Source organism: Ixodes scapularis, unplaced genomic scaffold (assembly GCF_016920785.2).
Source record: "Ixodes scapularis isolate PalLabHiFi unplaced genomic scaffold, ASM1692078v2 PGA_scaffold8__174_contigs__length_109621045, whole genome shotgun sequence".
Classification (NCBI taxonomy): Eukaryota; Metazoa; Arthropoda; class Arachnida; order Ixodida; family Ixodidae; genus Ixodes; species Ixodes scapularis.
The window spans coordinates 44,838,970-44,910,682 of NW_024609883.1; the positions used below are offsets into that span (position 1 = coordinate 44,838,970).

Consider the following 71,713-nt stretch of genomic DNA (forward strand, 5'->3'; position numbering starts at 1 on the left):
CAAAAACAGAAGTGTCAATCAATACGATACGCCCCTTGTAAGTACGAGCTGTACTGCCTTGGCCAAAAGGGCGTCTCCAGTTCGCCGCTCGCCCTCTCGTGGCGGTAGCCAGAACGAAATATTTGAGGGTCTCCGGGAGGCTGCTATGGCTGATTCCAGCGATGTTGACGACCGTCTCGCTAAAACAGCCGTCTCCAAGTGCAAACGGCACTGTTCGGTGCCCCAATGCACCGCCGCCGCGTGGAAAGACCATAATTTGTCGTTTCACCGATTCCCGAACGCCTGGGAAACATGTCGGAGGGGCCCAGACGTGGTAAACAGACGCGACGAGTGGGTCCGCGTCCTTCGGAATGGGAAAAGTGTCACCGAGACCATGCCGGTGTGCTCGCTTCATTTTACTTCGAGCGACTACACCCTGCCAGGTAAGAGTGTACCGACATGTGTTGCGTTGCGTTATCCGGGGCGGCATCACCAGGTTCGAAAAATCAGTGCAGCGATAAGCGCATCGATCGAGACAAACGATGAGGCTCATTTATCGGGTATTTTGGGCGCGCGGTAAACGTTTTTAACGGGGTCAGCGACGCAATAAAAACGGTTGAACGTGCTTATGATATATTGCGATCAGCGTATTAACACTGCACTCGATCGTTGCTACAGTAGTGAGGTCCACGTCTCGACAGCGTGAGCCTGAAAACCGAGCGTCGCGCTCGTTAGAAACGACCCGGAGAGCGTGTTCGTCGAATAAACACATAAGAGACGGGACGGTGTGCTCGTGTCGTCTCTTCTTTGTTCTTTTCCGTTCATGCAACCTGAAACGCTCGGAGAGAACATCCTCGGTGTCTTCATGTGACATTCGCACAATATCGTACCTTGAATTTTAATATTTTCCCCAGTTTGGAAAAGTAAGAGGTATGTTAATTTGCGCTGTTTGGTAGACTCGTACTAACAGCGAGTAGGCGGCAGAAAACTACATTTGAATGTGTAAACCTAGGATTGTTTCGCTAGCTCTTTGAAACTGAGCAGCCAATTTGTTAAGCTATCTAACTCGATCACCAACATGTCATATTTACTTCAGAATACCCAGCTCAGAAGCGCCACCTTAAGAAAGGAACTGTGCCCTCCCAAAACCTGCCTGTTCTTTCCACTGAGAATGTGAAAAAGAGGAAGAGGGCAAAAGAACTGGTCGAAGGCTGCCAGAAGCGACGTGAGAAGAGGGCGGTGGTGGAGCCTCTGTTGGCCGAGGTAAATATGTCTGATGCTGCATTATCTTATCCTGAGTAGTTCCTTCTTTTTTTCAGTTCAGTCAATGTGCAATTTCTTATAAAAAGAACAGTGCATTTCTTTCAGTCCTGTACTCACAAACCTTTCATACTACAGAACAATTAACTCATGTGCATTGGTTGCCATCTGCAGGAACTAAAACCACAAAAACAACTGAGGCATCAAATTAACCGTGGCTCCTAGCTGCTTTAGAAGGCTACCCTTTGCATCAGTTCTTACGCTGTGTGCAGAGAACGCTTGTCCCAGTGACTTTGCCGCTGTCGTCGTTCCAGTCGTTTCAAAAGCAACCGTCTAAACGAGGCTTAAATACCTAGACATGCGACTTTATGACCAGTTCGTACACTACGACACAACCCTGAAGCTGCGGGTAAGCATACAACAACAGATACACGAAAAGGCCTTTCCATATATGTGTCGTCCTTTCCTCATCCGTAGTCTGCGGAGTTTTGTCGTAGAGTTTCATCGCTACCAGCTTGTTTGCGCCCTTAAGTTCTGTTCATCGGTTTGTACACTTGCACAGACTGCGTCCACAGCAGCCAAAAAAACAGATATGACTGAGGCATCAGGTTAACCGTGGCTCCTAGATGCTTCACAAGGCTACCCCTTGCGTCAGTTCCCACTCTGTGTGCAGAAAACGCTTGTCCCTGTGACTTTGCCGCTGTCGGCGTTTCAAAACCAACCGTCTAAACGAGGCTTAGATACCTAGACATGCAACTCTGTGGCCAGTTCGTACACTACGACACAACCCTGAAGCTGCGGGTAAGCATGCAACAACAGATACACGAAAAGGTCTTTCCATATATGTGTCGTCCTTTCCTCATCCGTAGTCTGCGGAGTTTTGTCGTAGAGTTTCATCGCTACCAGCTTGTTTGCACCCTTAAGTTCTGTTCATCGGTTTGTACACTTGTACAGACTGCATCCACAGCAGCCAAAAAAAACATATATGACTGAGGCATCAGGTTAACCGTGGCTCCTAGATGCTTCACAAGGCTACCCTTTGCGTTAGTTCTCACGCTGTGTGCGAAGAACGCTTATCCAGATGACTTTGCCGCTGTTGTTTCGGTTGCTGTGAACACAACCAACACAATTGAGTGATAGAGCCTTGTGGTATGTGTAATTAAATATGTTTCAACTTCATTCTAGGTCGCACTTTGCGAGGCCGAGGACCTCTGTGATCGGGACGACAAGGAGGAACATTCAGCGGAAGTTTCAAGTGCTGCTCTGCCACCTGCAGGCTCGTTGGAGAGGCCTACCCCACCTGTAATAGTCCTCGACCAAGGTGTGCAGGTGTCGAGTGGTGACTTTGGGGAAAACTTTTCCCGCATGGTCAATCAGGGTAACGTATGTTTCTTTACGGGCATCCCCAACATAGAGCTTCTCAATGTTCTAGAGAAACTCGTGTCTGGAAAGACACCCAAATCAGCAAGAGCTGCACTGCCAGCAAGAGATAGAGTAATCATGACCATGATGGCACTGAAGCACGCTCTGACATTTGATTTCTTGTCAAATATCTTTGGAGTGTCACCATCAACCGCAAGTGCCACTGTTAGAAACACAGCACAGCTCCTTGCTGTGTTTCTGAGAAATGCAATAACCTGGCCCTCCAAGGATGAAGTGCTGCATAACATGTCGGTGTGCTTCCAGAAATACTCTCATGTTCGCATCGTACTTGACTGCACAAAGATTCCTGTAGGCACACCTAAGTGCCTTAAGTGTCGTATAAGCACATACTCTCATTACAAAAAAGGGCACACAATCAAGTATATGGTAGGCGTTTCACCCGCTGGTTTGATTACCTACATTAGCAGCGGCTATGGAGGTCGTGCCTCGGACAAGGCTATGTTTGACCAGAGTGGTCTGGTAGATAAGCTGTTGCCGGGGATAGACCATATAATGGTGGACAAGGAGTTCCTGATCGACAGCACATGCGAAACAAGGCTGATAGCTGTGGTGAGGCCCCCATTCCTACATGCTAAGAAGCAGCTCTCGAAGGCCGAAGCTCTTGCCACGAAGAGCATAGCTGCGGCACGAGTTCACGTGGAAAGAGTTATCCAGAGGATGAAGCTCTTTAAGATTACACCCCAAAGGATGCCCTGGCACATGGTGCCAATAGCGGATGATGTGCTCACCATTGCATGCGGCTTGGTGAACTTATCTCCACCAGTTCTAGCAGATAACAGGTTCTTCTAAGCCTTCTGTAGAAGCAAAGTTTGGTTGATACCGTGCTAGACAAAGCCGCAGAAGCGTGCGGCATTGGACTACCGTAGAGTACCGCGGATCCGCCCATTACCAAATTTGTAAGATCTGAGAAAATATGCATGGTACATTTATGTGTAAAATTCATGACCGGACAAGCGCCCATCCCCCATTTTTTCGCGATTATCTCCAAAATTTGAGTAAGCGCTCGCCCGGTATTTTACAGTATGTACACGTGTTATGCCAGGGGCGAGAGAAACTGCTGCTGCCGAGTACCGGCCAATGGAGACATTTGCGGCTATCAACATCCATTTATCTGACACGCTCTGTTGCCATACTGGCAGTCATTCACCCCGGGTGGTGCTCTCTACACCGACATTGCTCATTCCTTCAGATGTTCTAAAGAACTCTACGAAAATTTTCATCTCGACAGTTCTGCTTTCAACTTAATGTCATTGTAAGGATTTGTAGCAAATCAGCTGATTGTGCATCCTTGTAATCGTTTCGAAAGCTGCAATTCCAAAGATATATGATCGGTTTACTCGATGCAGATAATTGAAATCACATTAAACCAAATAATCACGACTATCAGCAGCGCTGCTAAGCTGCAAGGTTTCACAGGTGTCAGCATAGATCTATCACTTGAGGCGGATGACAATCAGTACAGTAGCAGAGCAGGTTAGAAACCGGGTGTCAATAACCAACCGCTAATCGTGCAACCATCTGCCAACCTCCAATAATAGCCTCTTCACTGCTGGCGCAACGTACACGAATGGTCCGAGGCCACACGCTCCTGCAGCCTCGGCGACTTTGGCTGCGGCCGGGCTGGATACAGGTCTTTTCTTTACGGCCTCTTGAGCAAACCACGGATGAGGCAAGGTGAAGGTACTACTGTATGGCCGGTAGCCGCAGGCATAGGCGGTAGCACAAGTAGACCAATTGTGCACACTCGGGGACAGCTTTCCTTGGCATGCAGTCAAAGCTACGGGAGGGCACCGATCAGTGCTCCTAGCTCGCACCAGGGTGGAACTGCGGCAAGGTGGGGTCGCGGCGCTTTGCGCATCCACAGGCATGATTTCTCCAGCTCTGGCGAGTATCCACAAGTATCCAAAAATCCAGCCCGGCCATGGTCCAGCACCGTTCCCTTCTTTTGTGTTAGCACGTGCCCCCATGTCGGTTTCTGCAGGTGTTCTTTAATGTTTTATATTTTAACACATCCTTTTTTGTATCTACTGCAGTGTTTGTATGTGTGCTTGCTAATGTTTGTATGTTTGGGAATATTGCAAGTGACATACCTTGTTTTCACTATCTTGTTTCTGTGCTAATGTATGCTATCCTGAGGCTGTCATAAGACACATCTGTTTGAATGTTCCACATTTCAACTCGTTCAGTTCGTCACCTGTGTGTGCATGTTTGTGTGTGTGTCAATCTCGCCACTTTGATGTTATCACCAGAGCACCTGGGGTATCTTGTTTTGTGCTAATGTATGCCATCCTGAGGCTGTCCTTGCATGAAGCTTCGTAAGGGACATCTACTTGAGTGTTCCACATTTCAACTCATTCTGTCTGTTCTGTTGGTCGCCTGTGGGTGCATGCTCGTATGCATTTGTCAGTATCGTCTCTGCGATGTCATCATCACTGATACATTTTCGGGTACCTTGTTTTTGTGCTAGTGCGTGCCAGCCTGAGGCTGTTCTTGCCAAATGAAGCTTAATGCATATTCCTTGATACCTGTCTGCTTCTGTCTCACATTTCTTTGTGTGGGCCAACCATGTGTGCATGTTTGTTTCTCTGTCATATATATTACATGATTTGTGAGGGTGCCTCCTGGATGCCCCAGGAAAGCAGCTGCCAACATGTCGCTTGGAGACAGCTTCTCAGGGCCTGAAATTAAATCCCTAAGCGAAACAGCAGCAGCCCTGAAGCTTCTAGAAGGCTCTTTTTTAAGCTCTTGCAACCACCTTCATTTTTTTATTTCATTCATTCATTTATTATTCCTTCAGGGCCTGTTAGGGCATTATACAAGGGGGTCAATAACACTAATAATCATTGTTTAAAATAAATTAACACTCACGGAGAGGAAGACAGCAATACAGGTGAATCAAAGAACAACAGAATGCAAGTAGTTATGAACATTACACAATATTATTATTTTTTACGGTATGCACTGTGAACAATAAAAAGGAAGAAAAAAATTAGCAGATAGACATATTATTAAGTTCAAGGTAATTGATTAGTTCTTCGGCAAATCTATCAAGGTTGGTCTCGGTTACAACGCTATCAGGTAATTTATTCCAGTCCTTGATTGTCATGGGCAGATAGGAATTGTAAAATGCTACAGTTGAACTAAAAATCGGACGAACTTTTCGGGAGTTATCATGGCGGAGAGATATGCTGTGGGGTGGAAGGAAGAGGGATGCTCTAATAGAAGCATTGTTATAGTATAATTTATGATACAGGGTTAATCGAGAAAGAGTGCGCCTTAGCTTTGCTCCTTGGGCCTGTTATGCTAGTGAAACGAGTATTAATACTTGCATGCCCTTCAGTATGGTAGTGCCCAACGTGATGGGAAAGATATCAGCGAGGGGGGCAGCCACCAGTGTTTTAGAACAGAACTGTAGCATGTGTTCTTTGGAGTCTTAGAGGATGGTGGTGCAGGAGAAAAAAAGGGCCTCTGAGTAAAACTTCGGCTGACTTTAGATCTTTACACAGATTTATTCTGGATGAAAATATTGCACACTTCCCTAGAAGATTCACATTAATTTTATTGCATATATGGAAGTCAATTGGCAGTTTATTAGTAAAAGAAAATTTTTGCATAAGAAATATCACAAGCACAAAACGCCTGCTCCACGAAGATGTCCGTCACAATGGCACTTCTCAGCCTGACATGCCATACTCTTTCCTCTACGAGTGTCGGAAACTAGCACCGTTTGCGGCATGCCAACCAACCGCCCATAGACTGGCATGGCATGCTACATGCAGAGCTACTGACCGACAATCTGGAGAGAAGGGGCAAGTTAGTGAGAGGTGCCAATCTGACAGGCATCTCTTCCTAAAGGAAAGCGCTGGCTGGGGTTCTTGCCACATTCAAGGGTCCCTGTGAAGCCGTGCGTCTAGAGGCACTAGGCAGGTTTTTGAAATTCTTTTTATGGCCATGGCTTTTTATGGCTTCTTATCCCCCAGAGGCCTAAGCGCCATCCTCGTCAATAAATGCTTCATCTATTCATCCATGGCCGTAGCTGAACCCGTGCACTCTAAGCATTCTAATACTATCCAGAAACTATGGCCATGAAGGGCCTATATCCTCACTAAAATGTGATCAAAAGTAGAGAATGCCCCGAGATTCTTTTTATTGATTATAAATAAATAAATGAGTTTTGAAGTCATAATACCTGGACATCACGTTTGATCTGTGGATTTCTAACATGAACACAGAACTGGAAGTATGCGTTCGAAGTACACATTCTTCACTTTGGTGAGCAGAAACCACAGGAAAGCTTCATCAAGACTTACACTTAAAACTTTTATGCTGCTATCAAAGTCCGCATAAACAACAAGGTCGCATGTCCTCACATCTAAAAGCGCCATTCCCAGCTGCACCTGGGCATAGTGGGTATGACGCACCTTCAGCGTGTAAATATCTGCATCATCTTTCTCGAGAAAGTCACAGGTTGCAAGGAGAGCTTCTGCGCTCATGGTCTGCCCCTTGGTAGGGCACTTGATCTCCAGCAACTTTGCTGGCCTTCCACCATCAAAGAGCACACCATCAGGAGAGCAGCCAAGCCAGGGGTTGCTTGGCGATACAATTAGGCCACAAGTGAACACTTGTACTTGTCTTGTAGCTTCATACTTCTGGCGTGCCTTGGGCTCTGACCGTTTACCGTACGCCGTCGCAGCGTTGCCGCGGAACGATGGCTGCATTGTCGACCGCACCTTCTTGTCCCAGTCGCCCTGCTTGTATGTGTACAATGGATAGCACGTTGTTCCTGCAATAAAGTGCAGCCAACAGCAAATGTTTTCATTGTAAAAACCACAGTGCATACAAAAAAAGAAAAATATGCCTTTCTTGCAGTTAGATAACAACCGGCACCAGTCAAGAACACTGGGCAGGCGTATGAGCTCATCATTCATGATTCGTGGCAGACCATACCAAATAAGAAATATGTCCCTTAAATGAAATTACTGGCATGCTGGTAGTCATCAAGGAACGAAGTAGTGGAGAACTCTTAAAACATGGGATGGCACAGCACATCTTTCAAGTAGCAACAAATATTCCCAAAATTCAATGTTTCCTTCTCTTTGGAAAAGGTGCTTGTGCCTCCCTTGTTCTATATGTTAAATCTTCGCTCCCTGGATATACTTCCATTCAGTTTATTTGATAACTCGACAAAATATTTCAACGGAATTGTTTTTGTTGGGAACAAACTAACTGAACACACTTCTATTCTGGCTTGATTTCGCATAAAATAAGAACAGTAATGACACTAGGGGAAAACATGCAATAAAGAAACCTAGAGGGAAGGTTCTGCATCTGTTCCCATTTTATGGTCCAGAGGTCTCGAAATGTTGATATGTTATTCGTCCAAGTTCCCTTTGAATTTGTGTTCCGAGCGAGATAATTATGTTCCCTAATAATAAAACTTGGAGAAAGTCTAGAACGCAAATGTGCAACTCAGGTGTTTATGCTTTTCTATTTCAGTATTCCCGATTGTGAGGTTCCCATTTGTCATGGACAAATTTCAGGAGCCGAAATGACGGTTTGAACCAAAGTACGAGCTCTGGCATATCTCCATAGATTTTTATAACCATGCTCACTGGCCACAGCTATATCACCATTAAAGCTGTGTCACATTCAGCACCTTCATGTGTATGAGGTTGCATCAGGATTGTGACTTGAAGCCATTTTGCGATTCTACCGGAAAGTCAATATTGGAAGTGTTCTTTTTTTATCAAACTGCAGAGTGTTGATAAAAGACACAACCTTAAAGTTGCACCAAAGACGTTTCTGAGATTGTCTGTTCTTGGTGGTAACTCATTCAACAGGCTGTAAGCATCCTAAATATCCAAAAATTATGCTTGTGCAATACTCATTCTACTAGTAAAACTGTGATTTACAATCGGGATGCGCCCTTTTTTGAGCCGGACTTTCCGCACAAAAAGGGCGGAGCATAATCCAGCCGAGCGGGCGGTGGGATGACGACACTGCTTGTCAGCGAACCTTAAGCTGCCATTCCGATAGCAGACGACGCCACGCCGTCTGCTATGGGAGCGACAGCTTAGGTTGACTGACGAGCAGTGTCGCCACGCCGCCATCCGCTCGGCTGGATTATGCCCCGCTCTTTTTGTGCGGAAAGTCCGGTGCAAAAAGGGGCGCATCCCGATTGCAAATCACATTTTTAGTAGGGAAACGCGCGTTCCACGAGCATAATTTTTTGATATTTAGGATGCACAGAGCCCATGGAATGAGTTACCATTAAGGACAGATGATCTCAGAACCGTCTTTGGTGCACCCTTAAGGCACACACTAAGGCGAGCAATATGCGAAACACCGCTTTTGATTAATGTTAAATCAAAACCAATGACACATATTTTCAAAACATTTTCAATGCTCACTAATACAGTTTAGCAAGCCTCTGGACATCTCGGAAACATTTAACATCTGTCTTGTAGTGTGAATAAAGATTTGCTCTGCACACACGCCACTTGCCTGTAATCCGGCAGCGGCGTTGCATCATCCAGGCTGCCTTGTTGTCTTTCGTGTCACGCAGCAAGGTGGCAGCTGTTTCCATAGAAACAACTACTTCCTTGTTGTATAAGTTGGCACAGCCTTCTGGAGGAGAGGCAGGGATTGCAGCAAGCCTCTTCAGGAGAACACTGCCCTCGCAGCTTTCTACAACCTGGCAGAACCTCTCGTCCAACCTTGTGGGCTCCGGGACACTGGAATAGCACACACACACAAACAATACTATGCCTGCGGCCCAAATCAAACTGATGCTCACCAATTATACCTAGGGTGACCACCCGTCCCGTGACTCGCGGGACTGTCCCGCATCGAGGGCTCGTGTCGGACGTCCCGCGAGAAATTCCCGAATCTTCAAAATGTCCCGCATTTCACACTGTTGTAAAATTCACTCTGCAACTCATGGTGCTGCCGAACAACGTGGCACGGAAAAGCGCTGAGGTCGCTGGTAATCGTGCGAATCGCAATGGTACACCATTTTCTACACAAGAATTGCAGGAAGCAACCGTCCTTCTTCCAGCAGATCCGACGCACATGCGCCGTTGTGCCTCTCCCTTTGGTAGTAAAATATTGTAAGAAAAAATTGTTCGTCAAAAAGTTTAGATACAAATTATTGTAATTATTTTCAAATCGCTGCTTCAATTTGAGAGGGTTGCTGTGGCATCTTTTTTTTTCTTCAGTGAAGCCAGTCACACAAAGCAAAAAGCGTGCAACTCACAAAGGTTGAAAAAAAAATAATCTTAAAAATTTATGTAGGGCCATGTTGATAAAAGTAAGCGTTGACAGGGAACAATAACTCGAAAAAGATTTACGGTTTCTTATTTTCATTTGATGCATTGAGTTCTGCAGCAACAGATTTTTATGTTTTCAGCTTCGACACATTTAATAACATATTTAGCATTAAAAAATGTCACTGGGAGTGAAAATTATTTTAACTTAATTGCTGCTATACAATTTGTAGGTGTATAAACAGCACAGGATATTCAATCTGTTAACAGCCTCGGTTCATGGTGTGCGTGTTGATAAACTTCCTCTAACCCCCGCCCTGCCCTGCGTGTCCCGCATTTCGCTAGCAGGAAGGTGGTCACCCTAATTATACCACATACTTCCTTTTTTTTTCATTTACTATGCAAGACAAAGATCATATGGAGATCAAATGCTACTAATAAGTGCATGCTTGCCCTATGTGGCCCTCATACTGTTTTGTTTTGTCTACACAATGCTTGAGAGTAAAACACCAACCATTGCACACGATCCAACGTACTAACTTATTATTGAATCGTGTATTGCCTATTTAATGGTCTTGCCAAGTTCGAATTACGCCTTGGGGCCATATAAGCATGTCCCTGGCTCACCTGCATGACTGTTCTGCCCGCCGCCGCCTCCTAAAAAAGAAAGTAAAAATCCATAAACAAAAATTAACCTATGTCTTTGTACAGATGATACTTTGAAGCCATTCGAGTAGAATTCTCATAAGCAAAGTTGAATTACATTTCTCAAACAAAATGCTCCCATGTATCGAGAAAGAATTTAATGAGCCGAGAGAACTCTGGGCTGGTTGTGTGTCAAAGGCTTTTTGAAAGGATAGGCGGCCAACATACAGCCAAAGCAGACAGCTGTGCACCGACTAATAAAATAAACATTCGATGTGGCTGCAGTCACTAGTTATAATTCCAATCATTGTTGCCCCATTATCCTAATCTTTATTGGTGGCATAGTGCCACAAATAAAGATTAGGACTAATGGGACGACACCACGGCGATGAAAAACTGATTGTGCGGTGCCACTGACACCGCACAATCAGTGTCGCCCCATTTCTTTTGATTAATTGCTTATTAGGCTTTTGTTATGTCGGAACAGCCATAGTTGGCTTACTGATGTTTAATATATACAAGAAAAAGGAGCAAGACCGGCCCTATGGCCGTTACAGTTGGGAGCCAGGGATCGAATGCCTCAGTCCGGGGGGCCACACTCGGAAAGCGCGCGCCCTTCTTCGTCCTGCTGCTGATGATAGCTGTTTGCAGAAGAACTGCGAACATGTTAATTCTTCCCCCCTACGATAAAGTCCTTAAAACGGTCTGGAAGGCGTCTGGCCCGTGGAGACCGCAGTTGACTTCCGGACACTTGGGATGTTTTGGTTGCTGGCAGTTGTTGGGGAGCATTTGGCTCACCCAGGTCATCTGTCACACTCCACTCTGCCGGTTGCGTCGAGGTCTCTTCTGCTTGTGTCGTTTTCCGAATATGGTCCAAGTGGCGACGTACCTTGCCACCGGCGCATTCAATGAGCCAAGAACGTGGACCTGCCCATCGCAAGATCTTGCCTCGAACCCCGTCTGGCTTAGTTGGGAACCGGCGAACCAGTACTCTCTCCCCTCTGGCGAAGCGGCGAGCTGGACCCAGTGGATCTTGACTTTCCTTGGCCTCCGCTGCTGTCTTCGGCTGAAGTAGGTCAAGGGGGCAGGGTAGCTCTTTGCCAAACATCGCTTTCGCTGGTGTCACTCCCGTAGCACTGCGGGCCGTGGAGTGCTGTCGAAAGAGGAAGCGAGCAAGTATGCTTCCGCTTGTATCTTTTAGAAGTGCCCTCTTGAGTTCAGCGACATATCGTTCTGCCTGTCCATTAGTTGCAGGGTGATATGCTGCAGCAGTTACGGCTTGCACACCGTTTGAAGCGTAGAACTTCCTAATCTTGTTGGAGACGAATGCGCTTCCATTGTCGGAGACAACTTTCCGCGGAATACCAAACGTACCAAAAAGGTTCCGTAGCGCATTAATAACAGCAACCGATGTTGCTCGAGGCATGTGACGTACCTCCACTCACTTTGTGCTCGCGTCAACTACAACAAGGTAGGTCTGTCCGTGCACTGGCCCTGCGAAATCTAGATGAAGCGTGTACTAGGGTGTCTCTGAACGTTCATAGACAGGGATCGGAGCCTTTGGTGGGTTCTTCTGTGTCGTTTGGCATACACGGCAGTTCTGTACCGTCCCCTCAATCTCGCTGTCAAGCCCCGGCCACCAGACGTAGCTCCGTGCACACTTCTTCATTGCCACCATGCCCCTGTGACCTGCGTGCTTAAGCGCTAGGACATGAGGACGTGCTGTCGTGGGGATGATGATCCGAGAGCCCCAGGTAAGGCACTCTTGGAGAAGTGCCAGTGCTGCAGCTCTCTGCTTGTATGGCGTGAACCTGTCACCTTTGAGTCTGTCCACTGTGCCGTTCGGTATGGCAGTGTACAGTTCACACAAAGTGCTGTCGTGCTGCATCAGACAAGCTATCTCCGTGGCTGTGAATGGTTGTGTTGATAAGGCTTCAAACATTAGTATGTCACCAGGTGGTTATGGCTCATCCTCACTGTCTGGTAGTGGCAGACGGCTGAATGCATCAGTGTTTTGGTGGTTCTTGCCCTGCCGGTAGACAATGTCGTAGTCATATTGTTACGTTGATAATGAAAATGATTTACTATACAGTGAAGAGAATTAGAAACACAGATATGGTGGTTAGTCCTTCAGAGCGTGCACCGCCGGCATCGTCCTCTTTTTTCCACCGTCGGCGTCGTCTTGCCGCATCTTCTTCTTCGTCACATTATCCCCCTCCGGTCGAAAACGGCGTCTCGCCGTTAGCTGGAACTATGTATGGTTTGAGTCGCACAACGTGGACGGTGTCGGCTTGAGTGCGGCGTGTATCGTGAGAGAGTTGTAATGGTTCCACCACATAGGTGACGTCACTCGCTCGTGCGACGACACGATAGGGGCCGGTGTAGCGCGGAAACATTTTCTGAGCGAGACCAACACGTCGTTGAGGCGTCCATACCAGAACAAGGTCGCCCGGCAAATAGGAAACTGCACTATGTAGGTGGTTGTAGCGGGCGCACTGTCGTTCCTGCGAATCAAGTGTTCGGAGCCGTGCTAGTTGGCGTGCCTCTTCGGCGCGGCATATGGCTTCGGAGGTGTGATCTGTAAGTGAGGCGTTGGTTTGCAGTGGAAGAAGGGTGTCAATCATAAGGTTGGGCTCGCGATAGAACAGTAGGTAAAATGGCGAAAAACCGGTTGTGTCGTGACGGGAGGAGTTGTACGCAAATGTAACATACGGTAGAACTGTGTCCCAGTTGCGATGGTCAGCCGAGATATACATCGACAGCATATCAGAAAGTGTCCGGTTGAGGCGTTCCACCAGCCCGTTGGTCTGTGGGTGGTAGGCCGTCGTTTTTCGGTGGACGATGGCACATAGCTGCAGAATTTCGGCGACGAGTTGTGACACAAAAGGGCGCCAACGGTCGGACAGAAGTTCTCGAGGTGCGCCGTGCTTGAGAATTACGTCTTCTAAAATAAATTGCGCAACGTCCACTGCCGTACTAGTCAAAAGCGGCCTTGTTATGGCGTAGCGTGTTGCGTAATCAACGGCCACGGCGATCCAGCGGTTTCCAGTGGAGGAGGACGGAAACGGACCAAGGAGGTCCACTCCGACGCGGTCAAATGGGCAGACCGTGGGACGCAGGGGCTGCAGGAGACCAGCGGGCCGGGATTGTGGGGTCTTGCGGCGCTGGCAGGAATCGCAGGATGAAACGTAACGCTTAATGCTCCTGTACATATCGGGCCAGTAGAAGCGATGCTTGACCCTTGCGTAGGTGCGAACGACACCCAAATGACCGGCGGTTGGGGCATCGTGCAAGTCGTCTAGGACTGTATGTTGAAGGTGTTTGGGAATTACCAAAAGTAAAGACGGTCCATGTTGCCGAAAATTATGTCGGTAAAGAATGCCATTCTGAACCGTGTAAAGCCTAGAGGAGGGTTGAGTGGAATCTGAAGTGACATTGTCAATGATGGTCTGTAGAGCTGTGTCACGACGCTGCTCTTCTGCGATGTTCATAAAAGTTGAAATATGAAGTACGGGGAGGTCGGTGTCGTCGGCTGTTTGGTCAATGGGGTCGACAGGGTGTCGAGACAAGCAGTCGGCATCTAGGTGGAGTCGTCCAGATTTGTATATGACTTTAAAATCGCACTCCTGAAGACGGAGAGCCCACCGTCCAAGTCGGCCGATCGGGTCTCTTAACGAGGAAAGCCAGCACAGGGCGTGGTGGTCTGTAATAACAGAAAATTGTCTGCCAAATAAGTAAGGACGAAATTTTGTAATGGACCATACAACAGCGAGACACTCCCGTTCGGTTATCGTGTAGTTTTGTTCGGCTGGGGAGAGTGTACGACTGGCGTAAGCTATTACACATTCCTCTCCAGATTGGTGCTGAGCTAGAATAGCGCCAATTCCATGACCGCTGGCGTCCGTGCGCAATTCAGTAGGTGCAGAGTCGTCAAAATGTCCTAAAACAGGATTAGACGTTAAGGCGTCCTTCAAACGAGTGAAAGCAGCTTGTTGTTCCGGTTGCCAGGAGAAGGGTTAGTTTCTTTTGAGGAGGTTTGTCAGGGGACGAGCAATTTGAGCGAATTGGCGAATAAAGCGTCGAAAGTAGGAGCACAGCCCAAGAAAACTCCGGACATCTTTTGGTGACTGAGGTGTCGGAAACTGTTGGACGGCTTTTATCTTGTCAGGGTCTGGTCGAACTCCATGCATGTCAACCAAGTGACCTAAGACCTTTATCTGGGAGCTGCCGAATTGACACTTCGAGGAATTAAGTTGGAGACCCGCTTCTTTGAAGAGGTTCAAGACTTGATCCAAGCGTGCAAGATGGGATGAGAACGAACTGGAAAATATGATAACGTCGTCCAAGTAGCAGAGGCAGGTTGTCCACCGTAAACCTTTTAAAAGGCGGTCCATCATTCGCTCAAAAGTAGCGGGGGCATTACACAGACCGAACGGCATGACTTTAAATTCATAGAGGCCGTCTGGAGTAATGAAGGCGGTCTTTTCCCTGTCGTTGTCATCCACACTAATTTGCCAATACCCTGACCGAAGGTCGATAGAAGAAAAGTACTTGGCACCGTGTAGACAGTCTAGGGTGTCATCGATGCGAGGCAATGGGTACACATCTTTCTTGGTTATTTTGTTCAGCCTACGGTAATCGACGCAAAAACGCCAGGACCCATCTTTCTTTTTAACCAAAACCACAGGAGAGGACCATGGACTAGAAGAGAACTGTATGATGTCTCGCGAAAGCATTTTGTCCACCTCGGTTTGTATTATGCGACGTTCGCTTACCGAAACTCGATAAGGCCTGTGGTGTAAAGGTGGGTGGGTCCCGGTGTCAATGCGGTGTTTGGTGGTGGATAATCGGCCAAGAGGATGAGCTGGCAAGTCGAAGATTTCGTGATATCTCGAGAGAAGACTATGTAGCTGTTGTTTTTGCGTCGCGTTTAACGCAGAATCAGTCATGTTGGTCAGTTGAACGAGGTCAGAGGTCAACGGCGGACTTGAATTTAGAGTTGGTCGGTCATTGTCGGTAATGACCGATAGTGTTTCTTCGGATAACGGTGATGTGACGGCTAGAGAAGTGCCTCTGGGTAGTAGTTGCGGGCTATGCCCGAGATTGACCACCCAGAGAGAAGTGGAATCATCATGGATAGAAACAATTGAATGCGCAATACTAAGTTGCTTGGCGAAAAAAATGTCCATGTTTGGAGACACGACGTAGTCGCCATCGGCTGTAGGGCTTTCAGCTGACACCTTGATGGGGACTGCTTTTAATGGTGGGATGCGGCAAGTTTCCATAGAACATAGTTTGCAAATGACGGGGTCCTGAGTTGCGTTTGAAGCGGAAACATTAAGTTCAATTTCTCTCATTGCACAATCAATAAGGGCGTTGTGGGCGGATAGGAAGTCCCATCCAAGGATCAATGCATGTGGGCAATTCGGAATGACGGTAAAAAGGACGGACGTGGTCTTATTTTTCAGAGCAATACGTGCACTGCACATGCCAAGAGAAGGAATCAGACAACCGTCCGCACCGCGAAGTGACGTGGAATCCGGTGGCGTTAAGACCTTGCGCAGCTGACGTCTCAGATCCTCCCTCATAACGGAAATAGCGGCGCCAGTATCGATGAGGGCTGTTGTTCCAACGTTGTCGATTGTAACAAAAATCTGATTATGAGGGGTCAATGAACGTTTGCGAAGAGGATTTCTTACCAATGATTCATGAGCAGCCTCACCTCTCGAAGCTGCATTGCTTAGTTTTCCGATTGACGGGCGACATGGGCTGGGGAGATGGGGCGGCGGGGGGTGGGGGACAATGATTGGCGGCGACGTGGAGATGGCGAGCGGTTGTATGTAGGACGAGTGGTGAACTGTTCTTCGTCTTGAGGGTTGGGGCGGGGAGGTTCATAAAACTGGTGACCAAACGAAGACCGATAGCTGTTCGATGCGAATGTGCGTGGGCGGTTGTTCCACTGGTTGCGGCAGTATCGTGCAATGTGTCCAACGGCGTTGCATTGGAAACATATAGGTCTGTTGTCAGGTGTCCTCCATGCTGCAGGGTCACGCCGGTTTGGTGAAGTGTTGAGGGGAGGGGAGTCATAATCCGACCGTGTGAAAGAATTCCGACGTCCAGGTGCGTATGTTGGAACATGAAGTCGGTTGATTTCCTGTCTTATGACTGCTTGGACGGCAGATACCGGGAGGACCGGCTCTTGCTGTTCAGTAGGCCGGGTGAAAGTATTAACAGGGAACATGGCTTCAAGTTCTCGGCGGATGAGCTTTGCTATGTGGTCCGATTGAAGGCTGGTGTCTTCACATGTGGATGTTGGTGTCGTGTTGGGGAGGCGCACAAAATTTGCGGTGATTCGTCGTTTTTTTGCTTCTTCAAAGCGTCGGCACTCTTTGACAACGTCCTCCATTGTTGTGCAGTCTTTGAAGACGAGTAGCTGGAATGCGTCGTCCGCGATACCTTTCAGGACGTGGGGGAGCCTTTCCGAGTCGGGCATGTTGGGGTCCGCTTTCTGGCAAAGGGACAGGATGTCCTGTATGTACGTCATGTACGACTCCGTAGGTGACTGCACACGTGAAGCGAGTTTGCGTTTAGCGGACAGCTTGCGACCAGTGGGGTCGCCAAAAAGATGCTGGAGTTTCTCTTTGCACATGTCCCATGATGTGATTGTTTCCTCATGTGTGAGAAACCATGTGCGGGCAGTGTCCTTGAGGTAAAACACAACGTTGGCAAGCATAATGATTGGATTCCATCTGTTATGCTGGCTGATTCGCTCGTAGAGAAGAAGCCATTCTTCAACGTCCTGTTCACCGGATCCAGTGAAGTTTCCTGGGTCACGCGGTTTGGAGAGGACCAAGGGAGGGGTTTGAGCGGTTTGACCGGCGTCTCTGGATGTGGTGTCACGAGACATTTGAGCTTGCGGGGGAGGGTCTTGTGGGGGTTCAGTGTCCGTAGTGATATCCGACGGTCGGGAAGGTGCTCGATAGGGTGGGTGACACTCAGTAGCTGGTGTGTCTATGGAGATCTCAGCTTCCGGAGGCGGAAGCTGGCGGCTCCGGAGGTCCAGCGTGGGCAGCGGAGAGGTAGGGAGATGGTGTCCACCTCCACCAAAATGTTACGTTGATAATGAAAATGATTTACTATACAGTGAAGAGAATTAGAAACACAGATATGGTGGTTAGTCCTTCAGAGCGTGCACCGCCGGCATCGTCCTCTTTTTTCCACCATCGGCGTCGTCTTGCCGCATCTTCTTCTTCGTCACAATATGAAGACAGTTTCATGCACCATCTGGTCATCCGTGGAGACAGGACTTGAGCCGTCGGTTTTTTTGGGCCCAGAATGCCCAGCAAAGGTTGATGGTCAGTGATGAATGTCACTTTCCTTCCCACAATATACTTGTGGAATTTGTGGGCTCCAAACACCACTGTGAGGCCCTCTCTGTCCAGTTGGGCGTAGTTCCGTTCTGCTGGTCCAAGGGTACGTGGAGCGAAAGCAATCAATGCCTCTTGCCCCTGGTCGTCACGTTGAGAAAGGATTGCTCCGACGCCGTAAGGTGAAGCGTCGCAGGACACAAAAAGTTCTTTCCTTTCGTCGTAGTGCGCCAGTACTGTCTGCTTGATGAGCAAGCTCTTCAGTTGTTCAAATGCTTCCTGGTGCCTGTCTTTCCATCTCCACACAGTGTTCTTCTGAAGGAGTTCATAAAGACAGCTGGCGATAGCTGCCCTGTCTTTCAGGAATCTGTCGTAGAATGCAAGCATTTTGAGAAATGTCTGTAAGGCCTGTTTACAAGTCGGCGCTGGAGCATCCACAATGGCTCGAACCTTCTCCTCTGTAGTGTGGACGCCCGATTCGTCAATTCGGTGTCCCAGAAAGAAGACCTCCCGAACCTTGAAGCAGCATTTGTCTTTTGCAAGGCGTAGATTGAACTTCTCCAGTTGTTTCAGAACAGCTTCCAGTCCCGTGGCATCCTCTGTGGCATCCCTTCCACCGACGATCACATCATCCAGGTATGTGCATACACTTGGGAGACCAGTCAACATCGACTCCATGAAGCGATGGGATATGGCTGGCGCCGCCGAAATCCCAAATGGAAGCCGTTAGACCTTGTAAAGTCCTTTCAGCGTGTTGAGGTTCAGGACCTCTGCTGTCTCAGGAGTTATGCAGAGCTGTTGATAAGCCTGGGTCAGATCGAGGGTGCTGAATACCTTGCTTCCTGTCAAGCTTCTGATGGCTTTGTTTGATGTCGGCAGTGGGTAAGCTGCCCTTTTAGCTGCTAAGTTCACTGTGCAGCTGTAATCGCCACAGATGCGTAGCGTGCGGTTCTTCTTACATACCAATACCAGGGGCGTTGCCCAGTTTGAGTGCAGAGGTGGCTCTATTATGCCCTGGTCTTGCAGTCGATCCAGTTCAGCTTCTACAGCTGATCGCAAAGCAAAGGGGACCGACCATGCTTTCAAGAACTTCGGTGCTGTGCCCTCGAGCTGATCAAGTTGTACTGCAGGACCGACATGTCCTGTGATGTCTTCGCCGAACACAGACTGGTACTTGTCTCGCAGCTTGGAGACAAATTTGCCGTCCGACACATCATTGATTCCAGCGATGTCTATCCCGAGGTGTGAAAACCAGTTCCACCCTAGAAGGTTACTCTCGGCTCCTCTGACAACCAAGAGTGGCAATTTGCAGGTCTTGCTTTTGTGTGTTACCTGCACGTCTGTGGTACCCAATACTCGAAGCGACTGGCCGGACCACGTGCGCAGGAGACTTTGCTGGTTTCCAGCCGTGGCGGGTCGTTAGTCCATGTGGAGCCGAATGTTGCTTCACTGATGAGCGTGCAGGCTGCTCCTGAGTCGACTTCGAAGGTGAGGCGCTTGTTGTCAACCGACACTTTCAGTGTGAACTTCGGCGCGCTGTAGCAGTTGGCACCGAGTTGAGCTCGTACAGTGTCGACGTGTTCACTGAGCGTTGGTGACTGACGTCTGGTGCAGTTGTCTGCAGCAAGGTGTGTGGTTGCTCTATGCTGTGGTTCTTGTGCGAGCTGTCTGTGTCTTTTCGTTTTTTGATGCACGCTTTTTCAATGTGCCCAATTTTCTTGCAGTAGTTGCAGGAGGCTGTCGTAAATCTACAAGTATCCGGGCTGTGCTGTGCGTCGCACCGCCAGCAGCGTTGAGCGTTCCGAGCTTTTAGACGGTTTCTGGGCCGATCTTCGTTCCGTGTCTGGCAGCTAGTTGCACTTGCCTTGTGCACGTCTTTGAATTCCGACTTCACCTTTTTCAGGGGCGAAGCTCCTTAGGGGCTAGCCATGTCCGTACGTCCGTCCGCTGTCTGATGCACGTGCTCCTGCTGGTGAGCTCACGGGCTCACGAGCACGTGCTTGTGTAGGGAAAAGAAAAAAGCCGCATCTCCACGTGGTGAATGATGTTGATTGGGGCGAAGCTCTGGTGGTCCTTGTCTGCGTAGACGGTGAGCCGCAGCATGCCGAGCCTTTCGTTCGTTTTCATCCATGTCAGAAAGAGAATGTGTAGTATGGAACGTGGTTACATACGCATTTGAGCATTTGACCGCAGCGTGACATGGATGAAAACGAACGAAAAGCTCGGCATGCTGTGGCTCAGCGTCTACCCACACAAGCACCAGCAGAGCTTTGCCCCAATCAACAGCAGTCGCCACGTCGAGGTGCGTTTTTTTTATCCTCTATGGCATTCTCTGCTCTCAGGGCGAAGTCGAAGGCCTTCTGAAAGGGTAAGTCTTTTTCAGCGAAGAGGTGCTGCTGCACTTGCTCGCTCCGCAGGCCACACACGAAGCGATCCCGCAGCATCACTTCCAGGAGAAGGACAGTCGGGTTTGTCGCTTGATCTGCGCTGGTACCAAAGTTACAGTCCGCAGCGAGCTTCTTCAGGGCTGTCTTGTAAGCACTGACCGTCTCGCCGACCTCCTGGTCGCGACGTTGTAAGCGTGCTCTGCTGAAGACTTCGGAAGGGGTCGGGTCAAAGTGAGCCTTCAGAAATTGGACGATCTCGTCGAAGGTCACCTGGCTTGGCTGCTTGGGTTGTACGAGCACGCAGACCACGTCGTAGGTCTCCACCCCGCACAGTGTCAGCAGGTGCGCACATTTCTGCAAGCGTCCTTTACATCGTTAGCCTCGAGAAAAAAAAAACTGGAGCCGCCTGTACCAGGATTTCCATGAGCTGGAGCTGCCGTCGAACTCTGGAATGCGACCAAACTCAGGCATGTCCATGGCGTTGCGCTGGTGGGCATTCTTTGTCGAGGCAGGGTGTCTGGTGGGTCGTGAGTTTCCCTTGTCGGCAATTGTTATGTCAGAACAGCCATAGGTAATGGCTGTTCCGACACTGAGGAACAAGACTGACCCTATGGCCGTTACAGTCGGGAGCCAGTGGTCGAATGCCTCAGTCCGGGGGGCCACACTCAAAAAGCGCGCGCCCTCCTTCGTCCTGCTGCTGATGGTAGCTGTTCGCAGAACTGCAAACACATAAGTTTTTATACTGTGCCAGCCCTTTATTTCATGGAGTGATTGCATAAAAAAATTAAAATTTAAGTCTGCGAGAAGACAAAATTTATTATGAAAGCTGAACCAAAGACACTTCAGAAGAGCAGTTCGTAAATACCTGTGCAGAATTGAAGCAAGCCCCCATCAGCTGCTTCAGGGTGTCTGCCTCCTCTTCAGGTGCAAGTTCCAGGGGAGCTGGCAGAGTCTTAACGTGGCAGAAGGCCTTCAGCTGTAAAGGCTCTCCATAAAGTGCTTGCCCAGGAGTTTTCTTCCACGTACACTTCTTATCTGTGGAGCTCAGCTCTTCCAGCCGGTGAATTCCCATTCTGCAAGATGAAACCGAAACCAAAAGTTGTTACAGATGAAGCAACCTGCCTGTTCTCAATTTTGATGTATGTACTGTTGCGTATGTTGACTCTTAGTTCCATCGAGCCACAATTAAGTCTGCGGTTGATGAAATGGCGAAACCCGACCACGTTAACGCACGGTGCGGTTGACCACAGCAGAGAAACGTTCAGGGTACCGCCCATTTCCCGAAATCGCGGTAGTCCTGATCGCGCGCGCTTAAAGCCGAATCGACTATCGTGCTTTAATGAGAGACGTCAACGTGCGAAAACACCTGTGCCCGCGAGCACGCCCGCGCCCATAAAAGTATCGGCGAGCAATGATCAGGGATGCCGTAAGGCCATCTCGTACTCGCGCCGCACAACGAGGCCCGTTTGTGGGTACATACCTGTTGCAATGTAGAAGAGCGGCCACTGTGTGCTTGCAGCATTCCGACGGGCCTGCCACGCACGAGCAGATTGCCCTCTCGACTCTGAACTTGCAGCTGTCACCTCCCGCAACAAGCTCCACGTTGATTTCATGGGGGTCTCCCCTCACGCTGCTCGTCGCGAGGCACAAGGCAAAAATACTTAACTTGTCCTCGGACGATGTCGTTTTTCCGCAGAGGAAAAGGTGACCTGCCTGAAGTAGACGGTCTGCCTCCTCATAGCAACGCGAATATTTCGTCGCATTCGCAAAATCCGGAATGCTAGTCAGTAGCAAGGCTCTGCCCGCATCTTCGACCCTCAATACTTCCGCCATTTTGAAACTGCAACAGTACCCCCTATAGTTAGTTGGAGTCGCGAAGCGTCGTAGCTGAGACTAGGTGAAGGAAAACCAGACAAGCCTGGGGCGTGCGAGCGCTTGAGACTCGACTTGAGACGCCACTCCGCGTGTGCGCTAGCTTCGGCAACGCTTTCTTTCACCTAGTCTTAGCCGAGAAGCTGCCTCTAGAAAGCCCACCCTGAGCCCACGGCGCGCCCGGAACGGGCGTGCTCTCATGCGTGTTGAAGATTGTGATAAAAGGAATAAGGGAGCGACAGGCATATAATGGTCGACTTCTTAAGCCTGGTTCAGACAGCTGTGTTTGACTTCGTTGCGGAAGTTTGCGTCCAGACACGACCGCGAGTCAACGAGATATTTGTGCTTCAAATGAAGCGTGGCAGCCAACTGAAGAAGTAAGTAAAAGCGAAGTCGTTGACGGGCAAGACCGCGAGGTTCCCTGTCCCATCGGAGACGCGTGCGAGCCGCAGCCGACCACCGCCATCGAAACACTCCATTACCTAAAATAATGTTCCTCCTTGAGCCCCGTCTTTTGATAGACACCGACAACTTAAGAAACCTTCACACTTCTTTCTTTGTGATTCGTTCTTCGGCGTCGTGGTCGAATAATATTGTCGCGATCTGATGGGCTGCGGAGGCGCGAGCATGTTAGCTTCACAAACACGTTTGCTTCAAACGTGTATGCATAGTGCTTTCTATGGCCAACGTGACACGACCATCATTGAAGCAGAAAACACGCATCAGACTGTCTGCAGGCGGTCTTTTATATAATGTATTAACAGTGTGTCAGCGGCGTTAGGTTGTAGGTGACTATATATGGCGACCAAATAGTAAACCTTTATGGTCACTGACGGGCCAAGAAGCGCAGGGCGTCTATTCTGGATGCCTTCAGAACACATTCGTTGCTTTCCGTCGTGTGTTGACTGCTCGTGCGGTCTCGAAGCTTACAGACGCCCATGTGTAATGCACGGTGGGAACTTCACGCTAGAGGCGATGACAACTGAAAGACCTTTCTGCAGTTATCATATCGGTGGATTCACTCGCAGGTACGCTGGATGTATCTCCTTGCGGAAGCTCTCGTTGCGGTTGAGCGAGACGTCACCGGCCGCCAAATTTAGACTCAAATGGTCGTACTTACGAAGGTGTAGACGACGGAGAGTTTGTCTGCCTTAAAACCGGGCCTGCAGGAGTTACCGCTGTGGACGGGCAATTGGGCTAGTTAAGTTTAACTGCTAACCTCAGTGACGTCTTTGACAGGCGTATCGCGGTAGTGATCCTCTCTCGAGCCGAAAGAGCCAGAGGCAAAAATCGAACCGAAGAGAACATGTTTTCTGAACATGTTATTGAACAAACGCGAATGGGTATTAGTTCTAATATGGGTTTGACGTCCTGATATTACACTTTCTTCGGACGAGGTTTCGAACACGCCCCCCTTGTAGAAAGCCGTATTTATTGCGTTAGGTCCGCATAATTGGTAAAAGCAAGCGAGTTGAACATGAATACTTAGAATAGAAAGAATAAAACGCGGAAGACAAGCACAGGACAACTATTCAGGTTCTTTCATTTATCAGCCTATCTTAGTTTGGATCTCGTTCAGAGTGCAATTTTCCCAAAAAATGAGCGTTGTTTCTAAATCAAAAAAGTGGTTGTCCTGTGCCTGTCCTCCGCGTTTTATTCTTTCGATTTGAAGTGCGCATAATATCTCACATTTTTAGGACTAAAAGATGCCAGTCCCCGGAGGCGACCGACATTGTGTTAAGATTTTAAGAATAATGACAGAAGCAAGGACACTTTAACAGCTTACTTCTCTTCGAAGGATTTATGCTATGGCTATGCTTGCAGCGTGGTACAGTCATGGGCGTGGCCAGCGATGCCGGAGGAACGTGCGGTCTTTGACCTCCGTAAGACACCGCGGAAGCGCCCACTTCGTTCAAGCGCCTCCTCTCAACATTTCCCAAACCTGAGAATTCTATAAATTATACGTGAAGCGCCAAATTTGACTGCAGAAGCGCCCATGTCTATATTAATTCATTTTCAGTGGGGTTGAGATACTCCGGTATTTTTACGGCATACCATCGCGCGTCACGCTGGCGGCAATAGGAAACACGCACTCACAGAGCGTCGGCCGGTTGCGAGATAACAATCTATATCTTCGAACCCGCCACTTCACCTTGCAATTCTCGACAGCACTGTACCCGTCTGTGCTGCTCCTTACAGGACGTCGACAGACGCTAAGCTCGCTTGAGCGACCAACGCTACTCACAATAATGGAGGCCCGCGAACTGTCGGCAACGCAGCGATTGGACCCGAGCCCGACGCCGGGCGTCTTTTGACGCGATGATTAGACACGAGGGCTTAGCCGAACTCTGACGCAGCGCTAGTGTCCCATCTGTGTTTCTGCGCTCGATCTCATTGCAGGATGACTTCGAAATTCTATAGACCACAAGCTTTGATTATTCGAGGTGGTGTTGAAACAGCCCCACCCTCGGCAGGACTAATAATATACGGCGTACAAGTCCGTCTGTTATTCGCGCACCTCATACGATTGTTTGCCCCTCCCCCAAACACACCCACGTGCTTTTGTTTGCCCCCGACCTCAACCAATCACGGTGTGCGCTTGACTGCCACGTCGTCGAGCGTTCGATCTCTGGGCGTTCTCTATGTTGCCCTTTGATTGGCGTGCCCCTCCTTGCATTCCGGAACCCCGAAGACGCATTTCGGAGCACTTGCTCGCCGTATATACCCACTGCTGCCGGCATGAGGCGCGCGCATGGTCCGAGCCCACATTTTCCTGTTACTTCGCTGGCTTCTTCGAAAACTACTTAAGAGCTGCGCACAGATGTACAGCAGCATCAATTACGTTATTTTGTTATAAGACTTTCCGATCTCACTCATTACAAAGAAGTGCGTCCGTTGAAACTCAGGCGTGACATACAGATTCTTGACAGAGCCACTATTTGGTTAACTGCCATTTGGAGCCGCTAAGGGCGAATCCGGGTGGTCAATCGACGGCAACTTATTGTTCCGGAAAACCGGCAATAGCGTTCGCCTGGTCAGTTTCCGGCCGGCACGGATTGTTCGGGTGGTGGTTTTCCGGCAAGCAACGGCAACTTTCTGGCGCTTTTTCCGCCCGAGCTCTGAACGGCCGGGCGAGCGGGCGCCAGACTGTATTCGGTGTCACCACCTCCAATATTGGAGAAGAGATCAGTGAGAAAAGATTCGCGAAAGACCGAAATTGATTTGGAGTCGCTTCAGCAGCCAATACTTGGGTCAATCCAAGCCGTTCGGACATGGTGACGGTGGCGACAGCCTCTCGCTAGCGTTGCCTGCCTTGCGGGCAAGCGGCAAAGTATACGGCCACCGTCTGGCGTTCATGTTTGGGTGCCGAGGGTCACGTGGTGTGCCGCCGGCGTGTTTCTGGTTTTCGGTGCCACCGGCTCGGTCTCGCCGGCGATTGACCACCCAAATTCGCCGTTAGTATGCTACGCCCCAAAGTAACGACACTCGGAGCCATCTGGCTGCTTAAAATCGGGGTTGCAAGTTACCTGAAACTTTGTATGAAATCGTAGAGAACCTTTTTTGTTTTCTAGAAAATGTTAAAAAACAGTTCGCTAGAAAGGAAAACGATATCGGCTTTGCTTTTCAAGACCATATCTAAAGCAGGGGAAATTACATCGCTAAATAGAAACAATTGCCATCTGCACCCGCTCTGCACTGAGCACAAAACATGGCGGCGCCCAGAAGAAAATCGGAGAAAGGAGTGTCGCTACTCTCAGTCTATATATTGTGGCTCTAGTGCCAACAACTCCCGGAAACAACAACGACCCAGTGAATTCCAATTATTGCACCCGATACAGGCCTCACAATATGAGCAGCACTACAACACGAACAGGGCACCGTTCAAACTTTTCCTGAGTGAAGAGTGGTTGAAGGATCCCAAGCGCCAGAAGGGCTACATGGCCTTCGTGAAAAGGCTACTGCAGAAGGAAGACGTCCGCCTGGTTACTGTGTCCCAGGACCTCGAGTTCATGAGGAATCCGGTGCCTTTGAGCAGCTACAACCAGCGTCAATGCGAAAAGCAGGACGATAGGACACCCTGTTCCAACCCGACGAAGTGTTCGTGCCACTGATCTCTATTGTAGTGGGCTGGATCGCGGATCGGAAGCCCGTTGATGTCGCCACCGGCGGTCATTGCTTGACACCAGGCAATACACGGAAGTCTATGGGAGAAACGCGCTAAAGTAAGAATATTGAAGCATGTACGTTGTGCTCGGGGGCGAGTATCTCATTGTGTTGTGCGATGCTTATGTGGGGTCTTCGCAGATCGAATCGGTATTTGCCAAACGTTCGAACGCCGATTAAAAACAGTCAAACGTACCGGAGCACCTACGGCTAAGCTGGCAAGCTTGCTCTCGTAGTGGAGTAAACAAACGAACTTGCCGTGAATGGGACCGTCCTTGTGGAAGCCCAGCAGTTGATGAATGACAAAGAAGTTCCATCTCGAGACCGGCTTTCCGGGAGTGAGCGAATTCCGCGTAGCAAAGCCCTCCGAGCTTGTCGTCTGCTAAACCCAACTCAACGAAACCACCAGCGACCCCGCGGTAGTTCGAGGTAACCCTTGCCTCATTGAGCTGCACTACATTTTTGGCCCAGCGGAGTCACTCTCAACCACCAAATATTTATTTATAAGAGCTGCGAGGGCTGTCAGTTTTAATGTTTGTACGCAAACTATTTGACGGGCTTATCGAAAAGCGGCCAAAAGGTTTCAGTGCCGACAACAGCTTAGAAACGGGGGAAACGGCCCTTTTTCTCGTTCTTCCCATAGAGTCCCATGCATTGGCTGGTGTCAATCAATGGCCGCCGGTGGCGACACTCTGCCCCAGCTGCCGAGGCAGCGGTCCGCGATCAAGCCTACTACAACAGAGATCAGTGGTTGGTACCCTTCCACTCCACTCGGCCACTTCCGGTTCATAAAAACTTGCTCGCGTCCGTGCCCGCCAAACTTTCCGTGGCTGAAGAATCCTCTTGGAAATTTAACGGGCATTTAACGGTCTGTTTGTTCCAGCTTTCGAAAGGCACGTTTACATTCGGCGATAAATGTATTTGTAGATGCAATTTTCTCCGGAGATGCTTCAACCCTCACGCGTCGCAGAGAGGCAGCTGGTACTGTTGGAAAACAATAAAGCTGCAACAGTAAGAAACATCTGTGCTAGTTGGTACACGGAGAGCCAGGTAGACAAGGACAAGAGAGGGCATCACAACGCGCTTCTTGTGTTTACTTCTGTTCTTGTATATCGTGGCACTCTCTGCAGCAGGGATCGGTGATCTTTTTCTGCAGCGTACCCAATCGCCGCAAAGCAGAGAGGGATTGGAGGGAGCTACTGGTAACTGTAAGACTTGCAGGGTGTTTCACAGAACACGGGCCAAAAAACACATTTAGGAAAATTAATGGCGTTCGGTATATTTATTTATAAATTACTTTTGTGAAATTAACTTCTATATTGCTAACTCAAAACGTACGGCATTACTTAGAGACTTTCAGGTCATCATCGAACGCCGCCAAATCAGTGCACTTTGCAGAAAGGTAAGGCGCAAATAATATTTATTACGGCCCTTCAAAAAAAAAAAAGAAAAAGATACACAATTTGGACGTCTTTTTGTATCGGTTTTCTATCAGAGCGGAAGCGCCCGGTCGCCATGGCAACAAGCTATTTTTTTGTTAATATTTTTTTCCCCGACACAGTTGCGCCTTTTAGCCGGAAAAGGCGCTGTCGGCTGTGACCGCTCGGACGCGCGCCAATGATACCTTATCTGGGGCCCTAATCTGGACGCGCGTGTGTGTGTAGACACGGCCGGTCTGCGCTCTAGACCGGCCGTGGTGTAGAAAAGGTCGGCGAGGTATCCGACGGCCGTGATTGGCCGGCGCAATGCTTGACCTTGGCGTCGGTTAATCACGGCGGTAGGATCACTTGTTGACTTTCTCACCAAGCGCATAGATTAGAGGCCCTGGTCGATCGCGGCACAGCGTTCGCCGCGCTGTATCTCATCACGTAAAGAGTATATCCGTATATATATCTTACATCGTGATGTCGAGACACACGTGTTCGGCACTCGTTACGCCACCATTCATTTCCGTTCATCTATTTTCCTACCGTCCGCTATCGCCACTCTGCTATCGAAACTCTCGACAACTGAGGGGTTACGTGCAATAGTGGCACAAGTGCAAATGCAGAGCTCGCCAAAAAGTCCATCAATAAGTTTATCTGTACATGTCAATGTCAATATCACATTTGAATTTCGAGTATATACTGGCACCCCACCAAAAGTGGGGTGCCACATGTATAAGTGTAACATCCGGGACAGTGAATATCACGAATGGTACAAGTACCACGTAGCCCCTCGATTTTCGCATTCGTATCCGATGATTACAACTAGACGGCGCGACGCGAGATTTCCCTCGATGAAGTTTGCGCTGAATTTAGGATGTGTCACGCGCAGCTTTACGATGCTATACCTCATTTCACCTAAAGTCCAATCACAGTCGACGCTACGAGCTGGTAGGAACAATCGTACAGCGTCAAAAGCACACTAAAATGGTGTCCGTCATGTTTCCGCATGTCTTCTATCATCGCTCAACCAATCATCTACAGAGGAGGCCCAGTGACCTTCGCTATTGACAAAGTTTGATTGGTCCTTTCAGCTCAAAGCGTCGACTGAAACGAGTTATACAGGACCTCTACTTGAACAGCTAAAAAACTGCTGGCTCGTGACCGCGGATTTCCTCGTACCTTGCTTTCGCAAAACCGGTTGAGTAAATAATATGAAACGTGAGCTTTTCAAATATATAGCTTATTTTCTAGCGATAGCTTGCGCGCCTATGGGCTATTCTTATAGGGACTCTCACATAGAGCGATAGACATGATGCAAAAGTATCTGCAAACACCCCTTCATTTTGTTCGAAGAGCATGGTTGCTTCACACATATATACAGAGTGTCTTTCGAAACGCGGGTCAAATGGCTCCCGCAATATCTACGCATCGCACAGAAAAAGAAAAAGAAAAAGAAAAAGAAAGGCTGCTGACGTTGTGCTCTGCCAAAGCGCCCAGTAAGAATTTTTTTGCGTTCAGTTTAAATGAGTAATTAATCACTTTTCAGCAATTAAATTTTTAAATAATAATTCTAGAAGTACGGGGTATATAAAAAAACAGGGGTGGAACTCATGAAATGTTCTTGGGAGCAGCCACTGGAGCGGCTGAAACAGCTGTTTTAGAGCAGCTGCTATTTTGGGAGCAGCTAAAACTAAATTCTGCACTCTAGGGAAAAAAGAAGGAGAAAGATAGCAACAGCGACTGTTCCTCCTTGTTGTGGACCGTTGTCCAGAGAAGAGAGGAACGAAAGTTCAGACGAAAGGAGGAGGTCCAGTTTCTCCTTGTTAGTTAGCGCAGGGGTAGAACATCGCACTACTGACCGAGGGGTCAGAGGCTCACTCCCTAGGAGCGGTGTTTTCTTTTTTTTTCTTTTTTAAATACTAGCATAAAGAAACCCAGACCAATGGAAGGAAAATTAAAGTTATATTATGTGCCGACGCCAACGAAAACTATACAAATATTGCTACAAGCTTTATCAGCACGCTGTTTGATAAACAAGATTTGGGCACCTAGGTTGGGCCTAAGCCGTTTACGCAGGGGCCAAGACGACGAAGTCGGTCCTTTAGTCGTTTCTTTTGCCGTGGTAGCGTTTCCGGCATTAACAAAGAAAGAAGTTAAAACACATCCGTCATAAACAGCTAAGCTTCGAAACGATGCCGACATTGCTACGTACACTGGGCGGCTGCGATCAGCTGCGATAGCGGCGGGCTTCGGGCCTTCTACCACTTCGTCCACAATCATAACTCGGCTGCCTCGGCCGCCTCGACTGCCGGGTCCTGACCCTGGCTGCGACCACTGCAACCAATGGCGCAAAGACTACAACACTGTGACGCTACGAGGACTGCAAGCGAGTTGTGTTCCTTTGAGGTCCCTTGTTCTCGTGGCCGCTATGCAGCGACTGCGATGTGTGGTTTATCGGTGCGCCTTCTGCGCAGCAATCGGTGCTGTCACCCCATACCGTTTGCCAACCGACCATCACCTTAATTTGTGTTTCCGAAGCTGCAGATGGCCGTGCTGTTGTTGTGCACGAAGACGCGAACGGTCGCCAACGTTCTCTGTGTGCATAGGCGCCCGTTCGTTCTTGTTACCCCTTATCGTGTCAGCCGACAATCACATTAATTTTGTGTTTCTGGAGCTGCAGACGGCAGTGCTGCTGTTGCGAACCAAGGCGCGAACGGTCGCCGATGTCCCATGTGTGCATGGGCGCCCGGAGGTGTTGGTGCAAGGAGGGGTGTGTGGAAGTTGCAGCGTTCTACTTCTTGAGAAGACGCAAGAAAAGGAGAGGGTCTTCCTTTCTCCTCCGGCCCCTCTCTTCCCTCGGGGATTATTTCTGCGGGCGCTCATGCCTCTGTGTCGTGGTATCCGGCCAACTTGCTGAAAGGCAGTTGGTAGAATGCCAATTTGTCGATAGACAACTTGTAAAATAGGCCACTCCGTCATAGGCCAATTTGCAGATCCCAACTCTTCGAAGACCAGTTTGTTTAGTAGGCTACAGAGGATTTAAGAGGAACCCTCTTATTGTCGTTTCTTGCTCTGCATTTGTCGCCCTTAATTATTTTGTTCCCTTTGCATATCCAAGTACAAGGTACTATCGGGATAATGATTAAATGCGAACGGCGGAATGTGTGGTTTTTGATACACACTGCGGTCACCTGACAGCTCTCTGGGAACTCATGGAAATGTGCGTTAGGAGTGAGGGCACGACTCCTGCCAACCCTATTATCTACCGGGAAATGTTAAACCAAGGGTTCACAACTAAAAAATTAGGCGGGCCAAAATTATGTTTATTAAAAACTGTGCACGCAGGCCGCACTTAGTGCGACATGTTGAACATTTTGGTTGCGGTCAGGCTTCCGATATCAGGTGTTATCGCACTCGTTTCCGTCTTTAGCACATCTCGCAATGTCATATCCGTCATGACAGATCCAAGGTAGTTCTTGTTTAGTGTCGTCAGTCATTAGCAGCGTGTGAGTTGTTTGAACAGTTGTAGGCCCGATGATACGAGTATATCCAAGACTCGAGAGCTGCTGCCAGCCTGTGACAAATGAAACTGCGAAATCCGCATAGCTGTGACTCTCATGCCGATTATTTGTCTATGCGTCTAATGTACTACATTCGTGCCGAGTGCGACAACCGTTGATCGTCCTGTTTTTGTTTTCTGCGCATAACCGACATGCTCAGGCACTCCTGTCTGTTGTGAAAGTGGTCATGAACGACTATGCGATTGGTCGCCAATGTTTCCATGTGTCCGAGTGTCAACCGACGATCACCTGAGGATCATCTTGTTCGTGTCTCTGTGCATCATCAGTATCGCTAAAACATGTACTGTCTATCCTGGAATTGGTTGTGAACGAAGACGCGACTGGTCGCTCAGGTCTCTCTGTGTTTCACAGCAAGATGACATATGCTCCCTGGTTGCTATTCTATTTAAGATTTCAGCCTGCAGATAGTCATGTTGTGACGCTGATCTTGACCGTAACTTCGATCGTACTATGACCAATATCGCTGTCGTCTGCTTGCAATGTCATGCTAGCCGCACTTTGGGTACTCTCGGAAAAGAAGGTTGAACAGCATTGAAATATTGGAGAAAAGAGACGTGTCCTTGCCTTCAAACAATGGCGTTTTTTAGTGGTCGAGACTCCTACGGCATCGTGCACCGGCCTTGTCGGGACTCCCAAGGCGGCGGGAGGCTATCGACTGTGCGTCGGCTTACTTGAGCTGAACCGGGTCATCCTTCGAGAGCAGCATATAATGCCGACCGTCGACCAGGCGTTCGGGTTGCCGTGGAGTGCTACCATCTTCTCGAAACTAGGCGCGATGTCTGGGTTTCGCCAGGTGCGCCTCTTCAAAAGCTGCCAGGAGTGCTTGACGTTCATTACACCCTTCGGGCGGTTATATTATCGCTGCCTACCCTTCGGAATTAAGTCGGCCCAGAGGTGTTCCTGAGCCCGACGTCACTGATTTTCGAGCGAATTAAAGGATGCGTCAACATGGTAGACGACATCCTGGTGTTTGGCAGAGACCGGTCTAAACCCGACAGCAGACTACAAGTTGCCCTCGAGAAACTGCAGCAAGCAGGAGTTGTGCTGAATGCCTCCAACTCCCGCCTCGGGGTGTCGTCCCTCAAGTTCCTCGGTGTGGTGTTGAGCACCAACGGCATAGCACCAGACCCCGACAAGGTACCCCGCCATCGCGGGTATGCGATTTCCGACAGACGTGCAGGGCCTGCGGCGCCTCCTGGAAATGCCTAACCACATCGGATATTTCTTGCTGTGCCTGTCCACCACCACTGCGCCAATCGCGCTCGTCCTAAACAAGGCCATGGTCTGGACCCGGGGTACTGGTAAAGCTTCAGCCTTCTACTCACTAAAGAAGGTTGTGGCATCCACTACCAGCGTGGCTCGAAAGAGCCCGGAATATTCAGCAACCGTTTCTGCAGGCACCAGGTCGTACAGCCTGGGCACCGTCCTTCTGCAGGAGCAAGATCTGGTGAGGGACGAGCGGTTGCCTTTGTGTCGCGTTCACTGACTAGTGCCGAACAGCGGTGCAGCAAAATCGAGAAGGAAGCGCTGGGAGTCCTGTGGGCCATCCAGAGGCTCATAAAGCTGGACCACCTGAACGTTTTTGTCGAAACCGACCACCAGCCGCTGGTCCGGTTGCTAGCCCATACGAAAATGTCAGATCGGAGCGGTTCCAGTTCGGATCCGCGGGATTCTAAACTTGTGGACAGTTCCGATCCGCTCGATTCTGGGAGTAATCAGTCAAATCCAGGGAGACACAGCGCACTGGAAACGCACGGTGTTCGGTGGATCCGATCCGCTCCCCTTGTTCCAGTAGAGTCTACTCCCAGCCAGCGGGCGCGCACATGCGTGACTGGAGGAGGGGAGGGGAGGAGAGGGGTGGGGTTGGGGGGGGGGGGGGGGGGGTCGGCGGGAAATTTCCGCGGTTTCTCCCAGGTAACGTGTTAGGAACAGGCGCATCCGCTACGCGGCCGCTACGAGCGGGCGTTCTCCGCGCGCGCGCCTGGCTTTGTCTGTTGTTCGTTGCATTTGGCGGCAGCGCAGCGCCGAGAGTTTAGTCAGTTTAGTTTCTTCTTCGCTCTCGTCGGTCTGTCAGTCGGCACTCGCCCGGCGGCGACGTTCGCGCTGCGGCGCACGGATAGTGACGCGCCCATCGTTACCCTGGATGGATAACATGCACTCACCTCGGCTTTGAATCTTTATATAGTGTGAAGCTGCCGACCCATTGCACTTTGGCTCGGCATCTGGATGAGTTTTGCGCTGGTGTGCTTAGTGAAAATACTTGGACAACTCGGATACCGCTTGCCCGCCGGAATCCCCGATGCATTCCAACACTGGATACTGTGCTTGTGCCTGCTGTGTGTGTGGGTTCCGTGCACCGTGTTTGGTGACGACGTGTGTCTTGCATTGTCTATTGCAGCCGGCGGCAGCGCTTCGAGAGTTTCCGTTCTTCTCCGCTTCCGTCGGACTGTCAGTCGGCGCTCGCCCGGCGGCTATGTTCGCGCTGCGGGCGCACGGATACTGACGCGCTTATCGTTGCCCTGGATGGATACCCACTGACCTCGGCTTTGAATCTTTATATAGTGTGAAGCTGCCGACCCATTGCAGTTTGGCTCGGCATCTGGATGCGCTGGTGTGCTTGGTCACAATACTTGGACAACTCGGATACCGCTTGCCCGCCGGAACTTCCCGATGCACTCAACACTGGATACTGTGCTTGTGAGTGCTGTGTGTGCGTGTTCCGTGCACCGTGTTTAATTGCGACGACTGGACGACCGTGTGCGCCGCCGGAATTACCGCTGCGCTCACCACTGGACTCTACAAAAGTCTTTCGCGCGATGCCCTTAGCCGTTACAAGCGAGAGATCGTCGCGATTTCAGACCCAGTCCGCCTGGGTCTGAAATCGCGACGATCTCTCGCTTGTAACGGCTAAGGGCATTACACGAAGTTCTTTTGTAGAGTCCAGTGGTGAGCGCAGCGGGAATTCCGGCGGTGCACCGCCTGGGTTTAAAATTGGGGCTGGAAATGCGCGGTTCCCGGCTGGATACAAACTGGTGCCCCAATTTTGGGTCTAGGCGGAACCGGCATTTTTCATTCCGGCCTGAATCTGACATTTTCGTATGGTGGGCTCCACCGACCTTGACCTCAGGCCTCGTCACGTCCAGCGGTTCCGCATCCGGCTGCTGTGCTACCGGTTCATGGTGCAGTATGTTCCTGGCAAGTGGCTCGCCACTGCCAACATGTCGTCTAGAGACCCCGAGGTCTCCGCTCCAGCTGCGTCTGCTGCGTACAGCGTCGAGCTCTTCGTGTCACAGGTTGTGACTTCATACTATAAGACAAAAGGGAGGAGAGAGATAGCGACAGCGTGTTTTGCTCCATTTCATTAACGCGCCCCCAAGCGGGTCCGAGAAGCAGGAAGGAACAAGACGTCTTGCTTCTTTCTGATGCTGACTGGAGGAAACTTATTCCACCTTATTGTCGTGAGCTGTTCTAGCCTTTGGGATTTCTTTATTTTTTTTTAGACACGCGGCATGTGCAGTTTGATAACCAGTATTTCTGCACCCACGCATGCCCACGCACACGATAATTTACCTGAAGTTGTAAACCTTTGTATGTCAAGCACAGGGGCTCCCATAATATATTCTGCCAAGAATGCAGAGCAGTATGCTGGTTTCTGCCCTTCATTTCATCAAATAAGTAAACGAAGCCGTCATGAACTGCCATGTTCTAAAATGGTGCTACGTGCACCGGTCACGATGGATGCGCAAGGGCTGCTCGAGTCTGCTTCAGCCTATTTGAGCGTCGCGACGGTGAGCCCGTGACTATGGTGACCGCGAAATCCACTGTTACATCGACTCTGCCTGTTATTAGTCTCTGGGTCTAACATACTGTAACGGTGCTGCTACTCTGGCAACCTGCTGCATCGTGGGCAGCGCCACCGCTGGCCTATTTAAGGGACGCACCATTAAACTTTAACCTCTTTTCTTCAATCGCTACCCCACGGCTCGTGTCTTTATTCGATACACATACTACTTTCTTAGCGAGTCTGTCAACCGATGATCGCCTTGTGTCCTGTTTCTCCACGCATAACCAACATCGCTATGGCAGTACTGCCGGTTGTGAAAGTGGTTGTGACCCAAGACGCGAACCGTCGCCGATGGGACCGAGTGTCCCATTGTCAACCGACGATAATCTATCGTCTTGGTGGTTTGGCTCCGCGCATCACCAGTATCGCTATGACAGTGCTCTCTACTGTGAAAGTGTTTGTCCACGAAGACGCCAACAGTCGCCGAGCTCACCTTCTGTATCGCTGGAAGTTGACGTACGCTCTTTGCTTGCACTATTCTATTTTAAGTTTCAGCGTTTTAGGGAACCATATCTGCGGTTACTGTGCCCTCGATGTACCCGTGGATAGTCATGTGAAACTGATCGAAACCATAACTTTGATCGGGCATTCTGTGTATTGTCTTGACAGCCTCTTCCAGCTTGCTTCTTGTAGGCATAAATTGATTGAGACGCGTGTCATAATCCGTCTTCCTATTGTTCCCTATCTGGGAATTGCGATGGGAGCTGTACACCAGCTGGCCTGTGTATTCACCCTTCGATGTTGAAGGACCAAACTGTTATCTCTTCTTTTTTTAATTATCTCTTTTAATCCCCATATCCCCCTCCCCCTAGTCAGAGTAGCCAACTGGAACAAATAAACCAGGTTAATCTCTACTTTCCTATTTTATTTTTCTTCTTCAACACCTCGAGCCAATTTTTTTTCTCTCCCCTCGTAAACTGCTGGTAGGCAAACCGTGGTGCATCATTGTGCAGTCTTTGGTTTTCCAGTGCACTGTGGCCACTTGCCCATTGGTTGTAAAAAGATTGCCACCACTTTCTTTTCAACAGCTCTGGGCATTTTGAGCCTCAGCAGTGGAGTTTCTTCAGACAATATCCAAACGGATGACTGGTGCTTGGTTTCGAGAGCACACTTGATGGTCCACGTTTTCTTACTCCTTACAATGTCAGATATTTACTCATAGGGTTGCCACTTTAGAATCGGTATGGCATATCTTGGCACCATTCGACCCTTGCCTGGTTTTGAGCTTCCATCGAGTTGTGTGGCACCCAAGAGATGAAGCTTGTCAGGCAAATGTCCTCGTGAAGAATCGGCGAAACGCTCGGGTAACTAATCTTCAGCGACCTGTCTATATCACCATCAGTCAGCCGAGGATGCTCCTTAACGAGCCTCTCCACAGCAGCAGCGTTCTCTTCGGTCACAGCTGTTGAAAATCTGCCAGTGCACTTGTGACCTTTGAGGGGGGGGGGGGGCGGCCACACCTTAATTCACCGAACCAACACGAAACTATTGCACGTGACGGTGCAGCGCCTCCAGAAGCACATCACAACCGTTCCAGTGATTTGGTATCATTTAAACCACTTTTGAAATTGTAACGCGCCACCGCTCGAAATTCTCGTCTCTTGATGTCCAACACCGAAGTCAAGTGAAGAGACGGGTAGTAACATGCCCAAGTCCACAGCTGACAAAAGTCGGCGCTGTTGCAGACAATTAAGGGCTTCTTTTATCTACCTCAGAATACCGTGCATCTGCCCATTCTGCACTAAGTGCCCACCCCCGAAATTGGAAACATCTGAAGAAATATGCTCAGTACATATATATATGTAAAGTTGAATACCTCAGGTGTGCCCATCCCCCATTTTTTCGCGATTATCTTCAAATTTTGAGAAGTCACTTGTTCGTTATTTTAAGGTAGGAACAAAGGAGGCTTCAATTGCACCACACTTAATTTTTGTTTCTGCCTTGTCTGTTTGCGACAATTCCAAACCTTTGCCTATGCATAATGATAGTAATTTTTATTTGCACGACATGGTGGTCCGGGGCGACGTGCGAGGCTAGACAGAACGGCAAAAACCCATACGCAGTGTGCATGTCAGCCAATCGCCTAAGGTTGAGAAAAAGGATGTTAAGAAAAACAAACAACACAAAATATAACTAGGTACGGAGCTAAGTCAAGTGCCGAGAAAGTTCTCGACACAAAATTCACAATTCTTCACGAATTTCAGGAAAGGGCATTTGAACACCGAGTGGGACCCCGAGGAAGTCCCGAACTGCAGCCGGAAACACCGCGTTTTGATGCACTGTTCTGGAATATAAAACACGGGCTGTCCTGTCCGTACATCAAATTGAAAGAATAAAACACAGAGGACAAGCACAGGACAACCACTTTCTTTCATTTAGCAACAACGTTTATTTTGGGCAATGACATTGCACCCTGAGCGAGACCCCGACAAGATAGGTCGATAACGGGGAAGGCTAACTGGGAGATGGAAAGGGTGACATGGGGCACAAAAGGAAACTTGGGAGATGGAAATGCGATAAAGGGGAAGGGAAACTGGGAGATGGAAGGGGTGATAGGAGAAGGAAAGGGGGAACCACGAGGCACGGGCAGAACTACCGGGATGTTGTGTATTTACGGGGAGTTGCGATATTTTTCAAGTTCAGGCTTGAGGAATTCTACTTCCCGCCTTGATAAGGTTACTGAGGCCGACGAAACGTTGTTTTCTGCGTTCTGGATGAGAAAATATTCGATGATTTCACGTTCGTGGCGATTGCGGACACCGCAATCGCCACGAACGTGAAATCATCGAATATTTTCTCATTTTCCCCCTCTTGTCTTGGTTCCCGCAAAGTCAGGCGCGCATCCAATGCATGCGTTCGCGTGAACCGCGATCGGATGAATGGGGTTGTCGGTTCTTGAAGTGGCCTCGTTTTCGTGCTCTCTCAAGCGGTCATTGATACATCGGCCGGTTTGTCCTATGTACTCGGCACCACATTCGAGAGCGATGGAGTAAACGTTCTCTGTGCTGCAGGTCCGGAAAAGGGTGGCGTGCTTTTTTTCGCAAGCCGGATTGGCTCCTTGTAGGTTGATGATGTTGCACATGCTTGCAAATTTGAATCTACTGGAAAAGACAACTTTCGTGTCATAGCGTGATGCAATGGATCGGATACGATGGGGAGCATTATGAATGTAAGCAGGGATGGGCAAAATACATGCAAATATGTATTGAAATACAAATACAAAATACTTCGTCAAAAATGTATATAATTACAAATCTAATTACATTTCCAAAAAAGCATTTAATTACAAAATACAAATACAACCAAATGTATTTGGTCTCCTCCAAATACTTTTCCAAATACATTGCTCAAAATTTGCGTCAGCGACTTCAGGGCACCTGCAACGGGTTTCTAGGTATCTCATTTTAATTTCGCATCGCACACTCAGGAGTCAGTGTGCGAGGCTTTAGTAACTTAACAGAAATATAATCGCGAAAAAATGTAATCAGCTTGGACGTAATAGGTGAAAAAAGTACAGAGCTTCAAGCAGCTTTTTTTTTGTTGATTACATTTTGGTATAGACCAGGATTCTCCAAACTTTTTGGCTAAGGGGCTGGATGGAGGCTCTGTCTCTGTCTCGAGGGCCGGAAATATAAATTGGCAGATGTAAATGAGGAAGATGAAAATAAATAATCATAGATATCTAACTCTTTGATGCCCTGCATTGCCCAAGAACAACAACTCAAACATGATTTTTTTTTCTCCCCCGAAACCCAAGAATCTGTGCAATTTGCATCATCAGCCGCAAGGCCGAGGCGACCTGAGCTTCTACAAATAAAAATCGGAGGGCGGCACTTGTACGTTTTCACTCTTCCCCTACACGTGCCTGGACCGGCGAGCGACCTCGTCCCGCCACTGCACCAGGTGACCGAACATCGATCAAAACAAATGCAGGATGTGACAATGAAACAAATCCTTGATAAAAAATCTCCTACTGATTGATTAAAATAGATGCATGTGCAGTGAAAATAAACTTACAGTTTGTGAAAGCTCAGAAGCAGCCTGACAACTATGATGTTGCCGAGGAGCAACATCTGGCATATGTGGGTAGCATTGGTATTGGTGACGAAAAATTGGTGGCGTATCTGTTGCGCTTTACCCGCGGAAAATCTTCATATATGAATGACTTTTATGGTTAGATAATCTTTGCACATAAAATAAAAAGTAATATAAATATTTATCTCGTGTATATGCGACACTGCACGCAACTCTGCATCAAAAGAAGCCTTTATCTGCTCGCTCTCCGTTCTCAAATCGCATAAGCCCTGGCACACGGGAAGGCCAAGCCTTTGAGAGAAGGTCAGACACATTGGAAAATGAAAATGCGTCTCCAAGCAAGATCACTCGGCTACTAAAACCAAGACCGACAGATGATGTGAGATATGATGGAACACACCACTGCCCTCAGTACACTGAAAAGAAGAACAGGTGCAAAAACAGCAAAACTGCTTACACGTTCCTGCACTAAGCAAAATGCGAGATGCACCTGTGCCTTCTACGAAGTCGCAACCGTTTTCACTCGTTTCACGTGAAGTAGTGCCGCAGATCCCCAACGTTGCTCAGGAGCAACATATCATTATGCGTTCACAAATAAAGGTAATTTTTTTTCTGAGACCAGGCTTTTGCTTTTTTTCTGGTCTAAATCCGCACTAACGTTTGTAGGCGTGCGGGATTTAAAGTAAAGTTTTGAGTATCAAAGGGCAAAGCATTTAAATATACAATATTTAAATTTAGAGTGAACACGATACAAAACAATTCTAAGGTGGATGATTGAATTCACTTTGTTATGAAATTTAATCATTTAGCTGCTTATGACATCACACAATAATTGGAGCCCAAAAAACATTCTAGCATAAACCAGAGCGCATACAAACTTTGGCATGTTCGCACAGGGCAGAAGACGTGAGAACGATAGAAGTTATGCTGACAATATTTAATGGCCACGACACAGTACGTCAAGCACAATATACGTAGGGACGTAAATTAATTTTAACGTACTTAGTTGCCCAGATATGGAACAGGGGACTAGGAGTGTGGATTCTGCTAATGACAATGTTCAATTACTAATAGGACCAGAGGACACGCCTTACGGTAGTCAGTTTTCTCTCGTTTTTTTCTGGTAACTTCGTTCACGCGGTTGGTGCGCGCCGCGGTGCCGTTTTACACGCGCTAATTTTTTCGCTAGTAGCAGCGCGAGTGCTGGAAGCGGGCCGTGGGCCGGGCTCCATTGGGAGGACTGCAGCCAGCCACGGACCGGTCGGAAGACCTCCGCGGACCGCATTTGGCCCGCGGGCGGGGTTTGAAGACCCCTGGGTTAGACCAACAAAGAAACGAGACGACCAAGACGCGCAGCACTAGCTGGAAATTTCTTTATTGTAGCAACTCGCACTAGTTACGAAAATCTGGATGACCCGTGCATTTAGAATGTTCCAGGCAAAAATGCAGATGGAAATCAGGCTGGAAAGCATCAGAAGTTGTCACCGGCACTTACTTAGCCAGTCTGCCTGTGAACGTCGGTTTCGTCACTATTCTTGCCCTGGACTAGCACCGTAATCACAAAGTCACTAAACGCTTGTGCTTGATTGAGAGACACTGCATTCGATGCAGAACGTAGTTTTCTTCCTTCTCTGAATAGTGACAATAAATTTTAGGGATGTATTTTCGCCCACAAAATTGTATTTAATTACAATTGTATTTGAAATACCCACGTTTTAGTATTTAAATACACACGTTAAATACATTACCCAATTTGTAATTAAATACAAATGCAAAATACACAAAGTATTTGAAATACGTATTTCAAATACTTGTATTTGAAATACTGCCCATCCCTGAATGTAAGGTATGCTGGCTATCCTTGGACTGAAAGGCGTTTTTGTAGTTGCTTTTGGGTTAATAAGTTGGTGGAAAACGGACACGAGGCGTTCCACCGTATATCCGGAACTCAGGAGTCGTCGAGTTTGGCTCTTTATGCTATCTGTTGCCGAATGTTGACAAGATTTCGTTTTAGCTTATGTGAGTAGCGTCTTGATGATACCTATCTTAACCGTCTTTGAATGAGCACTCTCAAAAGGGAGCACCGGCTTTTCTGAACGCTGACTGAACGCCCAGCAATTGCCTTCGTTGGTTTTCTTCAATCGCAGGTCTAGAAATTGTAGCCCCTCTGAGGAAGGATGTTCCTTTTTAAATTTTAGTTTGCCTCCTGTGCTTTCGAACGAGGCCATGATCACCTCGACTTTATCGGCTTCAGGGTGAATAATCAGGCAGTCATCAACGTAGCGGACTACGGTGCATTCCGGACTAGAGCCCTTGAGCTATACCTCTATGGTCCTATCGACATAAGGCAGGTAGATTTCACTTAATATAGGAGCAAGGCAAGACCTAATACACATCCCGAACTTCTGTATCCAGATTTTTCCTTCGTGCTCGATCATTGTTGATTTTAGGCAGAGCTGCAGAAGCTCGAAAAAGCCGGAAAGTGACACTCCGGAGGAGTTTTAAAAGCTACAGATTCCGTGTTCGGTGATGGCTTCTTCTACGGATTTAAGAAGAGTTTGAATGTCCAGGTTATAGTACATATATTCTATGTCTAGGGAAAAGAAGTCTAAGTTAGATGCACCAGTATGAACCGGTTCTAGGGCGTTGATAAGTTACTGAGAGTTTTTTATTCGATAAGGTTGTGAGGGATGTACGCCGGAAAGATGTTTGTGGAGAAACTTGGCAAGGTGCTTCTGCCAGCATCCTCTCTCGGATACTATTGTGTAGAGGGGAACCTCCGGCTTATGCGTTTTAGCGGCGAAGAACACTTGCAGATATTGGTTGGCTGGAGATGTTACCAAATTTTTCATTTTCGGTGGGTTTAGCTGAACGCATAGTTCTTTCAGTTTGCTGCGGAGGGATCCTGAAGGCCTCTTCTTAATGGCAGTGAAGTTCTGTACGACTGCGGCTTTAGCTTTCGTTTTGTACATTTCGTCATCAATTACTACGAAACCTCCTGTTTTATCGTCCTTGAGGAGCTTGAGGTTTTTTTCTCGAATTTCCGCTACTGCCGACCGAATGTTGGCACTTGCGCCACGGGGCTGGATGGTAGCAGACTGACCGGGTCGCTGCCCCCAATAATTCTTGTCGTTCTTGTTCCGGTATGACTGCCGCAACCTGGTGGAGGGCTGCCAGGTGGTCGACCTTCGAGACCGGAAGATCTGGTGCGAACCTATTTCCTTTTGAAAGAAGAGCCTCCGTGTCCGGGGACAGTTTTGCCTCTGTTATGTAGGTCGGCGGGGCGAACTTGGTGGTAGGGGCTTGTGCGCGGCTTTGCAGGTTGAATTGGGAGACAATCTTTGTCCAGGACGACTCCAAAAGTTCTTTGGCAGCCTGCTGAAGAAATATGTAGGAGGGATGCTTCACGTACGCTGGACCAAACAACTTGTGCATGAAGCTATGCTGCACTGCTGATGTGACGCTTAATTCTCGGGACACTTCCTTGCGGGATAGTTGCATTATCTTGTGGCTGGTTGTCCAGTTTCGGCTGTTTAATTCAAGGGCTTGGGGCACCGAAGGGTGAATAGGGTTCTTCCGCAAATAAAATCCCAGGGTCCGGAGGCGGAGTTGAAGTAGGTTCTGTCTTGATATAAAGATGGCAGCTTGGTAAAACGTAGCCGGGTCGAACATGGCGCAGATTCTTGCTCCAGGGACAGGACAGGACAAGGCTCACGGTGATTGATGAACTTCAAGAACCGACAACTCCATTCATCCGATCGCGGTGCACGCGAAAGCATGCACTGGATGCGCGCCTGACTTCGCGGGAACCAAGACAAGAGGGGGCACTGCAATCGCCACGGACGTGAAACGATCGAATCTTTTCTCATCCAGAACGCAGAAAACAACGTTTCATCGGCCTCAGTAACCTTATCAAGACGGGAATTAGAATTCCTCAAGCCTGAACTTGAAAAATATTGCAACTCCCCTTAAATACACAACATCCCGGTAGTTCTGCCCGTGCCTCGTGGTTCCCCCTTTTCCTTCTCCTATCACCCCTTTCATCTCCCAGTTTCCCTTCCCCTTTATCACCTTTCCATCTCCCAAGTTTCCTTTTGCGTCCCACATATCACCCTTTCCATCTCCCAGTTAGCCTTTCCCCTTATTAACCTATCTTGTCGGGGATCTCGCTCAGGCTGCGTTGTCTTTGCCCAAAGTAAACGTCGTTGCTAAATGAAAGAAAGTGGTTGTCCTGTGCTTGTCCTCTGTGTTTTATTCTTTCAATTTGATGTATTCATGTTACACCCGCTCGCCTTCACCAGTCCTTCAATCACCGTGAGCCTTTTCTTGTCCTGTCCCTAGAGCAAAAATCTGCGCCATGTTCGACCCGGCTACGTTTTACCAAGCTGCCATCTTTATATCAAGACAGAAGCTACTTCAACTCCATCTCCGGACCCTGGGATTTTATTTGCGGAAGAACACCATTCACCCTTCGGTGCACCAAGCCCTTGGATTCATCAGCCAGAACTGGACAACCAGCCACAAGATAATGAAACTATCCCGCAAGGAAGTGTCCCGAGAATTAAGCGTCACATCAGCACTGCAGCATAGCTTCATGCACAAGTTGTTTGGTCCAGCCTACGTGATGCATTCCTGTTACATATTTATTCAGCAGGCTGCCAAAGACCTTTTGGAGTCGTCCTGGACAAAGATTGTCTCCGAATTCAACCTGCAAAGCCGCACACAAGCCCCTACCACCAAGTTCGCCCCACCGACCTACCTAACAGAGGCAAAATTGTCTCCGGACATGGAGGCTCTCCTTTCAAAAGGACCTAAGTTCGCACCAGATCTTCCGGTCTTGAAGGTCGACCACCTGGCAGCCATCCTCCAGGTTGCTGCAGTCATACCGGAACAAGAACGACAAAAATTCTTGGGGGCAGCACCCGCTCAGTCTGCTACCAACTAGCCCCGCGGCCAAAGGCAAGTGTCAACATTCGGTCGGCAGTAGCGGAAATTCGAGAAAAAAAACTCAAGCTCCTCAAGGCGGATAAAACAGGAGGTTTTGTAGTAATTGATGACGAAATGTACAAAACAAAAGCTAAAGCCGCAGTCGTAAAGAACTTCACTGCCATTAAGAAGAGGCCTTCAGGATCCCTCCGCAGCAAACTGAAAGAACTATGCGTTCAGCTAAACCTACCGAAAATGAAAACTTTGGTAACAGCTCCAGAACCAATATCTGCAAGCATTCTTCGCCGATAAAACGCATAAGCCGGACGTCCCCCTCCGCACAATAGTATGCGAGAGAGGATGCCGGCAGAAGCACCTCGCCATGTTTCTCCAGAAACATCTTTGTGGCGCACATCCCTCACAACCTTATCGAATCAAAAACTCCCAGGAAATTATCAACGCCATAGAACCGGTTCATACTGGTGCTCCTAACTTAGACTTCTTCTCCCTAGACATAGAAGATATGTACTATAACCTGGACATTAAAACTCTTCTCAAATCCGTAGAAGAAGCCATCACCAAACACGAAATCTGTAGCTTTCAACACTCCTCCGGAGTGTCACTTTCCGGCTTCCTCGAGCTTCTGAAACTCTACCTAAAATCAACAATGATCGAGCACCATGGAAAAATTGGGGTACAGAAATCCGGGGTGTGTATAGGGTCTTGCCTTGCTCCTATATTAAGTGAAATCTACCTGTCTTATGTCGATAGGGCCATACAGGTACAGCTCAAGGACACTAGCCCGGAATGCACCGTAGTCCGCTACGTTGATGACTGCCTGAGTATTCACCCTGAAGCCGATAAAGTCGAGGGGATCGTGGCCTCGTTTGAAAGCGCAGGAGGCCAACTAAAATTTAAAAAGGAACATCCTTCCTCAGAGGGGCTACAATTTCTAGACCTGCGATTGAAAAAAACCAACGAAGGCGTTTGCTGGGCGTTCAGTCAGCGTTCAGAAAAGCCGGTGCTCCCTTTTGAGAGTGCTCATTCAAGGACGGTTAAGATAGAAATCATCAAGACGCTACTCACATCAGCTAAAACCAAATCCTGTCAACATTTGGCAACAAATAGCATAAAGAGCCAAACTCGACGACTCCTGAGTTCCGGATATCCGGTGGAACGCCTCTTGTCCGTTTTCCACCAACTTATTAACCGAAAAGCAACTACAAAAACGCCTTTCAGTCGAAGGATAGCCAGCATACCTTACATTTATAAGACTTCCCATCGTATCCGATCCATTGCATGACGCTATGACACGAAAGTTGTCTTTTCCAGTAGATTCAAATTGGCAAGCATGTGCAACATGATCAACCTAGAAGAAGCCAAGCCGGCTTGCGAAAAAAAGCACGCCACCCTTTTCCGGACCTGCAGCACAGAAAAAGTTTACTCCATCGCTCTCGAATGTGGTGCCAAGTACATAGGACAAACCGGCCGATGTATCAATGACCGCTTGAGAGAGCACGAAAACGAGGCCACTTCAAGAACTTACAACCCCATTCATCCGATCGCGGTTCACGCGAACGCATGGATTGGATGCACGCCTGACTTCGCGGGAACCAAGACAAGAGGGGGACACCGAAATTGCCACGGACGTGAAATCATAGAATATTTTCTCATCCAGAACGCAGAAAACAACGTTTCGTCGGCCTCAGTAACCTTGTCGAGACGGAAATTAGACTTCCTCAAGCCTGAATTTGAAAAATATCGCAACTCCCCGTAAATACACAACATTCCGGTAGTTCTGCCCGTGCCTCGTGGTTCCCCCTTGCCTTCTCTTATCACCACTTCCATCTCCCAGGGAAGTGATTCGAAGTCGGTTGCGTTTTTGAGCCTCGCTCTTCTGGATCAACATTTTAATATTATAGGACGGTCTGAAACATTCGAACTTCATTCGTACGTTGCCTACTCCTGTCCACGGTGAGGTCTGCCGCACTGGGGCTTGCCCTGGTGCCCGTGAATCGACCATGGCCATGTCTAATGGGCCACCGCCACCTTCGCCACATTCCAGTCATCGCGCCTCCACTGATCAGTACAGTCTGCCTTCGTCCGTCTGTGGCAGCTCAATCGCTGAATCAGAACAGGACACACCCATGAATAGCGCAGAGGACATCACTCCAGGTCAGCAATGCGCTACTACCTCTTCGCGGCGAGTCATTGTGCCATCCAGTGACATAGAACTCTTCGATTTTGACGACTTAGATTGGACGGATGTCGCCAGGAAAAAGCGAAAAAAGAACAGCCCTAATTCCAGCCCAAGCGCTGAAACAGTCCGCAGTACTGCAGTAGTACCTGAAGGACTTACTTTTATATTTACACCAGTCGAACAGGACCAAGTTATTACGTCGCTGAGCAGCCTGAGACTCTCCAATACTCTGGCGAAGACGTTCCCGGAATGCATCCTGGAGATCAGGTACAACAGCCGCCTCAATCTCGTTGCCGTGGACGTGAGAAACGGACAGACAACACGAGGATTGCTACGCTGCACAGAGCTCTGCGGAATCAAAGTCAGAGCATACGAGCCTCTCCCCAGACACTGCGCCACAGGTGTAATCAAAGATGTGGACACTACGCTGACTGACGAGGAGATCACCAACAACTTAAGATCTCCTGAAAACAGAGTTGCACGTTTGCGACGGCTAGGTAAAAGTTCGGCAATTAAGATCTCTTTCTGCGGATCTTCGCTGCCAAGCTTCGTCTACCTTGGACTTGTTCGGCATCCAGTTACTCCGTTCCAAGAGAAACCTGTCCAGTGCCGCAAGTGCTGCCGCTATGGACACCGTGAGGCCTCCTGCAAGCACAGTCCTGTGTGCAAGCGCTGCGGTAACATGCACGAGGACAGGGACTCCTGCACTGTTTAAGAGAAGTGCGTAAACTGCGGAGCCGCTCACTCTGCTACATCAACATCCTGTTCTAAATGGCAGCAAGAAAAAAAGACGAGGAATTATGCCAAGGAACATGCAGTCGATTATTATAGTGCCAAAGCTGCAGTTCAAGCATCCGACTGGCCCGAGTTGCCCCAAAAAAGTGAAGGGTCTTCTTCAACAACGCAAGACACCTTGACTAGCAAAACTGAAAACCAGCGGCCTGAGAGACCGACCTATGCTACACTAATCAAGCTTCCCAGAAAGGACAAGCCAAAGGCACCTCTGACTAAAGAAGGGCCCAGTTCAAACGGAGCAAATCCACTCGAGGATCCGAAAACTACAGGGAGCGCGCCCACCGAACCAAGACAGCGCAGAACAACAAAACGGAGTACTCTGTCCGTTTCAACAGACACAGCTCCAAGCAAGGGGTGGGTCTTGAACCTTCAAGCGGCAGCAAACTTCGCCTGTAGGTTCTTGGAATCTGTTGATGCAGAATGGGCCCGTAGCATTCTTACACTTCTTCAACTGGCCCTTCCCCTTATTCGATCCTTGTAAATGGCGACCTGTAGTCCCCCTGCATCCACCACACCACGGTCTTCTTCAGACCTCGCGGTATGGCAGTGGAATTGCCGAAGTTTCCGAAAAAAACGCTGCAGTCTCATCCAGTACATCCAATCGCACACTGCCCCACCCGACATCATCTTTCTACAAGAGCCTGGTACCCTTCCCAATCTCCCTGGATATGTAACATATGTGGCACATAATGATCCTGATAAAGACCACCTTGTGGCAACCCTAGTCAAGCGCGTTCATACCGCCGTCGACTTAACCTTCGACAGCCAGGCCGTTCCACATGTATTACTTGAACTCCTTCCTGCAAATCCACGCACGCCCCTGTTGGAAAATATCGATGATGGAAAGATGATGGAAAAGGCTCATACAAGCGTAACCGTAATATGGGACATCCTATACAAGCGAAAAAGCAGCTCCAGTATAGTGGATTACGGCGGAACGATACAGGTAGGCGGAACCATACAAGCGTGTCGTATTATGGGACGTCCTATACCGGCGTAGTGGATTATGGCGGAACCACGTAGGCGGACGGAACCATACATGGATAACGTAATATGGGACATCCTATACCAGCGAAAAGGCGATACCGGCATGTTGGAGCCATATGGCTCCAACATGGTGGTTTCGCCTTTTCACTGTTGTACACGGCAATTTAGTTTTAAGCTTTACATATATGTTTAGAAAGGTCGTGAAAGCTAAATTAATGCGATTTGTGCAGGCGAGTTATATGGCCAGGCGTACGTAGTATAGGGACCTAGTCGTAACGATCAGTCAGATAATTAAATACAATTTGTTAATTAACTTTTTAATTAGTGAAAATGAAACTATGGTTTCTATTGGGAACTTGCTGAGTCACTGAAAACCACAAAATCAACTCTTTTTAGAAGGATATAATGCAGGGGTAGCATTTTACGCGTTCTGTAAAAATGCTTTATTTGGACGAGTTTCTAGGTTTCAGTTTCTTATCAGAGCTCATCTTTGCGCCCACGGTCCTGTTCCCCAGGGGCTTAGACGCGCAACACACGTGCGCCTTGCTTCCCTCCATCCTACGAGGGAGGCGAGGGGGCGGCTTCGCACTGCGGCCACCGGGCAGCAGGACCGTAGGTGCAAAGATGCGCTCTGGTAAGAAACCGAAGTCTGGAAACGCGTCCAAATTGACCATTTTTTTAGAACACCATAAAATGCTGCTCTTGTCTTATATCTTCACAAAGAAAATTGATTTAGTGTGTTTTGATGATGCTTAGAAGTTTCTAATTCGAACCATGGGTCTATTTTCACTGATTAAAAATTTCAGGAACATACTATACTTAGAGAGAGGCTGAAGCGGTTTTGTATTTGAGAAAACACTTTTAAATCTTCTTCATTTGACCTCCAGAATCTCAAATATCAAAATTATTTGCCAATTTAATTAATCGAGGCTGCATAGAGTCATTTTTAAAGCGCTTTGAAAGCACTTCCCTAGAGAGCGACGTCACAAGAGCAGCTTTCAAAATCTTTGTTCACGCATCTTCAGCGCCTATGAAAGCTATGCACGCACATGCTATTTTTTAAAGGGGCAGAAAAATGTGTCACGACTGGTGCCAATGCGGGAGAATATACCTAGAAAACTTGCGACTGGACGCGCGGCCCTTAAACGACACACACTTGGCGGCTGAAAGGTCTTCTTACGATGTCACTATTGGTAGGATGTTTTTTTTGTGTTTTCTCACGTTTAGTTATATTGCCACCCGCAGAGCCGAGAAGGCAACGCTCGGTCACGGTCTTCTAGAAGATTCCCGGTCATTCTCGCAGCAGACGTAACTTTCCTTCTGCTTTGTTATTCTCGAAAGTGCCAGTTCATCCTCGCCCCGATGCAAAACGAAAGGAAAACGGAAATGGCTAAAACAATTACGGCGAAACAAAACAAACATGCAGTTTCACAATCCTAACGCGCGTAGAACGGCTTGAGTCGAACTACGTGGACGACTTCGGGTCGTGGCTGGCGGCGTCTTGATGAGCGAGTTCCGTCGGGGAGCACCTCGTAGTTCAAGTCCCCAAGGCGGCGGATGACCTTGTAGGGTCCGAAGTAGCGTTTTAACAGTTTCTCGCTGAGGCCGCGGCGGCGAATGGGCGTCCACACCCATACCCTGTCTCCGGGCTGGAACTCCACGTCGCGGCGGCGAAGGTTGTACCGGCCAGCGTCCACACGTTGCTGGTCCTTTATTCGAAGACGGGCTAGCTGGCGTACTTCTTCTGCTCATTGGGTGACCAACTGGGCGTCGTCGGTGCCGTCGTTCGTCGGTGCCGTCGTTCGTCGGTGCCGTCGTTCGTCGGTGCCGTCGTTCGTCGGTGCCGTCGTTCGTCGGTGCCGTCGTTCGTCGGTGCCGTCGTTCGTCGGGTCGTGAGGCAGCACGGCGTCGAGCATCGTCGTCACCTTTCTGCCGTGCACCAAATCGAGATCATGTCGGCGATGGTCTTGTTCAGTCGCTCCGTCAGCCCGTTGGTCTGCGGGTGGTATGCCGTGGTGCGGCGGTGGTCGAGGTCTGCGACGACTGGAGGTCCATTGTTGACCTCGTTGGTTGCTTGATCTTGGTTGGCAGAAATCCGAGTTCCGGGGGTAGCTCTTGGTTGCGGCGACTTGATCGGGTCTTGCTTGTGTCTTCTTTGGGTCTTCGTGGGCTTGGTGTCGGACTTGCACTGCGGGCCCTTGGAGGAGTACGCTGCAGGGACATGCGTTACCCCGCACCTCCACCAGAAATGTCACGAATGAAGGTGACGAAAAGCCGAACAGTGAACTGAAAATAAAGATTTAATGGGCGAACTTGTGCCAACCAAAAATAAGTAACGAAAGAGCGTCGAGGTAGCAGAAAAGCGGGCGGCGGTTCGGCGGCACTACAGAGCGCTAGCGAAACTGGGACTGACTCGACAAGGTCGCGGGAGCCGCTTATCTACCCTGCGTCACTATCTCGAAAGTTCGGCAAAGAAGGTTCGAGCGTCGCGCGCTCGGGGCGAGGATGAACTGGCACTTTCGAGAATAACAAAGCAGAAGGAAAGTTACGTCTGCTGCGAGAATGACCGGGAATCTTCTAGAAGACCGTGACCGAGCGTTGCCTTCTCGGCTCTGCGGGTGGCAATATCTTTGTGGAAAACGAACGGGATATTCAGATTCGCGGGATAAAACTACGCGAGAATGAACCTCCATCTAGTTTTCTGAAAGAAGTCTGGCACATCTCTGTAATAAGCCGACTGATCATTACAAATTAGCCTTTTATACCATGCCGCCCTGGCCATATAACTCACATGTACAGACTGCGTAAATGTAGCTTTTACAGCTTTTTTTTTAAATCTGTAAAATATACAAAAAAAACACTCTGTAGAATGTCCCCCAATACAATATGATTGTATGCTTCCTTTCTCGCTTGCATTGTTCAAGAAAGACTTGTGGATATCCAGCGTTTCATTGGAATGCCGGATGTCAATGAGTCTCTACATCAGTGAGTGGTTTCAAACAATTATGATGTTTGCACACCAGTAAGCTCTTATCTGAGGCTCACCAGGAGCACTAAGAGCAGAGGCAAAATGTCGTGACCTGGTAAATTTGGTTGCAGGTATTTATTTTTAGAAGAACTGCATGCAGCAAAGCTTAACTTTGCTCAAAAGAAGATAATTAAAAATTCAATACTGAACAATGGTGTCCCTTGAGCTGTCAGACCAAACTCCCACTCTTGTCACTCAGGAGTTCCTAACTTGTGCGTAGAGGATCAGCACAACCCAGATTTGTGCTGCAAGCGCACCTGCAATATAAAAGTTGAAAAAACATGAGATGAAATATGAGACGTTTACAATTCTCTGTAATGAGAAAATACAGTACAGCTCTCGAAGAGGAAGATGGGAGGCTATGCCCCTCCTTCCCCTCCCCTCCTCCTCTTCTGCTCCCTCCGATTTAGGGGGAAATTTCCCCACTAAATTTAGCGGGTTAAGTTTCCCAATAAATTTAGCGCGGAAATTGATGTCACATAACCTCAACACAAATGCAGTTTTTCCGCTAAAAGTAGTAGGGAAAATGACGTCGCATGACCGTGTCACGTCATCCATAAAAATATTCAGTTTCTCAGCTAGACTTAGCGGAAATATTAACGTCACATCACCACAACATTAATTCAATTTCCTGCCAAGTTTAGTTAAACGGTTACGCCGACAGCGACGCCGCGAAACGCGGAAACGGGTGCTAACAGCTGCGCTAAAAACTAAATGCATCAGGTGAAATAAAGTGAACATTAGATATACTGTAAGAAAAAGAAGAGAATCTAAGATACCGTTCTCAGATCCTTCCTTTTGTCCGTTCTCAAATGTTTTGATATCAAGAAATGTTTATCTCTTTATTCATACCCAGAGAACCCGTCCCAGTTTCAGCATGAATGCAATAAATCAATGCAGACTAGACCTAGTAAACTATAATGCACATAAAAATGAATGTTTGCCACATAGTCATGTATCAGTCAGTGGCTCATATCTCAAAATACATTTGTATTGAGGAACATTCCTGAATAAAACTTCTGGGCTTCGAATTCAACAGTTTGTACTTCCATAAGGAACACTGTATGGCACTGATTTTTTTTTGTTTTTTGTGACACATCAGAAACAGCACAACACTGTCATCCTTGCATACCTAACAAGAATTTGTATTTTTTTTTTTTTTAGCATGGCATGTGCTATTCTAATGCCCATACAGCCTCCTTTAACAAAATGTCCTTTGTATAGCTTTTTATTGGTTCTTATTTAGCTCGCACGACAGATTCGGTACCTTGAATTCTCACTCGGCATCAACAGTTTTATATATTAATGTAATAGCGAAAGACAAGATGTATGGACTTGAGTACGGTTCAACAAGCACAGATGTTGAGAAAAGTACTGAGGAAAACTCAAATGTCAAAATAAAAATAAGCTGGAATGTGGATACAATTATGGACATGGTCATGAATACAGTTAGCAGATTCAATATAAAGAATATGTGTTAGACGCACGCTCAAAGAAACCTGTTGCATCATTATTCATTCAAATTACTTTGCAGAACCCAGCGCTGCAGTCTCAGGTGGAAGTTCGCTGGATGAGTCTACTGAAAATGAGTGTAGACGGAAAAAGCAGTTTGATCTGCGATAATGAGCATTACATAAGTGACATGTCATTATTACTGTTACAGTGCCGAATGTTCCAAACTGTCAGCCGCATCATTCTGTGAATTCCCTCCGTACATTACAGGGTTTGGCTCTTTCGAATGCTTTGCGAGAAAAATGATGAACTGGAAATATCTAGAGTAGTTCTAGAAAAACTATTTCCAGAATCTTATCTCAGCATCGCAAAGAATATAAAAAGTTTCTAAAGACAAGGTTAGTGCAGGAGTTGAATAAACTAAATACTTTGTTTTTCGAAACCATCTTGCCGTAGTAAACGTATGAAGTTCCCCTAGGTAGAGCTAGTCATTACGGATGATTGTGCCCATTGCATACCATAAAAATTTAATTTGCGACCTACAATATTTACAAACTCAATTAACTCTGAATAAGTGGACCACTTGGCATTAAAGATTGACCTCACCATGACTGTCTGCCAACATCTACATAATAATTTTCATGAACCTATGTATTTCAAGAAAATATTTGGTGCGAGCTGCTTAAAACACAATAGCACTTTTTAACGAGTGCTGATTGTTCGGCAAGTTGGTATGGTACGTTAGAAAACATAATTGCGCTTTGAAGACGGGGACATAGGAAGGACAGACACCACCGAGTGCTAACTTTCAACTGATTTAATTCAAGAACCTCAGCGTAAAAACACACTGCGTCACCGCACCACATCTCAACCAATCCGTGGCCCTGCCACAGACCGCAAGTACGCCAACTCCTTATCCGCCAAGTCAATTGACGCCACACTGACACAACACGTGCCAGAACTATTTATAGCATCAGCCTCCATAATCTCTCTAACAGTCATATCTTTGTGCCTAGCAAGAACAGTAGACAAAGCAAATAATGGTTTGCACTCGCAGTGATGATCTGTCGTGTCACTGTCATGACTGAGGGTGCAAACAATTATTTGCTTCGTCTACTGTTCTTGAGAGGCACAAAGATAGGACTGTTAGCGAGATTATGGAGGCTGACACTATAAATAGTTCCGGCACAAGTTGTGTCAGTATGGCGTCAATTGACTTGGCGGATAAGGAGTTGGCATACTTGCGGTCCGTGGCAGAATGGATTGGTTGAGATGTGGTGCGGTGACAAAGTTCGTTTCTACGCTGAGGTTCTTGAATTAAATCAGTTGAATGTTAGCGCTCTGTTGTGTCTGTCCTTGTCCCCATCTTCCAAGCGCAATCATGTTTTCTATCACACTTTTTAACACTAATAGAAAGCCTGTAGTGGGCCACAACTTAAGCAGTTTTCACTTCATTATGAAGAGCCATTACACATATGTGAACCATGAATATAGGCCTGCACTGAATTTTTTTCTTAAGCTGAACGTGCAAGTTCCTGTTTTTTTATATTTTACATGTCCCGACTGCTGGGTGTGGTAGGGACATAAGATTGATGACACCAACGAAACACAATGATTATTTTAAGAATTTGTTTGGGTAAAGCACGAACAAGGCGATCTGCGGGAAGTTATTTCTGTGACACCGTCGAACCTACATCCGCGGGCTTTAAGTTCACATGTTAATCATGTCTGCAGACTCCTTTTTGTAATTGGAACTCCATCCAACCCAATATTTGAATATGTTTTTTTGCATTTTAGGCTTAGTAGTGCTTTTGCTGTTCTAGTAATAGGTAAGAAAAATGCTTATTTCAAGTGGCATACCTAACACCTGGTGGCACGAGGACTCCCCTGTCGTGACGCTGATCGAAAGTCATAGGCAGGGAGATACTGCGATGCTCTTGTTGCTGAGATTATCTCCCCCATGGTCCTGGCCAGACCACAGAAAAAGATTGAGTCCAAGCTTGTGGCCACTAGGATCTCCAGATCTTGAGGCACCCAAGTAGCTGAAAATAAAAGCAAATCACAATCAAGTACTTGGCAGAGCTACATTAGAATGGCTAGCATATTCTTTCGTGATCAGCACATAGATCCTCTTATTTTAGTCACAGTCACCCCCCAGGACAAGGCCACGTAGGCGTTAAAATGATGGGCACCGAATTAAGGCGAATGATCAAATGCATACATTTAACCCTCTTTCGCCCCAACCTGAGAGACTTCTGTCAAATATTCACATTCAACTGTAAAGACTACAAATAAAACTACTACTGCAATGCAGAGCCGTATAGTCTGTTCTCAAATGTTTTGATTTTAAGAAATGTTTATATTTTTATTCATACCCGGAGAACCCCTTCAGTTTCAGCATGAATGCAATAAATCAATGCAGACTAGACCTTGTAAACTATAATGCACATGAAAATGAATGTTCGCCACATAGTCATGTATGAGTCAGTGGCTCAGATCTCTAAATACATTTGTATTGAGGAACATTCTTGAATAAAACTTCTGGGCTTTGAATTCGACAGTTTGTACTTCCATAAGGAACACTGTATGGCACTGATTTTTTTTGTGACACATCAGAAACAGCACAGCAGTGTCATCCTTGCATACCTAACAAGAATTTGTATTTTTTTTTTTTAGCATGGCATGTGCTATTTTAATGCTTATAAGCCTCCTTTAACAAAATTTCTTTTGTAGAGCTTTCTATTGGTTCTTATTTAACTCGCACGACAGATTCGGTACCTTGAATTCTCACACGGCATCAACAGTTTTATATATTAATGTAATAGGGAAAGACAAGATGTATGGTCTTGAGTACGGCTCAACAAGCACAGATGTTGAGAAAAGTACTGAAGAAAACTCAAACGTCAAAATAAAAATAAGCTGGAATGTGGATACATTTAAGGACACGGTCATAAATACAGTAGCAGATTCAATGTGAAGAATACGTGTTAGACGCACACTCAAAGAAACCTGTTGCATCTATATTCATTCAAATTACTTCGCAGAACCCAGCGCTGCAGTCTCGGGTGCGAGTTCGCTGAATGAGTCCACTGAAAATGAGTGCAGACGGAAAAAGCAGTTTGATCTGCGAAAATGAGCATTACATAGGCAAGTGACATGGCATTATTACTGTTACAGTGCCGAATGTTTCAAACTGCCAGTCGCATCATTCTGGAACTCCATCCGTATATTATAGGGTTTGGCTCTCTCGAATGCTTTGCGAGAAAAATTATCAACTGGAAATGTCTAGCGTAGTTCTAGAAAAACTACTTCCAGAATCCTAACTCAGCATCGTAAAGAATATAAAAAGTTTCTAGAGATAAGGTTAGTGCAGGAGTTGAATAAACTAAATACTTAGTTTTGCGAAACCATCTTGCCGTAGTAAACGTATAAAGTTCCCCTAGGTAGAGCTAGTCATTACGTATGATTGTGCCCATTGCATACCATAAAAATTTAATTTGCGACCTACAATATTTACAGACTCAACCAACTCTGAATAAGTGGAACACTTGGCACTAAAGATTGGTCTCACCATGACTGTCTGCAAACATCCACATAATAATTTCCATAAACTTATGCATTTCTAGAAAATATTTGGAGCGAGCTGTTTAAACTGCCATAACACTTTTTAACACTAATAGAAAGCCTGTAGTGGGCCACAACTTCAGCAGTTTTTACTTCATTATGAAAGGCAGTAACAAATATGTGAACCTTAAAACTAGGCCTGCACTGAATTGCTTTCTTAAGTTGAACGTGCTATGCTCGGTTCAATATATTATCTTTGCAGAGCTGACAATGTGCAAGTTCCCATTTTTTTATATTTCAAATCTCCCGACTGCTGGGTGGGGTAGGTACATAAGATTGATGACACCAACGTAACACAATGATTATTTTAAGAATTTGTTTGGGTATAGCACTAGCGAAGCCATCTGCGGGAAGTTATTTCTGCGACTCCGTCGAACCTACATCCGTGGGCTTTAAGTTCACATGTGAATCATGTCTGCAGACGCCTTTTTGTAATTGGAACTCCATCCAACCCGAGATTTGAATGTTTTTTGCATTTTAGGCTTAGCAGTGCTTTTGCTGTTTCACTTCAAGAATAGGTAAGAATGCTTATTTCGAGTAGCATACCTAACACTTGGTGGCATGAGCACGCCCTTGTCGTGATGCTAATCGAAAGTCACAGGCAGGGAGATACTGTGATGCTCTTGTTGCTGGGATTACCTCCCCCATGGTCCTGGCCAGACCACAGAAGAAGATTGAGTCCAAGCTTGTGGCCACTAGGATCCCCAGATCTTGAGGCAACCAAGTAGCTGGAAATAAAAACAAATCACAATCAAGTACTTGGCAGAGCTACATTAGAATGGCTAGCATATTCTTTCGTGATCAGCACATAGATCCTTTTGCTTTTATATTTTGTACTTGTACCTATTAAAAAACTGCTCCTTCACAGCCACAGTCATAGACACACCCCAGGACAAGGCCACACAGGCCTTGAAATGATGGGTACTGAATTAAGGCGAATGATCAAATGCATTCATTTAACCCTCTTTCACCCCAACCTGGGAGATTTCTGTCAAATATTCGCATTTAACTCTAAAGACTATAAAAAAAAACTACTATTGCAATGCAGAGCCGTATAGTGGGAGAGTTTAGCCAGTGGGTGTGGTGACAAAGGTGGCGGAAAGGAGGAAAGGGAGGAGAGCGCCGAAGGAGGGAGAGAGAAGGCAGCAAAAAGGAGACAACCACTATTTTGACGCAACGCTGTTGGCGCGGAGCACTGTTGAGGCTATGTGTCGTCTGCTACTGGCTTAATTCATTTTTGCCTTTATAAAACTTTGCGTTTAAACATGGAGAAACTTCTTTCTTTAGGTTTTTAAGCCACCGAGGAATAACACTATATTATTTTATTGCCAGAGCCTGCCAAATAAAAGCAAAGGGCAGGTGTCTGGATAGAAAGAGTTTAGTTGGCGCACCAAGAGGCTAACCAATAAAAATGGGTACCACTCTGCGCAAAATGCCTAAAAAGCGTGCATCTCAACTTGACACTAACAGCGGCATACACTATCTATTTTACTGACTAAAGGGTACTAGATCATTATTTCCAGCTAACTAGTCAAACTAGATATTCTTGCCGACTTGCTTTTTAGGAAAATTTTTAAATTTACAAGAACTATTAAGACAACAGCTAAACAAAAACAATGGCAAAACCAACAATCGAATTCGCCTGCTCTCCAGTAGCACGACATCTATAGAAGGCAGACCTGCAGAATGAGCAAGCAGTCTAAAAAAGAGTATGTCCCATGTATAATTTGTTTCCATGCTGCAAAGCAAGTGCTGGAAAGAGGTTTCACGACATTAACAAATTTCTTGCAATCAGTTGAGAACAAGTTAGAGCAGCGAACTTGTCCTTGCCCTTGGCATAACGTCTTAGTGTTGCCCATGGAAACTCAAATAAATTTGTAAATAAAAACAAAAAAAACTAACCTTTATAAAAAAAATCTAGCTTTCGCAAAGAAAAGTTATCTTGAACAAAATATGCGGGATACGGTTGTACAGCATCCATTTCTGTGCTGAACCAATTTTGAGGCAAATCTGCGACAATAAAAAGAAAACGCCCGAGTACATTAGGGAAAGACAGAAAGGATGCATACCTACAAGAAAAAAATTTAGAACGACCACGGGCAGGAACCTCTGGTGAGGCTCTCGGAGTGACTCCCTGCAATGGGCCTGCGCAGACCAGAGAACAAGATCGGTCAGAGCTTGCAGCCATAAGGTGCTTCATACCATGAAGTTCCAGAAGTAGCTGCAATTGGAAGCAAAGTGCATTTCATTTCTCTGCAGAATGGAGAGTTTAATAGCTAGTATGCATTCATAAGGTGATACAGTCACGAATGCAGATTTTTCAATGCAGCACTATATCACCAAATTGTTAACCGTGCCGGGCAACACTAAAAACCGAGAGCATTATTCCAAACTATCTCAGTTTAAAGTTAACCACGGCAGAAGCTGCAAGCCATGTGACCTTCAAGTTGGACGCCATGGTACGTCGAGCTTATAATCATGTGTCACACTGTTTTTGCTGCAATGGCTTGTAGTGTAAAAAGTGGTCCAGCTTAAAGAGATGCAAAGTATAGACGTTTGTGAGTGGGGCCCTGACCTAGTCTTGAGCTACATTGCGAGGAAGGACGTTTCAACCGGGATGTTTGCTGCCTGTATCCACACAACCAGCTTGTGGACAGCGATTGCTCGAGCCGAGTACATGTCCTCGACAGTGCCATTATTTGACAAGCAGTTTTATGAATGTTAAGCATGACTGACTTACAGGGAGACTGCATCTCAACGACTAATGACTTGGGATACCTAACTGAATACTGATATATTAACTGAATGCAAAACAAATTACCTGGCAGGCATTAAATTTATCAACAAGGTGGGTCGACTCCGCATTAAGTTGGAGTCGATGCGTCAGGCACGTAGCCAGGATTTTGTTTCAGGGGGGGCCCACTCATAACAAAATGCTGTATGAGGGGGAGGGGGGAGAGGAGGACCCATGCAAAATGGAAGATATCGGGGGGGGGGGGGGGGGGGCCGGGCCTCATAAGCCTCCCCCTGGCTACGTGCCTGCGATTCGTAATAGGACAATACAAACAAAGATATGCCTTACAATTCCTCTTGCACCCCCAAAATGATCTGTTTTTGAAGGTAAGATACACAATGTTCTTGATTCAGAAAGTGCCTCAGCTGTACAAATGCATATGCAGTAAGGGCACTCGCCAAGCGTATTCTCCTCAGCTCTGTGCAGGTTAAGCTAAGTTAGAGTATAGAGGTACACGCTCACTGACAGCATGAGGAAGGCAGGGAGAAGTCTCCGTTGTTCCACCACCAGCCCGTCTGCTACCTTCGATGACGTTTCAGCGCCTCATGAGCCTGGAGCGAGCACATCTGTCCAAAGTGGGGTAAAAAGCACAAGCACGTGCTGGAGGACGCCCAGCCATTCTCTTTTTGTCATCGGCTATTCTACATATTTTAGTATGACATATTTTTAAGTGAGAAAAAGTATTGCAAATATGCAGTCCAACTTTGACCATAATACAGAAGTCTGATAAAGATAACAATTGCCATTCACCATTTTCCAAATAAGTGGTCCCATGTATTGGAACATCTACACATGTGGTGCGTGAGTGGGTTCAGAACTGAGACGCTAGAAAACGAAGCGCTCACAAGGCTTGTCTGGCCCTTTCAACCATGCGGGTACATTCATCGCAAATCCCCGATTTTTAGACAAAATGATTTAGAATGAGCAAATCTTGTCTACGCCCGAGGTAGAACATTGAATTGTGATTCCCCCATATTGTGCCAACCATCCTTCAACCTGCGGTACCACCTGCAAATGAACTATGTTGCACTGCGGCACGCGTCCATGCTGCCTACTTCAGGGAAAACCACTGCTCATGTTGAAGACGACATCCCACAGTGTACAGGCAACAATGTTTAACGAACTAAAACAAAATTGATATCATTCAATAGACACAGATAGGCTCACAAAGTGTCGACACCATGATTGTTGTTGTTGGTTTTACTCTTGCATACAAACAAAAGTGACTTCCTCTTTCCTCCGATGTACAGTAAAACCCCCTTACCTTCGTGGCCCCTATTTCTTCTCGAATCGGTCACAGAGGACATAATCGCAGCCACTGAATTCTGCAAAATTAAAGGCCGCGAAAATTAAAGGTTCGCCAACATTAAAGAGATGGATCACCCACGTTAACAACGTAATTGCTAATGCTTCTCGAACCCTCGGATACATTAAGCGTAACCTCAAGGCAGCACATCCTCAACTTCGTAAACTAGCCTACGAAACTTACGTTCGCCCAAAACTTGATTATGCTTCACCAATCTGGAACCCCCATCAAGTCTACTTAACCAAACGTATTGAAGCCGTCCAAAATCGAGCGGCACGTTTTATAACATCGAGTTATTCGTATAACATAAGTGTTTCTAGTCTAAAAGATCAGTGTTCTCTCCCTCTACTCGAAAACCGCCGTAAAATTGCTCTTCTGTGCCTCATCCATAAGCTCTACTATCACGATAATAATATACCTTTTCTTGAGCCCCCTAACAGATCTTCCCATCGAACCACTAACAGCAAAAGTTTCAAGCACCTAACCGGTAAAACTAATGCGTTTATTAACTCCGCTGTCCCGCGAGGCATCCGCGATTGGAACGACCTTCCCAACACCATAGTCGACATTAGTGACGCCGGCCTGTTCCGTGAGGCGATTTCTACATTGTTTTCATAGTTGGCTACCTTATTTTTATACTTTATTATATATTTCTTATTTTGTTTCATTCTTTTAAAAATTTTTTTTTTTTTTTTTTGTCGAGTGCTTACATAGACGATATGATATGTTGGTGATTTTTGACCCCATTTGTTTCTGTGTGGATTTTCCCTGCTATTTTTATAGCGTTTACAAATGTATAATTGATGTGTTTTTTTTGTTTTTTTTTTTCGCTTCGTGCGGTGTTCTGTATTTTTGATTTTATATTCCTTGCCCCACCCCCTTATGTAATGCCCATTGGGCCTTTAAGGGTTGAATAAATGAAATGAAATGAAATGTTTACTGTTCTTCCGTGTGTCGCATGATGTTAACATTTCAAGGAGGCTGAAGGTATTGGTTTAAGAAAAAATTGACCTATAAAAAAAATGTCCTTCTCCAGGTTAGGCACGCGAGGTTCTTTTGCACTACCTATAAGGCGGCAAGTTTGTTTCGGCAGAGCTTTTGGTTAAACGGAGTCACAAAAGTAGCTATACTTGGAGTCAACTATTTTGTGCTGCATTATAAAGCTAGAGTAAATTCCACTGTGCTTCTGCACAGCACTGCTTGTTGCGAGAGCATATGTGGTTTAGTGTTGCATCCCATTTGCATGATCTAGAGAAACTAGCACTAGCAAAGTTGGAGCACTCAAAAAAAAAAACAAAAAAAAAACACACACAGCCGACTGTGGAAACATTGAGAGATGCACACATGCGAACTGTGCATTTCTTAAAAGTGGATTCCAGCAAAGGTAAAGACAATATGTATACTTACGGCGGCCATACTTGCCTTTCCCAAGCATGACCACTTTTCCCTCGGTAGCACCATCCAGTAAGCAACAGCAACACGCCCATGAGACGCCGCCGACTCATGGATTGAATGACGACCCGCCTGAGGTCTTGGAAGGAGATCCGGAACACTGCTTTAGGCCAGATGTGGTATCTGGAGGGGGCAGGGACTAAAAGTAAAAATTAACAAATTTATCTGAAGCGCTACATTCCTATAGCATAAACTCTAGGATAGCAGTATCATTTTTTTTTTGAGGTCAGTGATGCATTTTAATTAAACACAAATGGTTGGTTTATATGATGAACCAGCAGCCCCTATTTTCCTTAAGTGTAACGGAGTGTCTAACGTTACGTCCGACGGAACCCGAAATAAAAATTAAAGTTACGCCCAACGTAACTGTCAAGCATTCGAGTTGCGTCCGACGTAAACCAAAATAAAAATTAAAGTTACCGTATTTACTCGAAAATAGGTCGAACCCTATTTACTGGGTCCATAGAGAATAAAAAAAAAGTAATTCAAATATAGGTCGACTTTTTTTTATTTTTAAGAACAGGGGAAATTTTGGGCAAAAGAAAGAAACAAACCTTTATTTACATCACTCTCAGCTAAATCACGGGGCAATGCCAAAAACTTCATCACCGTCAGAACTTCTGGACATGTCATCGTCGTCCGAAGCTTCTTCAGCTGGGTAGACATCCTCGCGTATTCGCAGCAATACTTCACTGACACCGTTGTAAAATGACGACAGGAAACGAAAGAAGGTGCGAAGCGACGGAAGACAAACTACAAAGACGCAAGCAAAGCCGCCGTGTCGCCATGAGCAACACGCGAGCCGAGCCGCCTCAAGCAACTAACAAAAGTAACTTTTTTTTTTTTTTTTTTTGAGCGTTTGCAAGGATGGAGGGTAAAGTGCGTGGCGCATCGCGTTCCTCTCCTTCCCCGTTGCCCAGCAAGGGGAACGCTAGAGGCGCGATGTCGACATCCGACGCCCGAGGAGCGGCACGGGCCACCGCGGGCGGCGAGCCATTTCGGTTACCAAAAGCTTTTTGAAACAAGAAGCGGCGCGGCTCTACGGCAACGCCGGCTCGGTGACTCGATAGCTTCATGCCTCCGGTAGGGTCGCAAAATTTGGTCGCGAATACAGGTGTCGAAATTCTTTAGTCACAATTTCCGAAAAAAAAAAAAAGAAAAAAAAAAGGTCGACTTATATTTGAATAAACACGGCCGCGCGACGACACACACATTATGAAAGCGATTGGTGCGAGCGACCAAGGCGATGAGCGACGTTTTCTAGAAGCCCAAGAACCGAGCGGCGCAAGCAGCGGGAGTGAGAAATCTTCGTCGCTCGGCGCCGGCACTCGTAGCTTCTCGCCGTCGCTCGTCTCGTTGATCGCTATATTCGCCTCGAGATCGAACCGTGTCGCCACCGTGCGGCCGAAATTGGAAACGCGCGAAAGCGGGGATACCGCCGTGCGTCGTCTGCTACGGGCGCACGTTTAGAAGCAAGGGTCTCGACGAGGCAAGCCCGTTTCAGGCTGAGCTTGACATTCCTTATTAAATGTTTTCTTTTTCTTGCCGTTTCTTCTTACTAAAGGTTGTGTTCTATCGTTTCCCATGCGTAGAAATTCAGCAAAGCTATTATTAATAAGTCGGAAGCTTCCATAACCTTAGTGTGTTGGTTTGTATACAATCGCTGGTCCCACATATTTTTGTTTACTCGCACAAACCGTGGCTTTCATAAAGTATTGAATGTTGAGTGGGTCTGTGGTTTGATTAGAAAATTAACCCGACTGATCGTTATCCTTTAATGGACTAATCAATCAATAAATCCGTATGTTGATTTTTCGCCGGTCATATTGTGTCAAAGACGTTAAAACCTACACATTTGTTACTGGTTTTACTATGTCATGAGTGGCATATTGCAATTTCATCCTAAACTTCACGTTGTGAGTCCTACATAAATATGAACACGGAAGCCTTCTAAATGAAATATTTTTAAAGTTATTATTTAAACAGTATAATCACCCTCGGTGGAATGACAAGCACTCTGAAGTGGTTTACCGTGCAAGCCAGTGTCACAAAAGAAATAAAGACGCCAAAAATAATAAAGCAGGCATTTTTTACTCCTTCTTGACTTTCTCGAGCACAAGACTCCATTTAACCGGCAGAAAAAAAAAAGTGCAATTAAAGCATTACTTGAATAATCTGAAAGTTAATCGATGAATGCCCAGTCTTACGTTAGGTGAGGGCGGAGGGTGATCGGAAATTCTCGTGAAGCCTCGCTAGCCATTATCAGTAAAAGAGTATCAGTGCGGCCAATGCTGTCTGTGTCGTGGTGCGCGTCGTTTGTTGGGTTTGTAGAGTCTGCTGTGTTTGAATACAAGATTATTTAGCCAGAAATTTATAGTAGTAGCCTCTTGACATCCGCGGCCCTCACCAAGAAAATTGAAGCGGGTGAACCCATGCTACCGAGAAAAGCATTTAATAACAGGAACACTGCTGCGTTGCTCGGTCACACCCCTTTATTACAGCCACGGCAGATATATTAGAACAGTTTGTTTCACTTGTTTCAGTTGTCCTGCCAACCGTGCAGTATGCAGATCTTAACTAGAAGAGACACTCTCTCCTCATCGCAACGCAGTCAATTTGTTCAGACTCCACAAAACTTATCCACACTATGGCACAGTAAAAGGGCAGAGGAACTCAATAGCATGGTAATTTCCAATACGGCGCTAACTTATCTTCATTATAAATATTTATATTACTGCAAAATCTAGAAGTTAAAAAAAAGCATAGAAGCTGCGATTTCACAGCCCACAGTACCAGTATTATGTTATCTGGGTTAGAATTACTTTTTTTTAATTGCCACGTTGATGAGCCAATACATCCATTTAAGAAAAAAAATATTTAACATAAATATTCCAGTTCAGTCGGAGACAGGCATCAGTCGTGGTGATCCATGCTTTCCAACGTCTGCCTAGAGAAGACGACGCACCCACAGAAGCGATTATATAAATTTAGGCCGCACGCTTGCAACACGATTCGATCTTCACTGAAGCACCGAACAGTACTGCATCCTTTTCTGCTAGAATTGTTTTCCCACCGATAGTATGCGACAAAATAAACGCAAGAATATACGCCGTCTCGCGCGCGAATGTGGAGCGCCTATGGGGCGGCCGTTCTCCTATCCCCGCTTTGATGATGATGATAGCGCGACCGTAGCGCCACCTCTAGGTCGATCTCGAGGCCAATTGCTTACATGCCGTTCAGAAAGGCGCTCTAAGTGCTTAACATTGCATTGGGACCAGCCTCGCATCCAACCGTAACCAGTCTTGACTTTCTTTAAAGGGGCACTGACACATCAAAATCATATTTTTTTTTATTATCCGAAACGATTGAAAACGATGCCGGGACATTACCAACAAAATTTGAGATTTGGGAATTCAGTATTCGTGAAGTAAAAAAACAATTTCCAAATGCCGAATTCGAAGTTCCCGCGCGATCGGCGCCGGTGCCTTGACGTCAAAAATTGAGGAGACCTGAGAGTCGACTTCCTTTCACCCCTCCCTGCTGTTGCCATGGCGACCCAAAGCGAGGAGGAAAGGAGTGAGCGGCGGCGCGGACCGGTTTTGAGCGGTGTCGCCTGTTTTCCGTTGGAGGATACAAATCCAGGAGACGACACCACAACGAACTCCCGATTTTTGGTATTTCAAAAAGAAGGGCCGTAGTGCGTTCGCAATTGCGTTAAAAAACATGTTTTAGGATTGCCGTAATTAAATGTTCTAGAGATGTCGCCTACAAAGCTTCTAAATTTCCTGATTTTTGACGTCACCGATCAAAAGAAGCGAGGAGGCGAGAGGCGGGAAAATCAAACGCCAAAAATAAAAAGGCGCGCGCGCGCGCGGGAAAATTTTTTTTCGCGATGCGGTTTTTTGTGCGTGTCTGTGACTGCAACTTGCATCGTTTTAGACAATAAAAATAAATATGACCTTTGGGGTGTCAGTGCCCCTTTAAAGCCGCACAGGTAGAAGTTAACATCTGTGGTCGGTTTGCCTTGCTGCATACCCGACCCGGAGGAATAACACGGAGCCGTCGGTTTCAACAACAAGAAACTACATTTAATTGGACATGAACAAGACGATTAACATTGCTCCCGGCACTGCCGGAGTCCAGACAGCGACTCCCTGTGCGCCGCCTCTGATCTGCCTTATCAAGGCGGCGCATCCGATGTGCGCGTGGCTGGCGTGACGTCGCCGCCACGCGGGAAAAGTTCGGCTTGAGCCTCGCAGTCGGGCAACTTGGCTTGGGAGCCGCCAGGGTGCCCACACTTCCCCCCCCTCAAGCTTCGTCCGGCATGTCGATGGCGGAGACGTTGTGGGCGTCAGGGGGTGGATGGCGCTGTTGGGCGGACTGACGTTGTAAGTCCGGCCGGCGCCTGCTGGACGAGCGCGGCGGCTGCTGACGAGGGCGGCGGCTCGGTCAGCTCCAGCTTGTCGCTTGTTCGGGATCAGGGCTCCACCAGGTGGCTGCTTTGCACGTGGTCCTTGATCCTAGCCAGCTGCTGCTCCGTCCTGTAGAGGGTGGCCGCGGTCCACGATGAGACCGGCCGCCGTGTCGTTCAGATGGCGGGTGTGGCGACGGTTTTGTCCACGAGTCAGCTTCGTAGAAAACATAGAAGCAGACGACATGGGACTCAGTTGAGGGCTGAGCCTGACGTTATCTTCGGACCCCTTCCAGAAAGTTTGAAATAACGGATCTGAGGTGGGCACACAATCCTCTCCCCCCTCTCTTGAAAAAGGGGCAGATCCGTGGAAGTAGAAAACTACCCCCAAAATGCGAGAGAGGAAAAGCCAAGGAGACAAAAAAAAGGTTCCTCTCTCTTTGGTGTCACCGACGTCGCAGGTTATACCGCCGCCTTGGTGGAGACAAGGGGGTTTCCGGAACGGGACTGCCGTCAGTGTCGTTCCGGTCCTGCGAGGAATCTTCGTCTTCTGCTTGGAAAAATCGTTTAAGGTCGGTGACATGAACAGGTCCGGTTTCCTCACTAGACTCACAGTTAACTAGTTTGTAAGCGAGTGGCGAGCACTTTTCACGCACGCGAAATGGACCTTCCCACCTGTTGGCGAGGGAGGCTGCGAAGCCTCGAGTGGCGTCACTCAGTGGGTGAGTACGCCGGAGCACAATATCTCCCACCTCGAACTGCAAGTCACGTCGCCCCTGGTTGTACTGTTCTGCCTGCTGTACTCGGGCGACGTCGAGATTTTCTCGGGCCTCTCTTAGGTTATCGGAGAAGCGCTTTCGCAGGTCCTCGAAGGTTATCAGAGCACATCCTGCCTCATGCCTGGCCAGGTAGCAATTTGGGATAACTTTTCGTAAGTCTCGCTCCCACTGCTGTGTCCTGCCAAAGCAGAGTCATGCATGTATCGGATGAAAAGCTTACGTAGCTTGCGGGGTATCACGGTCCGGAACGCCGACAGGCAAGACGTCTGGCACCGTGGTGAATAGGGCTGCAGTGGTCGGTTTAGGGATGCAGTCCTCCCGTTTGGTAAACGGAGTCAGCTCCGGTTGTTGTCCCAGCCGGTATCCACCACCAGAAAAGTCGAGTGTCATGCTTTCGCCTGTAATGAAATCTCGGCCCAAGATCACAGGTACCACGAGTCCTGGCAGATAAAGATATCGCTGACGCCGCTTCTTTCTATTAAACCGAATCTGCAGCCTCACGGCTCCTCCAGCTGTTATCGCTGTACCAGAAGCTAGCTGCAAACGGGTTTCGCACTCCCGGAGGCTTATCTTTTTTGCTTTGCAGAGTTCGAAAACGAAATCCCCTATGAGCGAGATAGCGGCCCCGGAATCCAAAAGTGCGGCAATGGGAAAATCGAGCAGTGAAATCGTCATGCGCGGTTCAATGATATTAGGCTCGGGCTGGATTCGACATACCGATGGAATCTGTGCCACGGCCTCACTGCTCCCAGAGACTGCAACGGCCGTCGGCGAGTGGCTGTCTGGTTTCAGCGTCGCCGGCCGTAGTAGTTTCCCTGGTTCTGGTTCCGGCCCTTTGCCGCCGTCTCGTGTCACCTCTTGTTTGTAGTGTCCAGAAGTCTTGGACACTGGTTTCGGCGATGGCCGGGCTGCTCGCAGTGGTAGCAGCAGTCCGACGACAGTTGCCTGCTTAGGTCACCCGCACCGAGGTGCCCGTCGGACCGCCTCCAGTGATCGGATAAGGAACCACTATGGGAGGGCCTCCACCAGGCTTGCGGCTGGCTGTTGTCAGGAGGGCTTGTTCCGTTGCGGCGGGGGTTAATGCTGCTGGGCTGCGGGTTTGCGACCGCACCGTGCCAGTTTTCGCCAGCACTTGCAGGAGCAGACTGATGAAGATGGTTCGCTTGGGTGGTGATCTCCGTTGGGCCCCAGCTTACGATAGGGCACGGCCAACGACCTCCCACCTGTCGTGGCGACCCCCGCCCGAAACCCTCACGGGCCTCGCTGTGACCTCCGGGGACCTCTCGGGGAGAGTTAGGCGAACATACGCTTATCCCGCACGGGATATCACCATGCATGCCACGCCAACTCTCCTGGTTGACGTGGTGGGGAAGGGAGGTCTCGTTCGGACAGTCCACTTGCGTGGAGGCCTCGGGGCCCCGCCATGCGCATGCCGGCTCGAGCGCGTACTTGGCTGGTGGCGGCGGCACGTAGTTCCGCTCGGCATGAAGAGCTTCCTCGATGAGGCGGGCGCCCCGGGCTAGCTCTTCAAGGGTCTCAAAGGTGCGGTTGATCAGGTAGACGTGGTACCTGGGGTGACACTGTCTTCTGACCCGAGCTACTCTGTCCGATTCCGGTAACTTCGGGTCCGCCCTCTTGAAAAGCTCTTGCATGACCCGAACGTACCGGACCAGACTTTCATCCGGGCGCTGCGTCCTGCAAGCATTCCTGCAAGCACAAAAAAAAGAAACGCCCCCAAAAACCCAACACAAGCGCGCAAAACGATTGCCGCGGTCACAAAAACACAGTCAGAAACATGCCAATACAACAAACGTGGACGTGACGGAAGCACGAAACAACGATAGGAAACACGGGGAATATGAAAAAGGCTTACCGAAAGAAGAAACCAAGCCCCGTGAAATTCCTGCGAGTGGGTAGCATACCACGGTTGGGCGCCATTGTGGTCGGTTTGCCTTGCTGCATACCCGACCCGGAGGAATAACACGGAGCCGTCGGTTTCAACAACAAGAAACTACATTTAATTGGACATGAACAAGACGATTAACATTGCTCCCGGCACTGCCGGAGTCCAGACAGCGACTCCCTGTGCGCCGCCTCTGATCTGCCTTATCAAGGCGGCGCATCCGATGTGCGCGTGGCTGGCGTGACGTCGCCGCCACGCGGGAAAAGTTCGGCTTGAGCCTCGCAGTCGGGCAACTTGGCTTGGGAGCCGCCAGGGTGCCCACACATCGTACATACATCGTTTTCAAGCATGGCTCCTCGTTCATTGCTCGATTTACATTTGCGGTAAATGACAAACCGCAATGAAGCACAATTATTCTAGTTCAAAATTGTCACGAACACTTGGCACGCATGCTTACACAGTAGCGCACCAAACGTAATTTAAAAGTAGAACGAAAACGGGACGAGATTCGCTTACCGTTTCACGGAGACAGACGCCTTCGGATCCCAGGCCTAAAGAACTCGGAAGTCGCCGGCGGTCCGGAGATCGGACGAGGCGAGCCGACCGCGCTGACCCAGGCCGACCACACCTGGTTGAACTATGAGAGGCGCCGTCGAGTTTAGAACCAGAGACGCAGTAGAAACGGACCGCAAAACATCTGTCCCGTAACCGTAAACGAGCCAACGAACCACATCGCGCTATCTTCGCCATTGTTCGCCATCTCCGCGACGACCGGAAGTGGAAGCCGCGAACTTAGAAAAGCCGCGGCCGCGGAAGCACCGAAGCCACTGGGCGGAAGCCTTAAGTTTCGGTTTCGGTTTCGGTTTTCTCCAACGCCGGCTACGGTCGCTACGGTTGCGGGCTGGTGAGTTTGTGGCTGGTTGCGAGGACGCGAGGGGCCACGAAAAGACGCCGAGTTTGCCGAGTACGAGCAACGGGCCGTTTGCCGCTGTCGACCGGCGATGCGGTATCCGCGGCTTGGTGTTACGATCGGTTTCTTGCCGTGCACGTTAACTCAAAGCTCGAAGTTCCGCAGTTCCGTTCCGGCACCAGCCGCACCACGTTTTCCGGTGCATCGCACGTGGAGTCCTTTCGACGCATTCAGTGAAAGTAAAGATCGTGTCCGCTGTCTTCGGTGCTGTGGAAGAAGTTGCGAGACGGAAGAAGCATCAAAACCAAGGCGTTTAGGACTCCAGGCCGGGCCGCCGGTTCACTCTGAACGAGAGGCGACGTGTGTGCCCACGCTTTGAGGAAGCCTCCGCGTTTCGCCGCGCCAGACCTCGCCGATCGCGACAGGACCAACCGGACCCCGAGTCCGAGAGGCTCTTGCGCAGCCAGGAACGGCACCGAAGTAGGAGCTGCTCGTTCTGCGCTACCATGCAGTGCTCTACAGTGCTCGGAGCTCTCGGGTGTCATTCGTGCTTGCACTGAAGCCATTGTGACCCCTTCGGACGCGCAAGTCGTACTTCGCAAAGGTTTGGACGGGGCCGCCCTCACCGAGCAGCTCCGCTATATTCCGCTTACTTATGATCGCAACAAAAGCTTGCGTTTGTTCTCGGGAAAAAAAATTGCGGGACCGCTCTCCGCGCCGCTGACGAGGTTGGCCGCCGCCATGTTCTCAGCTGTTCACTCGCTCCTGCAGCGAGCGCCTTGCGATTATCCTTCCCGTTCCAAAATGCGATGCGCTTTGCGCATTATGCCGTTTACATGATCATATGTTGAATGCGGCAACTGGATTCAATGCGACTAAGTCGCATTCATGTAAACGCGGCTTATGTTCTTTTTCGACATACATGGTGTATGTACGATACCGGTGGTGAACGATGGACGTTTTTGGTGGAAGATGGCGGTCGTCTTTCTGCATGTATGATTTAGTTATACCGGTGGTCCTGTGGTGTAAGCGTTTTGTTGGAAAGAAGGCGGTCGCCTACGTCATCGGACGCAAAATCATACCAGCCACACGGAATCATATCGGCAAGCAAACTGGCTGCCAGTATAGACATACCCGGAGCCATAGCGGTGCCGGTATCTCCAGTTATGCAGAACGCCAAACCAAACTAGCTGCATACATAATACCAAGAAATTATGTTGGTGTCATACCAGAATTGTAAAAGCGGCAGGTTTGTTTCTTGTACGTTTTTCCAATAGGGGCGTAATACCCAATCCCTCCGTCTACTCAATATCTACAGCCTCCCTCAAGATCGTCATGCACGGTTTGACAAGTTGTTTGAAGCCGCACGCTGCAAGGGTTGCGCCACAATCATTGGAGGCGATTTTAACGCTCCGCATCCAACTTGGGGTTACCTTCGCGACACACCTAAAGGCCGAAAGCTCCACACTCTGATTCAACAACAGAATCTCACTTTACTTACTGATTCATCGACACCCACACGTCTTGGAACCAGCGTTGCACGAGACACGTGCCCAGACCTTACCATGTACCGTGGCACTAAACCCTGCACCTGGCAGAACCTTGACGAACAGCTTGGCAGTGACCATTCGATTCTTGAAACCCGTATCCACACTAAAGACTTCACAGGGGAAGCACGCCACATCCGTATCACAGACTGGCCTGCCTTTCGTGCATCATCCTATTCTTATACCTCCTCCGACACACTCACCGATTGGGTGCGGGCACTGCAAACCCGGCTAAACCGACACACGCGCACTCTTACTACCACTCCAGATGCACCGGATATAGACTCCCACCTACTCCATCTGTGGGAAGCACGTCGTAGCCTAACCAAA

The 71,713-nt window shown here is 48.0% G+C and overlaps 3 protein-coding genes and 1 pseudogene across 3 annotated transcripts; 2 read left to right on the forward strand and 2 right to left on the reverse strand.

The window, feature by feature from the left end:
• Positions 1-1,989: 1,989 nt before the first annotated feature.
• Positions 1,990-3,471, forward strand: LOC121833567. The gene is made up of 2 exons (XM_042286971.1): positions 1,990-2,040; positions 2,425-3,471. Exons 1-2 carry the CDS (start codon positions 1,990-1,992, stop codon positions 3,469-3,471), a joined length of 1,098 nt encoding a protein of 365 aa, XP_042142905.1.
• Positions 3,472-6,899: 3,428 nt separating this feature from the next.
• On the reverse strand, positions 6,900-9,214 carry LOC115327981. Its single transcript, XM_040223332.1, has 2 exons — positions 9,187-9,214; positions 6,900-7,465 (listed from the first exon to the last, which is right to left on the reverse strand). Exons 1-2 carry the CDS (start codon positions 9,212-9,214, stop codon positions 6,900-6,902), a joined length of 594 nt encoding a protein of 197 aa, XP_040079266.1.
• Positions 9,215-21,137: 11,923 nt separating this feature from the next.
• Positions 21,138-22,137, reverse strand: LOC120850715 (the record flags this gene model as incomplete). The annotated part of the gene is made up of 3 exons (XM_040223330.1): positions 21,138-21,143; positions 21,212-21,419; positions 21,827-22,137. Coding segments are annotated over 3 exons (525 nt in total), but the record flags the coding sequence as incomplete, so codon positions are not given.
• Positions 22,138-22,467: 330 nt separating this feature from the next.
• LOC115329913 lies at positions 22,468-27,248 on the forward strand (annotated as a pseudogene).
• The last annotated feature ends 44,465 nt before the right edge of the window (positions 27,249-71,713 follow it).

Excerpts from the sequence above, each read along its gene's own strand:
- LOC121833567 (XM_042286971.1), top strand. The coding sequence starts at position 1,990 with ATGCAACTCTGTGGCCAGTTCGTACACTACGACACAACCCTGAAGCTG. Across the intron at positions 2,041-2,424 it reads ACACAACCCTGAAGCTGCGG|GTCGCACTTTGCGAGGCCGA; the intron begins GTAAGCATGCAA and ends ACTTCATTCTAG.
- LOC115327981 (XM_040223332.1), bottom strand. The coding sequence starts at position 9,214 with ATGATGCAACGCCGCTGCCGGATTACAG. Across the intron at positions 7,466-9,186 it reads ACGCCGCTGCCGGATTACAG|GAACAACGTGCTATCCATTG; the intron begins GCAAGTGGCGTG and ends ACTTTATTGCAG.